At 36.2% G+C, this 72,089-nt stretch overlaps 3 protein-coding genes, 2 long non-coding RNA genes and 2 pseudogenes across 5 annotated transcripts; 1 reads left to right on the top strand and 6 right to left on the bottom strand.

Annotated features, from left to right (window-relative positions):
• Window positions 1-175: 175 nt before the first annotated feature.
• On the bottom strand, window positions 176-8,287 carry LOC146884666 (uncharacterized; annotated as a pseudogene).
• Window position 8,288: 1 nt separating this feature from the next.
• LOC146884665 (uncharacterized) lies at window positions 8,289-9,353 on the bottom strand (the record flags this gene model as incomplete). Its single annotated transcript, XM_085675964.1, has 5 exons — window positions 9,290-9,353; window positions 9,054-9,184; window positions 8,766-8,972; window positions 8,451-8,681; window positions 8,289-8,366 (listed from the first exon to the last, which is right to left on the bottom strand). Coding segments are annotated over exons 1-5 (711 nt in total), but the record flags the coding sequence as incomplete, so codon positions are not given.
• A 2,370-nt stretch (window positions 9,354-11,723) lies between these two features.
• LOC146884664 (uncharacterized) lies at window positions 11,724-41,446 on the bottom strand (annotated as a pseudogene).
• A 10,614-nt stretch (window positions 41,447-52,060) lies between these two features.
• LOC146884663 (uncharacterized) lies at window positions 52,061-53,239 on the bottom strand. Its single transcript, XR_014996512.1, has 3 exons — window positions 52,917-53,239; window positions 52,730-52,810; window positions 52,061-52,546 (listed from the first exon to the last, which is right to left on the bottom strand). It is a non-coding gene; the product is annotated as an uncharacterized LOC146884663 (long non-coding RNA).
• A 2,294-nt stretch (window positions 53,240-55,533) lies between these two features.
• LOC146884662 (uncharacterized) lies at window positions 55,534-57,299 on the bottom strand. Its single transcript, XR_014996611.1, has 3 exons — window positions 57,003-57,299; window positions 55,720-56,079; window positions 55,534-55,597 (listed from the first exon to the last, which is right to left on the bottom strand). It is a non-coding gene; the product is annotated as an uncharacterized LOC146884662 (long non-coding RNA).
• A 1,130-nt stretch (window positions 57,300-58,429) lies between these two features.
• Window positions 58,430-60,751, top strand: ABCI18 (non-intrinsic ABC protein 4). The gene is made up of 3 exons (XM_028082372.2): window positions 58,430-59,113; window positions 59,727-60,014; window positions 60,472-60,751. Exons 1-3 carry the CDS (start codon window positions 58,619-58,621, stop codon window positions 60,523-60,525), a joined length of 837 nt encoding a protein of 278 aa, XP_027938173.1. The 5' UTR covers window positions 58,430-58,618; the 3' UTR covers window positions 60,526-60,751.
• A 1,947-nt stretch (window positions 60,752-62,698) lies between these two features.
• CHR8 (chromatin remodeling 8) lies at window positions 62,699-69,695 on the bottom strand. The gene is made up of 7 exons (XM_028080184.2): window positions 69,196-69,695; window positions 68,452-69,003; window positions 67,857-68,259; window positions 66,251-67,121; window positions 64,788-65,397; window positions 63,928-64,395; window positions 62,699-63,626 (listed from the first exon to the last, which is right to left on the bottom strand). Exons 1-7 carry the CDS (start codon window positions 69,283-69,285, stop codon window positions 62,967-62,969), a joined length of 3,654 nt encoding a protein of 1,217 aa, XP_027935985.1. The 5' UTR covers window positions 69,286-69,695; the 3' UTR covers window positions 62,699-62,966.
• Window positions 69,696-72,089: the final 2,394 nt, after the last annotated feature.

Raw genomic sequence — 72,089 nt, 5'->3', positions numbered from 1 at the left:
TAATTAACTGTTTAATTTTTCCCGAGTCTTACAGGTTCACTCAATCACAAAGCTACATCCAGTTTACCAGGACAACCTGAGTCTGGTTTCCACTATATTCAAAAGTTTTACAAATCAAACACTAAGATTAGACTTTTGAACAAAGAATCTCACAAGATTTTTGAGTCATAAAAATCTAGACAACTACCCTGCAAGAATCACACTTACACACCTGAAATCACATAAGGCAAAATAACTAGAGGCACACGAACATCCAAACCTGATGGTGGCTCTCTCTAGCCAACCATACATGTGTTCTTTAAGCTACTCACAAGCCAAAATGTCTCCAAGATCAACCAAGATATTCAAACTTCACGTTGCAACTGTGTATTATAGAGAAGGAGTTTTCCAGAGAAGAATGACAAGATTGTGCGCTCAAAAACTCAGAAACTTAGTTCTGCTCTCGAAAACACAACATACATAGTTGGGTTTAAGTGAAATCAGTCGATTGATTTTTCGTATAGTCAGCTGATTTCACTTGACTTAAGTGAAATCAGTCAATTGAAAAATAATTCAACTGACTGAATACATTCATATCAGAAACTATATACTGCAAGCCTTTTAACTTATTAAAACACATTTTAACATATTAAAAGAGACACTAAGGCTAACAAGACATCTAACCTATGTTATATAGCCCACCAACATAATATAACACCTAATCATTATAATTAACACATTATTTCCATATTTAACACACTAAAAATATAATCTTCAAGTGAATCTTCATCAAACACATGTGATCTTCATGTACATGGCTTTATCAATTCTTTGCTTCAAGCTTGCTTGTGCCAACACTTATTAGTAAACAACCTTTAGGATTGGAAATTTCCCTAAGTTAGTGGTCAACTCCGAATATATTTACCATAGCAGCTAACTTGGTCGTTGGTTCATAACAGCTAATTTTGGCCACTTTGGTACACTAACAATGAATACAAACATTTTATACAAGAGAACTATTTCCACCTCAAAACATTTAAATTAGATAACTATTTTAAATACAATAATAAATGGTAGTATCTTCGATCAATCATTTTGGTTCTACAAATAAATAGAAGAAACAATTAATATTTTAAAATGTAAGATATACCAGTACAAATATTAATGACAAAGTTTATAGACGATTAATATCACTAGTGCAGGGAAGGCAAACGACAACGGTTATTTTGCACTTTGGGCTTCGGGTTCGCACCCGAGGCATATACTGCCGAGGTAAAAAGACTATCGTTTATGCCCCGGTTATTAACCCGAGGTAGAAAAAGTAGTTACTGCCTCGGTTTCCTCCAACCGAGGCCTAATTGTGTATCAGAAATAAAATAAAAAATTTCGACGGTGCAGCGGCGGTGCAGGCGGAATGAAGGGTTGCGTGAGAGGTTTCCGCCACACCCAACAACGAAACCTTCTCGCCATCAATCTTTAGCAACCTCGTTAGCCCCGAAACAACAAACCTAACAACATCGACATCTACATCCTCCCCAACAAAAACCTCAACCTCACCAAAACTAACAACCATAGAACCAGAACAGCCCTTGCATTGCTGCTCCAAGTCCATCAATAAAGGTTTTCGCTTGCTCTTTCTCGACAGCACCTCCGCGATCCTGCGAATATTTTCGTCGGGCGGTCCGGTTCGAGGTTGCAGAGAAAAACCAGAGGGGCCCGGGCGAACCAGCGAACCAGTGATGAATCGGAGGAAGCGGCGGTTAAAGCAGTGCGAGTTTGATGTCACAGCTTCGAAACCCTGCTTCCGCGAAATCCTGACTCATAATTAGATCATCGAGGATTGACAAAACGAAGTGCTTCAGCTCCACTTTCAGAAACGACGTCGTGCCCCCGTGCTGGCTCTGTCGCCGCTGGTTCGCTTGCGACCGCTTGATGGTCGGCATGAGCGAGTTCGACACCCCTCTTGGACGACAGAAGCCGGTCCAGCGACACCCCCAAGGAGCGGTGGTGAAGCCGAAACAAAAGCTGGGGTGTAGTGGAAGATGAAGAAAAGATTTGGATGTTGTGTGGGGATGCTCGGGGAAGAAGAAAATCGAGATGGTTTGCGGCTGCGAAAGGATTTAGGGTTTTTTAAACCCTACGAAGCCATACTGCCTTGGTTAATTTGAAACTGAGGCATATTGTCTTACTATATGCCTCGGTTGGCAATAGACCCAAAGCAAAAAGGTCCATACTGCCTCGGTTATAAAAGAACCGAGGCATATTCTATCAGTGAATTAAAACAAAAAAAATACAGCCAAGTAACTGCATCGGGTAAAAAAACCTGAAGCAAAAAAGCTATTAGGCCTCGGTTTTGTGGTAACCGAGGCATAAAAGCAGTTAAAAATTTTCAAATTTTGTGAGCAGTGCGAATTCGTAAATTTTTTTAAGCTATATGCCTCGGTTATACTAACCGAGGCATAAAAGGTGTCTTTAATTACAAAAATGCCACCACATGTTTATATGCAGCAAGTACGTAGGAACCGAGGCAGATATTGCGATGTAAAAACTCTAAAATGCACTAGTGTATGTAATGGTGAATACAAACATTTAATACAAGAGAACTATTTCCACCTTAAAAGATTTAAATTAAATAACTATTTTAAGTACAATAATAAATTGTAGTATCTTCAATCAATCATTTTGGTCGTGCAAATAGATAAAAGAAACAATTAATATTTTAAAATGTAAAATATATCAGAAAAACTCTCATATTTGATGAAATACTTGTGAAAAGCTAAATCTTCCAATAATTAGAAAAACTCTAATAAAGTAGTCATATGACATGTGTGTTGACATGAGAAGCCAAGGTGGTTTGCTTCTTGAAGATTTGATGAAGATTGAATGAAGCTCTTTTGAACTATCTTGAAGCCATAAACATTGGAATGAAGTCTACATTGATGAAGGAAAGGAGATTTGATGATATCCATGGTGATCAAGGCTGGAATGTGTGTTCTCCATGTACTTACATCATTAAGAAAGTGTGCTTGTAGTTTGTAATTCATGTTGTAGACCTTAAAGCATTAATTAGATGTAGTTTGGTCTTTGTTGTGTTTTTAATCTGTTGAATGGTTTTTCAACAGGTTAAAATGTCTCTTTTAATCTGTTGAATGACTTTTTAACAGGTTAAAAGATTGGCTGCAGTAGTCTTAAGCTGCAACAAATTCAATCAGTTGATTTAGTCTTTAATCGACTAATTTCACTTAAGTCAAGTGAAATCAACCGATTGATTTAAAAATCAACCTGTTGAATTTCGTAACAGTTTGACTATTAAAGCTGTGATTTTCGAAAGAGAGGTTTGTTGATCATTTTAGAGCACGATTTGGTTCTGGAAACGTGTGGAAACTCTCTCCTTCGTGATCATAGGTGTTGCAGCTATTGAAGATTGATCTTGGATCAATTCTTGAAGCTTTTGGCTTGGTTTGAAGCTTGGAGAAAGTGGTGTGTGGTAGGCAAGGCTGTGCTACCACTAAGGTTTGATCTTTCTCAAGCTTTGTGTGTGTGCCTGGTGGTTTTCCAGGTCTGCAAGAGGGTTCTTGCTGTGCTGGTGTGATTCTTGTGTGATTCAAGAGTCTTTTGTGGTGTTTTTGCATATTTTGGAAGTGTAAGGGTGGATTCTTTGTAAAACTTTTGAAATAGTGCAAAGTCAACCTCAGGTTGCCTTGACAAACTGGATGTAGCTCAGGTTTGAGTGAACCAGTATAAAAATTCGTGGTGCCCTCTCTTCTCTAACCTTTCTCTCTTGCATTTTCATTTTAAAGTTTCAAGAACTTGTGCTTTAATCATCTTTTCCATGTTCATGCATGTTTTTATAGCATCTGAAGCATTGAGCATGTTTGTATAATCATTTGGAACTGATCTTGATCATTCTTGAGCATTGTTTCTGGTTTAAAATTCAAATTCACATTTCTGCATTTTTCCCAGTATTTTAGTCGACTGTTTTTCAGTTTCAATCGATTGATTATACCAGAATAGAATCTGTTTAGTAAAATCAATCTGTTAACTCTGTTTTTGATCGACTGAAAGTGTATAGTCCAGTACTGTTTGCATCCTAACTTGGTGATCTATTTGATTCAATTAAAGGAGGTTTTTAGCTTGCAAAAATAGCCTAAAGTTTTAACTAGCCAATTCAACCCCCCCTTCTTGGCTTTTCAACCATTTCAAAACTAACAATGTGATCTACCTTTCAATACATTATTGAACCAAGATAAAAGTGTTACCAATATGATTAAACCAAATAAAGGTTCCAACACATAAAGCAAATTTAATGTTATTAATACTAAATATATAAATTAAAATTGAGTACATTTAAATTAATAGAATTCAATTAACCTTTTGTGCTTCCTCATTGCACTTAAATTATTTACATGCTTACATGTACTTGATTCAAGTTGTTGAGCATTACTGGACTTCAAAGTATCAAACATTTTAGAATTTAATTTTAAATGGTTCAATCATCTACAAACATAAGAGCACCCAATTAAATGTAATGTCACTAGGAGAACAAAATAATCAAACCTTATTATACCTCACATATAAAAAACAAACTAAATAGTAAATAGATATATAAAACTGGTATAATATATATATATATATATATATATATATATATATATAACTCATATTATCAAACTTTCTTGATCTAGATCAATTTGATACAAATATTTATACCAAATAAATAATGCAAAGAAATAGATGAATATTTTTGTTTCTGTTATATTTTCCTCCTCTATGAAACAAACTCACTACAAAACCATAAATGAAAAGGGAATGATTTTCTCTTCATTCCATCACCCACGGAAATAACATTCGCTTCCCTTCCTTTGTGTTTCTTTTTTTAATTGTAATTGGTGTATAAAAGGAAGCCACAAGTCCCATCAAATTGAATGGTGAAAGAAGAAAAAAAAATAGCACGTTCCTTAAATTGGGATTGCCCTTGGAGGCAAAGTCCTCACTTTTTGTTGTTGAAATTCTACCACTTATTGTTCTTATTAAACCCCAATCCCATAATTAATTCAAATCTTGCTTTGTTAGTATTCTGCATCATTCCTTATCGTTTCACTCTTTTCTTCCTCTCCCTTTTACACTCTTCATACATGTCATATATTAAAGTTACAATAAAGCATCCATGAGAGAGAACAAGAACAATTATATAATAGCAAATATAATTCAAAAGGAAATAAAATTAAAACAAAAAGAAAGAAAGAAATGAATACCTTGAAGATTTAATGGTTGATGTTTGAGAGATAGAAATCCTATTATCATACCTAATCAAAGTTAATACGAAAAAGTAAAAATATATAAAAGAAAAGAAACTAAGAATTGATAAAAGTAATTGCCCATTATAGAGTAGAACGCCAATTAAAAGCACCCAAAATTTTATTGGTTAAGGCAAAATGTTACTAATAATGAATTAAAAAATTTGAGTTAAAAGCACCAATAGTCAACCAAAGTGTGCACTCCTCTTTAATGAGTCTCTCCAACCCTAAAAACCCTATGTTACTTTGTCATTATATAAGGTCCAAAAGGAAACCTATTCTACTAACCATAACCTAGATAAGGAGGTTGCCATCATCTCTAGTTCTAGGTTATTGTCTCCCAAAACTGAATGGGGTGTGCTTGTAGAAGACACTCTAACACACATGTCAGGCAAGTGCATTAGATGAAAATAAATATAGTAATAATGAAACTTAATTAATTTACCTCATATATTGTGCTATTTATACCATGTTTATAGATTTTTACCTTGATGGGTTTTGTCCACGTAACTAATTATCTTGATTAATTTTGTCTAAATACTATGCTAATATGTTTTAGCTATTGTCTTAACTTAATGAAACTTTGTCCTCGTTGATGATCTAACCAACATGATATTATCCTGGTCAATATAATGCAATTCTTATTTGCATATATCTAGGCGGAGTATATCTCAAACCATATGCTAATATGTTTTAGCTATTGTCTTAACTTAATGAAACTTTGTCATCGTTGATGACCTAACCAACATGATATTATCCTGGTCAATATAATGCAATTCTTATTTTCATATATCTAGGCTAAGTATATCTCAAACCAAATGACTGAGTAGCATATCAACCTATGAATAATATTTAAAATTATTTCCTACTTTTCTTACTCGTTCCTTTATGTTAAATTATATATTGATGGAATCTAATTAATTTATAACACTATAATAACGATAATAATGTATATTGTAAAATAGGCTTTTTATACCAGTTCTAGCATCTGTATAGATGCAGGTGGTATAGAAGGTTTGATCTTTCTACATCGGTTCCATGAGAGGTATAAAAAATTTATTTTTTATATCATTTCTAAAACCGGTATAGAAAGTCCTCTTGGAAATGGAAAGTTATGTAAGAAAAAATGACTTACTATACCGATTATAGTTCCAACCGGTATAAAAAATTACACATTTTACACCAAGTATGACCTCACCCGGTATAAAAAGTGATTTATTATTTTTTTATGAAAAATTTGTTTATGCTTCTTACCACATACCAAACCTGTATATAATTACCAAAAACATCCAGAAAACAAATCTCATTCAATCTAATATTTACATGAAATAGAATCTAATGTTTATATGAAATATAATACTACTCCAAAACGAATTACTATATAAGTCATAAAACACCTAACATCATCTTATATACTGTATATAATTACCCAAAACATCCAGAAAACAAATCTCATTCAATCTAATATTTACATGAAATAGAATCTAATGTTTATATGAAATATAATACTACTCCAAAATGAATTACTATATAAGTCATAAAACACCTAACACAATCTTATATAAACACTTAAAAGAAACAAAGCTCACTGCTCACGAACTTCCTTCAAAACTCCTTGATCCATTGGAGATGTGTCATTGAAAATCTACACAATGAATAGTTGAGTCAACAATCTTTTAGTGATAAATATTTAAGATGTGATTTATAAATTGTACATATTACCATATCCCATGAGTCAACAACGTTTGCGGATATGATTCTATGCATGTGCCTCATGGTATAATATCCACACTCATAGCTTCCCGGTTGACGTGAGCACTACAAGTTAAATTCATATAATATCATAAATTTGATAATTGTATTTCAACAGTTTGAAGATTAACTACTTATAGTTGGCGTAATGAACTGCAACTTCTTTGTAGAAGTGATTTGTTGTCCTTGCAACCTAGAATGAGCCTCAACTGCTCTGTAAAATTTAATGTATATTGAAATTGTGCCTAATATGGAACTTAGTAAAATTAAATTATATAACACAAAAAATAAGTTAATAAAAAAACTTACACTTGTAAAGTACTTTTAATTTTCAAAGTGTTAGGCTTCTTGTGTAATGAACACAAAAGAACCATAACAAACTTCTGAGGAAGAATTACCAGCAATTGCCAGTGACCCCTGCAGATTCAAATATCATTATATAAAATTAAGTTTTACATAAATATAATTTAATGTATAAAAGGCATTCTTACTGCTGCAAATAAGGCGCTAAGTACATTTCTTTTTTCCCAACATCAAATGCCTCTAATAGGCACTTTTGAACCTCTTCACTTTTATTCCTAATGTCTTGAATGGCAATAGGATCAATAAATCCATATATGTGATCATTCTTCTTCTCAGTGCATCTACGATGTAAATACCTTAAACATTGAAAATAAATAATATAAGAATATCATATTGAATATATTCAAACTTCACAAAAGTAATAAAAGTTTACTTACAACAACCAAAGTTGTATTACTGATATACATAACATATCTGTGCTAGAGAGAACTTCAAAAATATCCTTTTGACATATAAAAAAAGGGGTGTTAAAGGTCCTATTTGTGGCTTGGGGAGGCATTTCTAATTGTATAGGTTGCAAGGCGATAGTCGCTGCCATTGCACCAAGTCATTCTAGAATTGTCTGTTGTGGTAATGATTCCTTCACATCTTCCTTTTCTTGTACTCTAATCTGCTATACATATTTAAAGTAATAAATAACATTAATATACACCGATGTAAATAAATGCATAATTAAAACAAGTAAGGACAATTACCTCCTTTTCAATTACTTTTGCTAATCTAACTGGCCAAAGGATAAAATTTCCAGGGGCCTGACCCACTGTCTTAACCTCTTGAGTGGGCACTGGGACTCGAACAGTAGCATCTCGAACATCTACAACCACTACTCTCATCATATCATCTACAATGGTTGCATGGTGTATGGTTGACCCCAATGCATACATTTTACCTACGGTAACCAATGGCAACTGCCAATATGTCCTCACGCCCTTGTGGAGTGAATGATCCTTGTGTGCTTTGCTCGACCAACTCATCCTACAACACAAAAACTTTAAGTTAAGATTAAAAATATATATATATTAATATACATCTAAAAATAAATTAGTTTGAGTTACTTACAATACGCCTAGTTACACTTTCTATTTCTGCAGATATGTAATCCCCTGTTGGTTTTTGACGAGCTCTTTTCCATTTATCATGGTGAGGAGGATGCGTAACAGTAGTCCCACTGGAATTAGAGGCAGATGCCTCTTTCATCATCTTCTGCTCCAATTTATCATAACCCCCACGAGACAATCTGTGGGGGTAGACATTCTTTTTTGCTATCTCTTTTGCATATTTCCTCTTAGCCTATGAGCACTAAAGTATAAAGAATGATTTACGTTAGCAATATGTTCAATTAAATAGTTAAACCTACATATAATATGAATTTACCTGAAAGATAGGATTTAATTGCCTTTCCTTAAAAGCTTGGCATGTGTCTTCATCAAGGAATGAATACTTCTCACAAGGGTTTCTATCACTTAAGGGACCATAGATATAATGACTTGTAAAGTCTGTCTTAAAACCCTTCCATTGTTCCCCAGCAAATGAAATCCATTTCGTCCTCAACAGATTATTGTTTTTGACATCATATGTGACCTGTATAATAAGAATGGATTACATATGTTAAATATCATTTATATATGTACGTAATAAATTATATAAGTTAAGATTTCATACTTGGACACTTAGCCAAATCTGATTCTTTACTGTCTCTGGAACATGATCCCAATCATCTATAAGAATGGATGACTTGCTCCTACAAAGCAAGGCCACAAAGCTAGTGAATTTTGTGCTATTATCTCCCAAAGCTTTACCAATTTACATATCAAATTGGATAGGCAATCTCTAATCTGCACTACGACTGACTGTTAACTCTCTCCACCTAGTTCCACGCCTACCATTTTTTTTGGTACACAAATGAATCTTGTCCCCACCTTGTAATGGGGGAAGGTCACCAAATGGTGTGTCACCGGACATTTCCCTATTAAAATAAATAATTATTAGTGAGAATTAATAAATAATTTCTATGAGCTATTCGACAAAATTCACAAGTGAATATGAATACTGCCTGTAGAAAATTTACTATCTATTGCAAAACTATCATTCTTTTTATTCGTGTAATTGAAGTAACTACTAAAAGAAGACACAAAAGAGAAGGGGGAATTCTTGGAATTAAGCCTGTTGAGGATTTGCTTGAAATAATTGGTAACAATGAGTCAAAGGTGAAACAGATAACATGTGTAAAATGTCAAACCAAATGTTATTTTTCATGTTCTAATTGTTCTGAACTATAACCACTATTGTTTTGTCTTCTATGTCTCCAATTATAGCATTGTGAATTATGTATACAACTCCTCATTGAGAGCAATAATGCTTTATTAATAAAACTTTAATAAAAGGGTTAGAGAATTGTATTGTTATGTTGAATTGCATTGCGTTTGTAAGGGAAAATTTGGATATTGCTTTAGAGAAGAAGTGACAGATTACAGACAAGTTTCATTCAAAAAGTAGAGAAGAAGATCTCTCAAGTTATAACATTAACTAATTTTGACATATAATCCAATTTTGTACATACAACCAATTAGGCTATACCAAACTTTTAACAAGTCATACAAAATAAACTTTTACATTTTTGTTGGTGTTGTTGTTTGGCCAAACTAAACATTTTTCTGAAAACATTAAAAAGTTGACATTACCTAAACTTGAAACTAAAAGCGATAAATATGTTGGAGCATACATCATGTCCTATTCCAATTTGTTGGCATAATTATAAGTTTACAAGAGGTCAAGAGCTAGAAGAAATGAAAATAGTGAAATGAAAAAGAACATTAATGTTGCTGCAATTTTCATAATACCAAGCAATACCAAAAAGTGATGTTAAAGGAATATCAATAACATGATTTTCAAATTATACTGTAAAAATTTCTAAAAATAACTCATGACATGAACATGAATGTTCTGCATTTTCCAATGGGAAAGATTTTATCACAATTACCTCCATCTCCTCTCTAATTACTATAACCAAGGTATAGCAGAAGATGAAATTCCTCTTCCCCACCAACACCAATCATGTGCTGTCCTTTGAGTAATATGAATTTATGCTCCTTTGATAAGCATGTATTTACCAAAATTCACTGACTACACATCTAATAAATTCACCTACTATTTATTTGTTACTTTTTAACTGTTTTATTTTTAGGTAAAATTCATTAAATTATTCCATCTCAATAAAAATAGTGACTAAATTATAAATTTACTCCACATATAAAAGTTCCATTTAACATCTTTTAATATACTCCACAATAAATTAGTTTTTCCCACCTTCGTGAAAAAGTATAAATTAATTAAAAGTTGACAGTAAAGTAACATGTATTGATAAAAAAAAAAGCTATTGTCACATTAAACTTTAAAAAAATATAAAAGAAAAACTCAAAGTCATAAAACAGGAAGAAAGAATTAATCAAAGATATTTGAAAAATATATTTAAAGCACAACCAGTTTTACAATATTAGACTAATTTATAATTTGTTTTATTCCAATGTTTTACTTGTTCTTTTGATTTCGTTTGAGTTTCTATGATTAATTAATGTTGTTTTGAAATTCTTTGCATGATTAAATCACTTGTTAATGCATTCCATGGATGAATCCGAAATTGTCCTGCACCTTCATATACACATTTTCAATGCATCACTATCACCTTATTTTTCTGGTTCTAATTGTGATTTCGGTTTTCATTGATTCTAACTAGTTATAAATACATATTTTAGTTGCTTTAGATGTTTAAATCATGTTCCAAGCATCAGCATTGCATATAATTCATATCCAGAGTTCACTATGACATTTTATTCATCCATACATTTTATTTCATTAACTTCATGAACCTCCTTTGAACGAAAAGGGGGTAACCTATGAAGCATAAACACAGACGAGACTCATAACAGTAAATTATAGTACGACACAGTATGATAAACTTGTAACATTAGCATAATAGTAACATTCTAAAAGAAAGAGAGAACAAGACTTTGACATTGCAAGGTCCCATAAAAAATTGATATGCAACTTTAGGGTTTTAAAGAATATTCACATAATCATATAGAAAAAGTAGAATATAAAAGTTACCTGAAAGCAATGGATATTAGTTTATCTTGTTTGTAATGGCTTCAGATCAAAACTTCGAACCTACCCATGAAGAATATAAAAGAAATAAAGATGAAGTGAACCACATGAATCATAGTTTTTAAAATAATGAACAAGAAGGGATAAAATGTACCAATGAACTTTAACTAAGAAAGATGAAGAGGGTGAAGAAAAGCCACACACAAGTTTATGAGCACATAAATAAATGGGTCAAGTTAGAACGCTCTCCCACAACCCTTCGTTGTGGTCACCACGTACGGCATGAACATCATCTACTTCATTGTTGACATTCAAGGTCGACATATTTGATGAGAAGGATGGAGTTTCGCTAATATCAAGTATCAATTCATCATTGTAATCAGTATAATGTATGGTTTTGCCCTTGAGATCCACTGACCATCTTTTGTTAGCGGGATTAGTGACATAAAACACTTGTTTTGCTTGGGATGCCATGATGAATGGCTCTTTAGTATAACCTTCCTTTTCTAGGTCAACCAAGGTAAAACCTAGATCATCAGTCTTCACGCCAGTATTACCATCAACCCACTTACATTTAAAAATAGGTACTCTGAAACTTGTGTAATCTATTACCCAAATATCTTCAATTACACCAAAGTAGCACATTGAGGCCATAATCGGATATTTATCCTTTGAACTTGAGAAATGCATTGATTCAGCTACAACCATTACTCCACTATTCTGTGTGGTGCATTTTTCATCTTCGTCTTTTGTATGAAATGTATAATTGTTTATATCATACCCACTCCAGCATAAGACATCATAGTTTGGCTCACTTGCTAGCCAATTTAATGTATCAGAAGTTGTATTGTCATTTTGAACCTGTTGTTTGAACCACTTCAAAAAAGTTTTGTTGTGCTCATTAATGACCCACTTTTGAGACATTTGTGGATTATTTCTCTTCACAATATCTTTATGAGCACTTAAATAGGGGATGACTTCTTTAGTGTTATTCAATATATATAAATGTGCTTGGAGAACTTCATCTCTACTCAGAGTTATAACTTTTGCACTTCGAGTACCCTTACCAACACCTCTTCCATGGTAACGAGACTTCGGTACCCCTATAGCTTCAACTTGTGATAAGTAATCTGTACAGAACTCAATAACTTCCTCTGCAATATATCTTTCAACAATTGATGCTTTTGGACGGTATTGGTTCTTTACATACCAATTCAATATCTTCATGTATCGCTCAATAGGGTACATCCATCGTAAGAATACTAGCCACAAATTCTAACTTCTCAGACTAAATGAATAATCAGATGGACCATAATATTAAAGAATGATGGAGGAAAGTACATGTCCAACTGACACAATATGAGTACAACCTCATTTTCTAACTGATCCAACTTCTCAATATCGATAACCTTACTACATATTGCATTAAAAAAGAAGCACAATCTTGTTAAGGTATATCTAACATTTTTAGGCAATATGCCTCGAATAGCCACTGGTAGAAGTTGTTGCATCAATACATGGCAATCATGAGATTTTAACCCAAGTAATTTTAGATCTTTCATGGATACAAGTCTTTTAAAATTGGAAGAGTAACCTAGTGGAACTTTCACACCTTGTAAAATCTCACTAAAACTTCTCTTCTCTTGTTTAGACAATGTGTGGCATGCTGAAGGCAGGTATGTTCGCTTACCATGTGATTGTGGAGCTAATTGTTCCTTATGCCCATTTCAATTAAGTCCAAATGAGCATTTAGACCATCTTTCGTCTTGCCTTGAATATTGAGGAGTGTTCCGATAATACTATCACACACATTTTTCTCTACATGCATAACATCTATACAATGTCTCACATCAAGCACCCTCCAATATGGGAGATCAAAGAAAATTGACCTTTTCTTCTATATGTTGTTTGAAGTGCCTTTATTTTTTATCTTTCCAAACATATCCCCAATGTCTTTCACACCCTCATATACTTGTGACCCACTTAAAACCATTGGAGCTAATTCATTTTCTTGACACCCATTAAATGCTTTCTTCAATTTATGATATGGATGGTTTGTACTAAGAAATCTCCAATGTCCAAGATATATTGTTTTCCTTCCATGTTGTAGTTGATGGTGACATGTGCCTTCTTCACATATAGGGCATGCTTTGTGACCCTTAATTCTATATCCACTTAAATTACCATATGTTAGAAATCTCAATATCGATAACCTTACTACATATTGCATTAAAAAAGAAGCACAATCTTGTTAAGGTATATCTAACATTTTTAGGCAATATGCCTCGAATAGCCACTGGTAGAAGTTGTTGCATCAATACATGGCAATCATGAGATTTTAACCCAAGTAATTTTAGATCTTTCATGGATACAAGTCTTTTAAAATTGGAAGAGTAACCTAGTGGAACTTTCACACCTTGTAAAATCTCACTAAAACTTCTCTTCTCTTGTTTAGACAATGTGTGGCATGCTGAAGGCAGGTATGTTCGCTTACCATGTGATTGTGGAGCTAATTGTTCCTTATACCCATTTCAATTAAGTCCAAATGAGCATTTAGACCATCTTTCGTCTTGCCTTGAATATTGAGGAGTGTTCCGATAATACTATCACACACATTTTTCTCTACATGCATAACATCTATACAATGTCTCACATCAAGCACCCTCCAATATGGGAGATCAAAGAAAATTGACCTTTTCTTCCATATGTTGTTTGAAGTGCCTTTATTTTTTATCTTTCCAAACATATCCCCAATGTCTTTCACACCCTCATATACTTGTGACCCACTTAAAACCATTGGAGCTAATTCATTTTCTTGACACCCATTAAATGCTTTCTTCAATTTATGATATGGATGGTTTGTACTAAGAAATCTCCAATGTCCAAGATATATTGTTTTCCTTCCATGTTGTAGTTGATGGTGACATGTGCCTTCTTCACATATAGGGCATGCTTTGTGACCCTTAATTCTATATCCACTTAAATTACCATTTGTTAGAAATCTCAATATCGATAACCTTACTACATATTGCATTAAAAAAGAAGCACAATCTTGTTAAGGTATATCTAACATTTTTAGGCAATATGCCTCGAATAGCCACTGGTAGAAGTTGTTGCATCAATACATGGCAATCATGAGATTTTAACCCAAGTAATTTTAGATCTTTCATGGATACAAGTCTTTTAAAATTGGAAGAGTAACCTAGTGGAACTTTCACACCTTGTAAAATCTCACTAAAACTTCTCTTCTCTTGTTTAGACAATGTGTGGCATGCTGAAGGCAGGTATGTTCGCTTACCATGTGATTGTGGAGCTAATTGTTCCTTATACCCATTTCAATTAAGTCCAAATGAGCATTTAGACCATCTTTCGTCTTGCCTTGAATATTGAGGAGTGTTCCGATAATACTATCACACACATTTTTCTCTACATGCATAACATCTATACAATGTCTCACATCAAGCACCCTCCAATATGGGAGATCAAAGAAAATTGACCTTTTCTTCCATATGTTGTTTGAAGTGCCTTTATTTTTTATCTTTCCAAACATATCCCCAATGTCTTTCACACCCTCATATACTTGTGACCCACTTAAAACCATTGGAGCTAATTCATTTTCTTGACACCCATTAAATGCTTTCTTCAATTTATGATATGGATGGTTTGTACTAAGAAATCTCCAATGTCCAAGATATATTGTTTTCCTTCCATGTTGTAGTTGATGGTGACATGTGCCTTCTTCACATATAGGGCATGCTTTGTGACCCTTAATTCTATATCCACTTAAATTACCATATGTTAGAAAGTCGTTGATTATACAAAATAACATGGCATGCAACTTGAATGAATCACTAGTGTAGTCATCAAACATATCAACACCCTTCTCCCATAACATCTTCAAATCTTCAACTCATGGGGTTAAATAAATATCAATGTTGTTTCCTAGTTGTCTTGGACCCAGGATCATCAAGGATAACATAACATATTTGCGTTCCATGCACAACCAAGGAGGTAAATTGTAAATCACTAATAGAATAGGCCATGAACTATGTTTACTGCTCAAGTTACTGTTGGCATGAGAAGTCAAGGTGGTTTGCTTCTTGTAGATTTGATGAAGATTGAATGAAGCTCTTTTGAACTATATTGAAGCCATTACCATTGGAATGAAGCCTACATTGATGAAGGAAAGGAGATTTGATGATATCCATGGTGATAAAGGCTGGAACGTGTGCTCTCCATGTAGTTACATCAATTAGAAAGTGTATTTGTAGTTTATAATTCATGTTGTAGACCTTATAACATTAATTAGATGTAGTTTGGTCTTTATGTTTTTTTAATCCGTTGAATGGTTTTTCAACATGTTAAAATGTCTCTTTTAATCTGTTGAATGGATTTTTAATAGATTAAAAGGTTGGTTGTAGTAGTCTTAAACTGCAACAAATTCAATCAGTTGATTTATTTTTAATCGACTGATTTCACTTAAGTCAAGAGAAATCAACCGATTGATTTGAAAATCAAAGGACAACATCATAGGTGATATCAAACAGGGAGTATCTACTAGACGTAGGATTGTATTTTGTGAACATGTTGCATTTGTATCTCAAATAGAACCTAAGAATGTGAATGATGCTTTGAATGATAGTAATTGGATTGTGGGTATGCAAGATGAACTCAATCAATTCACAAGAAATGATGTTTGGTTTCTAGTGCCTAAAACTAATGATATGAATATAATTGGAACCAAATGGGTTTTTAGAAACAAAATGGATGAAGATGGTAATATTGTAAGAAACAAAGCTAGACTAGTTGCTAAAGGTTATAATCAAGAAGAAGGTATTGATTTTGATGAAACTTATGCACCTGTAGCTAGGCTAAAAGCTGTGAGATTACTCTTAGCATATGCTTGCGTGTGAACTTTAAATTGCATCAAATGGATGTGAAAAGTGCATTCTTGAATGGTTTCCTAAATGAAGAAGTGTATGTATCACAATGATGAGTGCGTATTTTTGCCCTCATTCAATGTTTAATTCTGAGTATTTAATTGAATTTGTGTGCTTAAGGAGTGATTTAATTAACAATTCTGATAATTAGGCTATTTGAACTTGTGCGACAAAAACGTGCTAAAAAGTGATTTTCAGTTGCATAAATTATTTCTTGCATATTTTAACGTTTGTTAATGTAGCTGAAGTGAAGATTAAGCTCATTGAAGGTGGGAAAATAATTAGCAAGTTCTGGAAAAATCACTTCAGCACCCCAGTTTTTACTTATACACTCCCCTCTTTCTAAATAGGTCTCACCAAAAACCTATTATGCACCCTCTAATATGTCTATATACACCCCCTTCTAATAGGTCCTACCACTTAAACTCCATTCAACCAGATGTTGCCATGTGGCAATCCCCACCTTTCAAATCAGGCTAACCATATATTGACATGTGGCATTAATCCCTGCAAACACATATACACCAATTAAACACTGCCACGTAATCATCTCCTCCATTTCACACATGAAACCCTAACCCTAATTTCAGCCACCATTACCACCCTCCACGGCAGCCACCGCCGTTCACTGTCAAATCACCGTGAGTTGCGCTCCACCATGCCGAAAATCGTGCACCATTCACGCATCCACACCAGTCACGACCACCACCATCCTCATTGCATCTTGTTGGAAACCTGCATCAGTTCACGTTGGAACAGCGAAAAATGCAGCCACTGCTACGAGCCACCAATGTTTTGCAGTCCACTAGAGCGAACCTGCAATGCAAACAGCAATGTCGACAGCCATTGCATGACCATGGACGAGCACCACCGTCAACCGCAATCCACGATGGAGATGGAAACCTTGAAACGTAGTAAAAACCTAAAGGAGGCGGAAACCCTAATTTTGGAGAAAGAAAGTGCACTCTACCACGTGTAAGTCTGCTATTGCACAGTCAAACTGGTTAAAGCTGGTCAAACAGTCAACTCTGGTTAAATGTTTAAATCTGGTCAAAGACTGATCAAATGAGAGAGGTTTAACTGCAAATATTGATATTTTTGGATGTCTCTGCAAATTTGGACTACAAGATTAAAAATGGCTTATTGAGAAAATTAATGCAAACATTATTTGTTAATAATTTATCAGATATCTCTAAATAATTTATTTATTTAATTATATCATAAATTATTAACCAAACTATATTTGTTAAATAGTCTAGATCTCTCCAAATATCTTTGAATATTTATCTTTATCTTTATTTTAAAAGATATTTGAGAGGTTTTAGCAACCGAAAAGCCCAGCCCAAATCCTATATAAAGAGACAAAGGGAGAAGCAGAAGAGAGGAAGCTCAGGACTTCAGAGTTTTTGGACCATTAGGGGGGCCTAATTTCGTTTCCTTTCTCTCTCTCCATTGTTCTATTTTTATTTTGCATTCATGGAGTTCTAAACTTCTTGGGTTGATTCCATTGTAATTTCTTAATTGGATTATGAGGTTAGATCAATTAATTTCTTTGTTTTTTTATTATTGTTGAGGTTTTATTTCATCTATGTCTTTTATCTTTAAATCACATAAAAAGTAATGATTTTAAATCTATACGCATGTTGATCATATCAGTTCAAGGGTTTTTAAATCTACTTGAGACTTTACTTTAATTTTATTTAGAAACTTTCATATGATTAAATGAGTTTTTACCAATAATTGAGAGTTTGCTTTGGTTAAAGGTATTTACTCTAACTACAATTAATTGAGACTTTACTTTGATTAATTAAGCTTTTTATTTGGTGAGGAGATAAAAGAATAGACATGATTAGGCATAGTAAAATTTGATTGAGACTGTACTTTGGTTGAATTTATTGTGGATAATCTAAAAGTTCTCACTTTTAATTGAGATTGTACTTTGGTTAAAAGTGAGAACGCAAACAAATTAATTGAGACTTTACATTGATTAATTTGTAAATCTACAACAGTAATTAATTGAGCAATAATCTTTAGATAACCAATGATGAATCTATTTTGAAAAAGTAATGGAATCAATCTATTTTCTTTACAATTGTTTTTAACTCTTTTTATCTTTTCTATTTCTTTCTTGTTTATCTTAATTCTCTTATATTTTATTATTTTATTAGACTAACTCTTTTGTATAGATTTTATAAGAACTAATTTGTTAAAAATCAATTCCGTGTTCGTTGGGAGACAACTTTGGGTTACATTACCTTATCTATTTTGTTGACTACTATCTTAGCAATACTAACGTTGCTATAGTTTAGTATTATTAATTTGATCGCGTCAACGACAACGTTATCAAATTTGGTGTCGTTGTTGGGGAACATGGTTAGAATTTTTATCATTTTAGTTCTTATTTTTATTCTTTTCATTTTATTTTTTATTTTTTATTATTATTTATTTTTTTTTATCACTAACATTTTTTTCTCATTTTTTTCCTAACATTTTTTTAATTTTCTTTAATTATTTTATTTTATTTTATTTAGTTATTTTTTTTAAGCATATTTTTTGTTTGAGGAATTTTGTTGGGAAATTTGTGAAACTAGGTTGGAAACACTTTGGCTAAGGAAAGACAAAGTACTTAGGTTGTCCATTGAGACGCACCTCTCTTTCCTAGAAGTCTACTAATGAAGGATTGACCTCAATCAAGGATGGAGGCAAATGCTTAAGAAGACTAAGCATGTTTAGAAAGGAAGTTCACTAATCCTTCATCCCTTTCATTTGTGTTTTCTATTTTTGATTCCCTAAGTTGACTTAGTTGAATCAACTTTAGTTGACTTGTTGACCTTTGACTAGGTTTGACTTGTTGACTATAGTTGACTTGACTTAAGCCAACATGCTAATCTATGTTTATTTGCTTTGTAGGTTAATTAGGAGTAAGAAAGCAATGCTAGGTGGCGCATGGTGATTAGGGAGCATAAATGATGTGGAGGAGAGAGTAAAGCAAAGGCATAAAGCATAAAGTAAAAGGCATAAAACAAGTGTACCTATGTACCTTTGGTCTCCTTTGTTTTTAGCACACTTTGGCCACTTTTTGGAGACATATGGGACACATTCTTTGTCTCCTTTTGTGCTAGAACGAAATTAGCCTTGCACACATCATAGTTGGCTCTTTTGTCTCTCATTTTTGTAACCTTATTTGACCTAGTTTCTAGAAGCTATGGTTAGGTTTTTGTAGAGACATCCTTAGGTATCTTTTATTTGCTTATAGGCCCCTAAACTCTTCTATATAAGGGGTGCTCCTAGACATGTAAAAGGGATGAACATTTTGAAGTAAAAACACTTTTGTGTCTCAACCATTTGTGAGAGTTTCCTCCCTTGGAAGTGAATACTTTTAAGCCTTATCTTGCATAGCAAGTGGCGGCACACATCCACTCATCTTCAAGGTTGTCATGGCTTCTAGCCTAGCCTTGTAATGGCGTGCTTCTCACATTTTTACCATTTCTTTCCTTTCCATTTTATGTTTTCTTATTCCTTTAATTGTTCTTGGTTTTCTATGGTTTATGTGCTTTCCATTTCCTTTTTGTTTTGAATCAATCCATCATCTTTTTCTCCTGAGCTTTGCGAAAGGAACCTTCACATCTAGATAGCTTGCTATCTTAATGTCCACTGGGAATTTCGCTTAGCTTTCTTAATCAACTCACACCATATTCAATAATCTTAAAGAGGAACAAGATAATCCTTCATCATTTGGTATCTAGAGCCTAGGTTATCTTGAATATGGTGTTTTTCAAGTGCTAACCTTGTCTTGTTGTAGCTATCTTTGTATGGTTCAAATCCACTTCCATTGCATACAAAAACAATGCTGGCAGAAACTGTTCACCATTTTAAAATATTAAAATGCACCTTCTCAGTGATCCAAAAATTACGTTCTGTATGTCAAAAGAAAGCTCTGTTAGTCTAGTTTCTAACAAAAAAAGAACCAATGCATTTGGAGTTTTGTGGAGAGAGTTATGATTGAAATAGTTAGCAAAGGTCAGAGCTGCCGAGATCACCGCGAATCAACGTTTTTCAGGTTATGTTGGGCAGTTTTTGCTACTGTTTTTGTTACTCTTCTTACTCCTAAATGTGGTTGGATAACATGTCTTTGGATGCTTAGTCTTTGAGCCTCAAATCCATGAGTTTAAATGCATGATAGCTACATGTTTGTGTCTTTGTGTATATCATGTTGAGTCTTTAAATGTGTCTAATTTTGCTTGAGTCATATGTCGTATGCTTCTTTGCGTTTTCTTATTCTGGTTTCTAAGTATTTGAGCTATTGCATGAGATCTATGCCTTTTGTTGTAGCATGCTCCTTGAAATTGATTTTGACCTAATTTTTAAGGAACTAAGTGTTCAAGACACCCTAAAATATCCTTCTCATCATCTTAAGTACCTAGTTTTGAAAAGAAAAATTATTTTCATGACCAAAAACAGTTTGGCCGAGAGCTAATGTGTTGCTTGGTGAATCCATTTGGCCAATTTTACTAGGTGTTATGCTACCAAATTTTATACTTGGATTTTGGGTGATATTGGCAAATTAGTTCCATGCTTTAACTTGGTTATGATCTTTCTTGGTGTATGCATAATTTGAGGTATAATCTTGGCTTGTTCAAATGCTTTCCATAGAGTCTTTAAAAGTGTTTTTCATTGCTTTAGTCTTGTTCAAGTTTTGTCTTTAAAACAAAATTTCCTTAAAAGTTAAACTTTCTTGTTTTTTGTGCTTTTCTTGCTTGTCACTAGGTGTTCTTTGTTGTGTCTTAGTAGTTTTCTTTTCTTGAAACTCTTGGGATGTTGTGGCCAAATCACTTGTATTGCATTTGAAAGGTTTTGAACAAGTTTTGAAAAGTGTTTGCTTCACTCCTTTGGTGGATTTTGAGTGCTAGCCTTGCCTTGTTACTTTGGGAGAGTGATCTAAACACTTGGGTTACATTTTGGGTTGGATTTGGTCTCGGTTTTCATGTTGTCTAACCTCTAATCCATTTATTTTGTCTCCGATTTGAGTGTTTTTGTTGTAGGAATTATGGCAAGTTCATCAAATGCACCTACACCAAACAAAAACAATACATTGATGAGATTGCTTCGGGATTTGGAGTTGTCTAGGAAGGAGGCCTTTGAAAAATTGAGAAAAGACAAGGAGCAAAGTGACCTAAGAATCCAAGAGCACATTCAAAGGCTTGAAGCTAGGGAGAAAGAAAGAGAGCCTAGGAAAAGAGGGCATTCTAGGCGCAACCCATCACAAGAGAAGCAAACTCTAAAGATTCCTAAGTTCTATGGTGGAAGTGATCCCAAAATCTTCCTTGATTGGGAAGCTAAAGTTGATCAAATTTTCAATGAAAATCATGTAAAGGATCAAGCACAAGTTGATCTAGTAGTTTTAGGATTTTTGGAGTATGCTAATACTTGGTGGCATAAAGTTTGTAAGAATTATGACCAAGGGCCACCCGCGGCTTTTTCGATGGACATGAAATCTCTTATGCGCGCTAGATTTGTTCCTCCCTACAATAGGAAGGAACTTCTTTTGAAGCTCCAAAGGCTTCACCAAGGTTCTATGAGTGTGAGTGAGTACTTTAAAGAATTAGAGTCTCAAATGCGTAGGGTTGAAATAAAAGAAACTAACAAAGAGAAAATAAAAAGATTTGTGAGTGGTCTTAGGAGAGACATACAAGACCAAGTAGAGTTGTATGAGTACTCCACTCTTGAAAATGTTTTCACACTTGCCCTTGGGATTGAAATTCAATGGAAAAGAAAAAGAAGGGCAAGGAAGAGTTACTCACCCAACCACTACTTTAGTCACTCATGGAAGGGAAAGGATAAAAAGAAACATGATAAGTTCCCTTCTAACTCTCATCAAGAACCACCATGTAAAAGTAAGTCACCAAGTGATCACATTCACCATTCCACTTCTCAAAGATCAAGTTCCATTAAATGTTTTAAATGTTTGGGTTATAATCACATTGCTTTAAATTGCCCAACCAAAAGGACCATGATCTTAAAGAAGAGTAATGATGTTGAAAGTGAACACTCATCTCCCCATTCTCTTTCAAAAGAATCTTCTTCCTCTAGTAAAACTAAAATTTTTTAGAAAGACCCTATGTTATTAAGGCGCATGATAGGTCAAGATCAAAGTGAGCTTGAGCCAACTCAAAGAGAAAACATTTTTCAATCTAGATGCAAAATTAACAAATGGGTTTGCTCTCTAATTATTGATGGAGGAAGTAGTACCAATGTAGCTAGCACAAGGTTAGTGGAAAAGCTTTGCTTAGAGACCATTCCTCATGCTAAGCCCTACAAGCTTGCTTGCATAAGTAAAAAGGGAGAAAAATATGTCAATAAACAAGTCCTAATTAACTTCTCTATAGGAAGCTACAAAGATGAGGTGCTATGTGATGTTGTTCCCATGGAAGTCACACATATCTTACTAGGTAGGCCATGGCAATTTGATAAACAAACTTTACATGATGGCCATACCAACTAATACATTTTCTTCTTCATAAATGGGAAAAAGACCATTTTACTACCTCTATCACCTCAAGAAGTTAATAAGGATAGAAATATAATAAGAAAAGATAAAGAAGAAAAAGAAAAGGGGCAAGCTTTCACCAAGGTGTTACTTGCCTACAAAAAAAAATCTTCCAAAGCAAGATGTACATCACCCTTCCTTCTCTTCCCAAGCCAAAAAGGAAGGCCCAAAGCACAAGCAAGAGAGGAAGAATAGTCTAGAAAATAAAGATGGCCTAACCAAAGCTAGGGGTAATACCCTTAGAAAGGATGGAACAAGAGCTCACAAAAGGGAGGCACAAATCCTCCCCCAAATCAAGTCAAGCTCCATCTACAAAGGCTTAAAGAATTTGTGGTCAAATTCTCTCCAAGGAGGGGTGGATGATGAAGGATTGACCCCAACCAAGGATGGAGGCAAATGCTTAAGAAGACTAAGCATGTTTAGAAAAGAAGTTCACTAATCTTTCATCCCTTTCATTTGTGTTTTCTATTTTTGATTCCCTAAGTTGACTTAGTTGAATCAACTTTAGTTGACTTGTTGACCTTTGACTAGGTTTGACTTGTTGACTATAGTTGACTTGACTTAAGCCAACATGTTAATCTATGTTTATTTGCTTTATAGGTTAATTAGGAGTAAGAAAGAAATGCTAGGTGGCGCATGGTGATTGGGGAGCATAAATGATGTGGAGGAGAGAGTAAAGCAAAAGGCATAAAGCATAACGTAAAAGGCATAAAACAAGTGTACCTATGTACCTTTGGTCTCCTTTGTTTTTAGCACACTTTGGCCACTTTTTGGAGACATATGAGACACATTATTTGTCTCCTTTTGTGCTAGAACGAAACTAGCCTTGCACACATCATAGTTGGCTCTTTTGTCTCTTATTTTTGTAACCTTATTTGACCTAGTTTCTAGAAGCTAGGGTTAGGTTTTTGTAGAGACATCCTTAGGTATCTTTTATTTGCTTATAGGCCCCTAAACTCTTCTATATAAGGGGTGCTCCTAGACATGTAAAAGGGTTGAACATTTTGAAGTAAAAACACTTTTGTGTCTCAACCATTTGTGAGAGTTTCCTCCCTTGGGAGTGAATACTTTTAAGCCTTATCTTGCATAGTAAGTGGCGGCACACATCCACTCAACTTCAAGGTTGTCATGGCTTCTAGCCTAGCCTTGTAGTGGCGTGCTTCTCACATTTTTACCATTTCTTTCCTTTCCATTTTATGTTTTCTTCTTCCTTTAATTGTTCTTGGTTTTCTATGGTTTACGTGCTTTCCATTTCCTTTTTGTTTTGAATCAATCCATCATCTTCTGCTCTTGAGCTTTATGAAAGGAACCTTCACATCTAGATAGCTTGCTATCTTAATGTCCAGTGGGGATTTCGCTTTGCTTTCTTAATCAAGTCACACCATATTCAATAATCTTAAAAATGAACAAGATAATCCTTCATCATCTACTCAACAAGCTTGCAACTTATTTCTTTTCAGAAATCCTCTTTCAAAAATGCAAAATAATTTTTCATACGAAAGTAATCAACATTGTAGTTTTCAAATGGATTACAATTGCTATCCACAGCAACCACGTGATTTTCAGCAACAAATTGTCACACCTACTTCTACACCTGATATAAGTGGGTTAACTTTACGACAATTTAATGATCTATATCCTAGATCATCTTTTTTGGGATATGGGCAACAACCACATTCTGAGTGTCCACCTCAGCAACCATATGTTCCAAATAGTTTTCAGCAACAATATGTACCACCACAGCAAGTTGAAGCAACCAATGGACCATCCTACATGGAAGTTATGATATTAATGGGTGAAGCTATAGAGAAATTAGAGTCCATGGATGAAAGGTTGCGAGTTGAACAAAGATGCAGAAATATTGAGCAAGAGTGGTACGAAAATAAGCAAATATTGTCTGATTTGTTGAGGGATGCAAGTAAGAACAACTTCATAGAATTACTTGTAACTATTAATACCACCCCTCAACCCCATCAGAGATTTCCTGAAAATCCAGATTTTAATGAACTTCGTCATGAAATCAAAGATGTGCTTCTTAAGTTGAACAAATGTCTGAAGATTTGAGTCAGCAATGAATGATGCAGTGAGAAAGATCACTTTGGAAGATATGATGAATATGATGATTGAAATGATGAAGATCAATCAGACATATCAGAAAGAGATGATGAATGCCGCCACACAAAGCTTGCAGAGTCAGTCTGAAAAACCAATGGCGGAGTCACATCACATTGATATATCTACTGATGGATATAATGATGCTCATAGCAATATGTCTACTGATGGACATATCAATTTTGCTAAAGATGTTGCTGATGAAGAAATTAAAGATTCTCACACAAACATATCTACTGATGGATATGTTGACGATGCTCCATGTGGATATAAAGTTGTACCTATTGATGAGGATATGAGTACAAATGATCATTTTCAAGAGCAAAGTTGTGAGAACAATACAATGGAGGAACCAAGTGCCGTTGAAGAGCTAATAGTATTCGAAGATGCAGCTGAAGCATCTATTATTGCAACTGACTTGGTTAATGATGAAGCAGTAGAGTCAACAACACCAGGTGAAAATTTTTGCTCAGAAGATGAGATTATGAGGATTACTGATGATCCGCTTAACCATCTGAATGCACCTGATGATGCTCAAGTTGAGTTGAAGCCACACACTCCACACATCAAGTTTGTTGATGTGAATTATGCAAATAAGTTTTCAGTGGTTATCTTTGTTGACATGGCTACAACAGGTAAAAAGCTTAGATTCAAATTCTTTTGAAACCATTATTGATAAAAAATTTAAATTGCATGCATGTTTGTTTTTTGTTTCTGTTTTTAATTTTAAAATAATTTCAAAAATATGTGTTTTTGTTTTCTTTAATAAAATTGTACAAGCTGACTTGTACTTTATAAAATTAAAGAAAATAAATTTTGACATATGGCCAGATTGAGCCAATAGTCACAAGATTTTTCGTTTCCTCCCCAAAATAAGTCCATCAAGGAAAATTTTTTTGAAATAAGTGTGGGGAGACAAACTATAGGTAGGATTTTTCTTTTTTCTGTTTTTCAATTTTTTTTGTTTTTGTTTTCATTTAAAAAGAAATTGTGATTTCTTTTTGAGAAAATTGTTAAAGTATTAACTTTTTACTAAGTGAAACTTTTAAACAATATGTCTCATAAGAAATCCACCAAAAATATTTCCCTGCTTTCAATAAAACATATTGACATTGGATTTTGGGATTTGATTCAATAATTGGGATGATCATAATTCTGGAAAAATAAAAGTCATGTTGATATGAGTGGATTGTTTCTATGATTTACTAATTGAGTTGATTTGAGAATTTCTTTATTAAATCTTTTGTGAAAGAATTTGACCTTGTGAGTCTTGAGCCTTAATGCAAAGGATGGACCGCCATGTGCCATTCCTATTTTTTCTTGAGTGACTTGTGCATGTTTTTTTATACTCAAATGTTTATCTTGACTCTTTTGTTTTGCATCTTAGGTGAATATGCATGATTTGATATGACTGAGGCATTTCTTATTTTTAGCTACTTGGCCAAATAAGCCAACCTTGATATTAATCCATTGGTAGCCCCTTTGAGCTTTAAACTTATTTTTCTTGTTTTAAGCCTATTGCATAACCTTGAAAAGAAAAAGACCATATTCTACCTTAGGAAGAAAGAAGGAGCTAATGGATTGTGTTCAAGAATGGTTGAGGAATAAAGTGTATGGGTGAGTACCTCACCCACAAAATAATGAAAATGGCAATAAGGAAAAAAAATGATGAAAGAGTTTTGAAAGAAATGTTTAAGAAAATGATTCTTTAATCAAAAAGAGCAATAAATGGAAAAGAGTTGTTTTTGAAATTATGCTCCATTATTCTTTCTATATTTTAATTTTAAAAACCCTCAAAAAGTCCTAAATTTTTCCTACCTTTGCCTTGGCCCCATTATAACATGTGAAAAGTCCTCATGATCTTTGAATGCATATTTTTCTGAAAGTTTGTAAATATTAGAGTCTTGTTAAGTATTATGATAGTTTACTTACATGGGTATTTTGAGTGAAAACACAAGTCAAAACACTTGAGCGAATTTTGGAGAGAAAATATACACTTTATCTTGAGTGATATCTTTCATAATTGATTGTCTTGTGAATTCAAAAGATTAACTCATGTGTGAAAAATAGAACCTTTCCGTTTGTATATACATGATAATTTGATCTCTAGAGTATTGATTTGCCTCCAATGATGTTCATTCCTTTGATCCAGTGTTGATGTGAAATAAAATACCTCAGATTAAGTTTTGAAATTCTTCGATTTTGCCCAGGAGTGCAAAAAGATAAGTGTGTGGTTATGATGAGTGCGTATTTTTGCCCTTATTCAATGTTTAATTCTGAGTATTTAATTGAATTTGTGTGCTTAAAGAGTGATTTAATTAACAATTCTGATATTTAGGCTATTTGAACTTGTGCGATAAAAATGTGCTAAAAAGTGATTTTTAGTTGCATAAATTATTTCTTGGATATTTTAACGTTTGTTAATGCAGCCGAAGTTAAGATTAAGCTCATTCAAGTTACAGAACACCTTTAAATAAGGCTGAAATTAGCAAGTTCTGAAAAAATCACTTTTGCACTCCTAGTTTTTACTTATACACTCCCCTTTTTCTAAATAGGTCTCACCAAAAACCTATTATGCACCCCCTAATATGTCTATTTACACCCCCTTCTAATAGGTCCTACCACTTAAACTCCATTCAACTAGATGCTGCCATGTGGCAATCCCCACCTTTCAAATCAGGCCAACCATATGTTGGCATGTGGCATGAATCCTTGCAAACACATATGCACCAATTAAACACTGCCACATCATCATCTCCTCCATTTCACACATGAAACCCTAACCCTAATTTTAGCAACCATAACCACCCTCCACCACTTGCCGCCGCCGTTCACCGTCAAAGCACTATAAGTTGCACTCCACCATGCCAGAAATCGCGCACCATTCACGCATCCACACCAGTCACGGCCACCACCATCCTCTTCGCATCTTGTCAGAAACCTGCATCAGTTCACGTTGGAACAGCAAAAAACGTAGCCACTGCTGCGAGCCACCAACGTTTCGCAGTCCACAAGAGCGAACCTGCAATGCAAACAACAACACTAGCAACCATTGCAGAAGCAACGCGCCACCGCAGCTTCCTCCTTCCTCTCTACGCCATTACTGCACCTATTTGCATTTGGACCTCACGTTGTCACAATTGCATCTCTGCACCTGTTCGAGCAGCCAAGTCGCCGGAATACAGCAGCAGCAGAAGCCACCACCACCGCACTTATTCATCACCATTGCAGCAAATTCACCATCTTCTCGCGTCGTTCGCACCTGCAGCCTCCATAGCAGCAGCCTCTTCGTTCACGCTGCAGTAGCACACCATCACCACCATTTCTGCATCTGCACCGTGAGCTAACCATTGCAGCGTCGCCAGAAAACGTGAACCAGCAGCACCAGCAGCACCAGCAGCAGTAGCATGACAATGGATGAGCACCACCGTCAGTCACAATCCATGATGGAGATGGAAACCTTGAAACATAGTAGAAACCTAAAGGAGGCGAAAACCCTAATTCTGGAGAAAGAAAGTGCACTATACCACATGTTAGTCCGCTATTGCACAATCAAACTGGTCAAACAGTCAACTATGGTTAAATGTTTAAATATGGTCAAAGACTGATCAAATGAGAGAGGTTTAACTGCAAATATTGATATTTTTGGATGTCTCTGCAAATTTGAACTACAAGATTAAAAATGGCTTATTGAGAAAATTAATGCAAACCTTATTTGTTAATAATTTATCAGATATCTCTAAATAATTAATTTATTTAATTATATCATAAATTATTAACCAAACTATATTTGTTAAATAGTCTAGATCTCTCCAAATATCTTTGAATATTTATCTTTATCTTTATTTTAAAAGATATTTGAGAGGTTTCACCAACCGAAAAGCCCAGCCCAAATCCTATATAAAGAGACAAAGGGAGAAGCAGAAGAGAGGAAGCTTGGGACTTCGGAGTTTTGGGACCCTTAGGGTGGCCTAATTTCGTTTCCTTTCTCTCTATCCATTCTTCTATTTTTATTTTGCATTCATGGAGTTCTAAACTTCTTAGGTTGATGCCATTGTAATTTCTTAATTGGATTCTGAGGTTAGATCAATTAATTTCTTTGTTCTTTTTATTATTTGGTGAGGAGATAAAAGAATAGACATGATTAGGCATAGTAAAATTTGATTGAGACTGTACTTTGGTAGAATTTACTGTGGATAATCTAAAAGTTCTCACTTTTAATTGAGACTGTACTTTGGTTAAAAGTGAGAACCCCAACAAATTAATTGAGACTTTACATTGATTAATTTGTAAATCTACAACAATAATTAATTGAGCAATAATCTTTAGATAACCAATGATGAATCTATTTTGAAAAAGTAATGAAATCAATCTATTTTCTTTACAATTGTTTTTAACTCTTTTTATCTTTTCTATTTCTTTCTTGTTTATCTTAATTCTCTTATATTTTATTATTTTATTAGACTAACTCTTTTGTATAGATTTTATAAGAACTAATTTGTTAAAAAACAATTCCGTGTTCATTGGGAGACGACTTTGGGTTACTTTACCCTATCTATTTTGTTGACTACTATCTTAGCAATACTGACATTGCTATAGTTTAGTGGTATTAATTTGATCGCGTCAACGACAGCATTATCACACAACCTCCTGGATTTGAGGATCATCTCTATCCTAACCATGTTTTCAAATTGAAAAAGGGCCTTATATGGTTTGAAACAAGCACCAAGACAATGGTATGAAAGGCTAAGCAATTTTCTCTTATCAAAAGGTTATGTTAGAGGTGTAGTGGATAAAACACTCTTCATTAGAAAACATGAAAATGATGTTATACTTGTTCAAGTGTATGTTGATGATATCATCTTTGGTTCAAATAACAACACATTGTGTGAAGAGTTTGTTGCAGCTATGCAGGGAGAATTTGAGATGTCCATTATGGGTGAGCTTACCTACTTTCTAGAGCTACAAGTCAAGCAACTCAAGCATGGAACATTTTTAAATCAATCAAAATATTGTTTTGACTTGTTAAAAAAGTTCAAAATGGAGGATTGCACGGAAGTTGCCACTCCAATTGTAATAAATTGTCTTATGGATGCAGATGAGGCTGGCCAACCAGTGGATTCAACCAAATATAGAGGGCTGATTGGGTCTTTGCTCTATCTTACAGCAAGTAGGCCAGATATTCAATTTGGAGTATGCTTACGTGCTAGATTTCAAGCAAATCCAAAGGAATCACACTTTAAGGCTGCAAAAAGAATTCTAAAGTACCTCAAAGGAACAACCAATGTTGGTTTATGGTATCCATGTGATTCTAACATATCTCTTAGTGGCTTTTCAGATTCAGACTATGCAGGGTGCAAATTGGATAGGAAAAGCACAAGTGGTACTTGCCATTTCCACAACTGAAGCTGAATATATTGCTGCTGGACATGGCTGTGCATAAATCATATAGTTGAAACATCAACTTTTGGACTATGGTGTAAGGCTAAGCAAGGTACCTTTGTATTGTTATAATACTAGTGCAATCAACTTAACCAAGAATTCAATACAACATTCTAAAACCAAGCATATAGAGATTAGGCATCATTTCATTCGTGATCATGTTCAAAAGGGAGATTGTGAAATCAAATTTGTTAAAACTGATAATCAATTGGCGGATTTGTTTACAAAACCATTGGCTAGAGATAGGTTTAACAAGCTAAGAACTGAACTAGGCATTTTAGACATCAAGAATGTGGCCTGATGTGTTTGCAGCATGTTAATCTTATGTACTCATGCAAAATCTGCTGTTGTATGCAAAAATTAAAAATTGTCATAGTCAACCTGTTGATTTTGCATTTCAACATGTTGAATTCACTTAAATCTGCCTCTGTTTGCATAATTCATGATCTGTCTACCTGCTGATTCTGTATTTCAACATGTTTATTTCACTTAAACTGCTTCTGAATGCTGAAAAATTTATTTGCTATGATTTTTAATCTGCTAATTTCACAATTCAGTATGTTGATTTCATTAAACTGAATCTGGAAAAATAAAGTTCAATTTCACGATTTTCAATTGATTGATTTTCAAAATCAGTCAGCTGATTTCACTTAACCAGATTCTGTTTTTAATCTCTGATGCTTTGATGTTGTTTTAGTCGACTGATTCTATTTTTCAACGTGTTGATTTTACTTAAATTGTGCTTTTACTCACGAATTAAATTGTTAAGCTGACTCAGTCAAAGAAAACATCTTTTTGTTAGGTACTATCTGCTCCTAACTGCCCATTTCATCAGCCATGTGTTACTTTTACAAAATTGTTAGACTGTAAAAAGCATTCTTGCGTACAATTTCAATGTGCATATAGCTCACATGATCTGAACTGATTGATTCTCTCATAAAAACACATTGAAAACATCATGAATGCATGAGATACTATTTTGGACTGCATTAAATTGATTTGGATAACCTAAAACGAATTAATTAAAAAAATTTGCACCATTTAATCAATTGTTTCTGAAAATTAGCTTATTGAATTATAAATATTGCACTTGTATTGTTGCATTTGCATCATACATCTCTTAGAAACAGCCATACCAACACTCATCATGCCTCGTCGTTCCCAAAGAGCTATCCAATCTGATGATGAGCAGTGCACTCCTCCTACCCTAAGGTCTCCAAATCATGAAAGCCATGGAAGAATTGAAGCATGGTTTGAGGATCATGAGGACAACATTCAAGTGTTCCTCATTGAGATGAATAGGAAGCAGATCAGCATTCCTAAGGTGCTGAGGTTCTCATGGCTAAGGGCTGAAGGCTTTGAGAGCCTATTCCAACAACTAAAGCATCAAAAGTTGAAGTCATTCCTTGAACTTTCAGGGAAAATCTATCCAGACTTGGTGAAGGTGTTTTTCACTAACTTAGAGTTCAAAAATGATGTCCTACTGTCCAGCATTAAGGGTGTTCAAATGGAGATCAACAAGAGAGCTTGGAAATATATGGTTGGACTCAAACCAAGGGGTGTGCAAGTGAGAAAAGGTGAAATTGGGGTTGTTCCATAATTCAACAAGATGCAATACTATGGCCAATGCTTGAGAAATCCTATTGCTGAAATCAAACACTTCCATGTTGGTGGTCGGATCAAAGGTTACTTGGTATGATTGTCACAAAAATCCTTATTCCACGTGGTACCAACCATTCAACATTGACTGAGGGAGATTTGATACTCATGTATTGCATTCAACACAACATTCAAGTGGATTGGATCTATGTGTTTCATGATCACATGCTCAAGATGATGTGACCCCAATAAGACTTATAGCAATGGGCCAACGCCTGGGTCCAATCTTTTTAATTTCTTTTAATTTCTTTTATTTTCTGTTATTTTTTTTTTAATTAAATAAGTGATCTAATTTGGTTTGTTTTGTTAATTGTAGACATTTTCAAAACCTTCCTATTAGTATTGGGCCTACGGCCCAACTCCTCCTTCACATCTCCACGCTGCAGCCAATATCTTCTTCAAACAACAGCGTCAATTGGGCCTTCTGCATGTAGCAGCCCAATCACATCAAGCAGGTAGAGAACACTCCCGCCTTTCATCAGCTCACCATAAATCCTAGTTTAGGTCGTTACCTATTCGGGATCCCCCAAACCAGTGAGAAACCAAAGCGAACCGAGCTTAAACACCATAAATCCTCATTCCGCTGCATTTTCCCTCGCTCTCTACGAGATTCAATCGGTGGAACACCGATTGGGAGAGCTTTTCCGGCGATACCGCGACAGAGGAGCCTCATCAAGTGGTAATCAGAGCCACTCGGTTCTCGGCATTGTCGCGAGATAAGTGTTCTTCATTTTTCTCTTTGTTGTTATTTCTTCAATTTTTTTTGTTCGATTTCGTCTTGTTCTGGCTTGATTGAGTTGTGCGTCTCTGTTGTTCATCTGTGCTAATATTTTTCATGCTAAAATTGATTCAAAATACTTGTTATGATTGTCTTGGATCAATACTGATTAATGCATTGTCACAAGCTTCCTAATCTGCCGATTCAAATGCATGTCAATTAGGTTTTTCAATTTTTTTTACCTAGCTTTAAATTGTATAATCTCGTGGTTTTGTCTTAATTTTTGATAATTCGTTTTATATGTCCTCAACTCTATAGATGTTGTCCCTGTTTTGTGTTTTGTTCACTGATTTGTATCTCTTTCAGTTCCTTTTTTTGTGTTTAAATCATTAGTTTCTGTTAGTATATGTTTTGTTGAATTCTGATTTGTTCTTAGATCATGAACAAATAATCTGCAAATCCTGTTTCTATGTGTTTTCTGTTGCCAATTTATTTGTTTCTAAGTTGTCTCTTGATTCAATTTGATGTTCGTCTGATATTGAACTAAGTGTTGGCCAATGATTGTTGCTACCAAACTGCATTTAAGTTATTCAAATCTGGATGTGTTCATAGTACTCATGAGGTTCTGGTTTAGCTGAAAGCATAGGCTATGGTAGCACCTTGTTTTTGTGCATTCTAGTTTCTTGAATCAGTGCCTGGCCAGTTAGTCGCTTTTGGAGCAGTTTTATAAATATTTTCACAGTATCTACTACTTGATTCCAGTTTAAAACTGTCTCTATTTTTTCGTTTGTTTGCTATATCACTATTCTTGTCTCTGTGATTAGCCTAGTGTATGGTGTTTTTGACATGTATCTGCAACTTCATTTTTGACTTGATTGTATTGGCAAATTTAGTCATTTAGATCACATATGTGTGCACTGACCGTGGCCTTAGTTGTGAGTTTTGCAGATTGATTACTTTGTTTCTCTGCAGTAGCTACTTTGTGGTGCTATGATTCTCATAGTCTATGACTACTTTGGCCAACATCAGTGTTTTAAAAATTTGTTGCATCTATCTGTGTTATTACACTATTGACCTTGTTTCATGCAGTCAGTTGTCTGGTCTGGATTTGCTTTGCAGTTGTTGTTTTGTCAGTCTATTGATATTAAAACTGTTTTAGTTTTCTGTTTGTCTGGTCCAATTCAATGCAGTAGTGGTATCAAGTTTCATTTACTCTTGAGTGCCTTTGTTATGGCCTGACTCGCTAGTTGTCTCCACAATTTCTGGTGCTCTTACTTTAATTGTCTGCTACTGGTTTCTTTGTTCACACATGTTCAGATTTTGAGATTGTCAAATGACATAAGCTGCTGCACCTTCTGTAATCTGTGTTGATGATTGATTCAAATCTGCTGCATATTGATTTTGTTTTGTTCTGCACTGGTCGAACCTTTTCTATTTGTCCTGTATGTGTTTTCATCATTATTTTTGAGTTGAATCATTTGTCTTTGTCATATGCCATTGACCATTTGAATGGAATTGGATAACTGCTTTGAAGTGAACCGTGCTTTAAAACAATAGTTGCACATGTGCTCTGTGAGTTGAAAAGAAAATCTGTGAGTTGAAAAGAAAATTTGTGAGTTGAAAAGAAAATTTGTGGATAAGACTATGATTGAAATTCTGCATTGACTCATTTGAGTGAAGAGAAAGAGTGCATCCAAATACAAAATAGTTCACGATTTTGTATTCACCATTACTTTCTAATACAATGTGCATGTGCTCTTGATTCAACTTGTTTTGAGTCTTTCTTTGAGTTTGGTTTTTGTTCATCTTGTCTAGACACCTTCTTTAGGTTCCTTTTGTGTGTCTTCTTTATTGGTTAGCTTGTTTTTCTTGGTTGTCTTTATTGGCTATCCTTGAGTTTGTCTCTTAAATCTTTCAATTGATGCTGTCCCATTCTTTCATTTGAACTTTTATTGCTTTCTGCTTTGTTATTCTTATGTGGAAGATTGTGCATGCTCTTGGTTCACTTTGCTTCCAACTCACTGTTTTGGAAATCCTTGTAGGTAAAGCCTCTTCTTGAAGGTGGAGTGTTGAGTGAACCTGTTGGGAGGTACATTGCCGAGAGATTCATAGGAGTGAGCTGGGACTTGAGACCATAAAAGTGGAAGACACTTGAGGGAGACTTATTTGGAGGCTGACCGAGAGAGAGACATAGCATAGCTTTCTTTTATTTTGTCATTTCTGTTTTCATGTCACGGGATTTTGTGTAAATTTTCTTTTAGATTTCAGTGTTTTCCTTTCATTTGGCTTAGGTGGGAAAATGCTTTAGAGCAATCCCATCCTTAGCAAGTTTGTAATAGTTTAAGCGTTTAGTGTGAGGTTCAAGGGGTTTCAAAGGCCACTTGAATTTTCACTTAGGATTTTCGTCTAGTTTATGTTTTTCGCTTTTATGTTTTTTGTTTTATGCTTTTAATATCCAGGTTTTGTGTGCTTTGTGTTTGCCATTTATGTTTTAGGTCACCGTGATATCTAGGTGCCATCTGTTTAACACCTAGTTGACCTTCTTTTGGTCTTTAAGTTTTCACTTTCTTCACACACCTTGTCAATTTGTTTTTCACACAATTTGTTTCATTTGTATTTTTATTGAGAAATTTTGTGAAAGCATTTTAGAGATCTCTGGCTAGGAAAGGCTTGGTTCCTAAGCTTGTCCATGTGACTCACCTCTCTTTCCTGGGAGTATCTCTAGAATTCTTTTCCACTACTTTCTCTTTAGAAACTCATCAACTTTGTGAAAAAAAAATTTGTCAAAAGTGTTTCAAAATGAGTTTTTCTTTTTCTAGCCGAATGCATGTAGATAGGCATAATAGTGTGCATTTAGATAGGCATAATAGTGTGCATTTAGGTAGGCATAATGGTAGTCATGAGTTGCATCAAACCATTCATAGTGCCATTCCATTCTTTGGGGAAGATATAGGACCAATATCATTTAAAGATTGGATGTGGGATACTGAGAAATTGGTGCAACCTTTGTTTAGTAAATATATTCATTTAGACATTCTTAGACATGTTACATCTAGGTTCGTAGGACGTGCATTTGATTGGTGGCAAGAGAGGCAATATAATGTGAAAATGGGGAGAATATCATGCATCAATACATTTTATGAATTAAAAACATGCATATGGAAACATTTCATACCCCCTTCATTTAGGATCACTAAAGAACAACAAGCAAGGATAGAAGACTTCATCCAAAACATTGCTAAGTTTTCTAGACTAGAAAAAGATTTTAAGCACAATTTAGACTTGCTCTTGAGTGAACAAAGAAAAAAAGAAAAATACAAGAGAGAGCAAGCTAAACATCAAAAGCTTCGAGAGTTTCAAAAGAAGCAAGAAAAAGAAGAGCTTGCGAAGTTTTGTGCTCAAAAAGAACAAGAGGAAAAAGAGATAAAAGAGAAGAAAAAAAGAAAGGAAGAAGAAAAGGCTAGAGAGGAGAGTCTAAGAAAAACAAAAGATGAGAATAAGAGAAAAGAATTAGAGGACAGGGAGAAAATAAAACAAGAGAGTAATTTTGAAATACAATCACAAGTGGTAGAGTTAAAGTGCATTTCAAAAGAGCAAAAAGGACTCTGTGTTAGGGATTTGGTGATCAATATTCTTCATCAATTCCTTACATGAAGATCCCATTTTCAAACAAAGTTTTTCCATCTTTAAACTCTACTCACTTTTTCATTCAATCTTTTGTTCTGTTTTCTTCTCAAAATTTTTGTTCTCCATCTCATTTCCTTATTTCATCTTCCTCAACACAACATTCAAGTGGATTGGATCTATGTGTTTCATGATCACATGCTCAAGATGATGTGACCCCAATAAGGCTTATAGCAATGGGCCAACGCTTGGGCTCAATCTTTTTAATTTCTTTTAATTTCTTTTATTTTCTATTATTTTTTTTAAATTAAATAAGTGATCTAATTTGGTTTGTTTTGTTAATTGTAGACATTTTCAAAACCTTCCTATTAGTATTGGGCCTACGGCCCAACTCCTCCTTCACATCTCCACGCTGCAGCCAATATCTTCTTCAAACAACAGCGTCAATTGGGCCTTCTGCATGTAGCAGCCCAATCACATCAAGCAGTGTCTCCAATCTTCTTTTGCAACCGTGACCAGAGAGTTAGCAACATCTGTTTTGGGCCATCAATTAAGTCTAGCCTATCTGCTTATTAGAGGGATGCGAGCCACACATCACGAGTGTCAAGCTAGGTTTCTTTCGCGCATCGCCATTCACGCGAATCACTCGTTCAGCCTCCACCCAGCCAAACCTTTTCCACCTTTGTTTTGCGTTGGAGCGCCATTAGGGTTCTGCCTTCATGCCTAACCAAAGTCCGCATCTATCCACCACATGCTTTTCACTCACAACCATCTCTTGCTGTCAACACGAGATTCTTCCTTCACGCGTTTTCACACCCCTCTTGATGGGCTTTTATCAACAGCCCATTTGCTTTCACGTTGAAGCATCACAAATACATCAACATTCACTCATGCGAAGTAACCCTCTACTAGGGTTCCGTTGGTCCTTTGGCTGCACCTCTTTGCTAGGTTTCCTTTCCTCCACCATCACGTTTTCCTTACCAATCACTTAGGGTTAACCTCATATCTTTGCCGTTAGGAAACTCTGTTAGACGGCATTTCTTCTTCTCCCTTTCCCGGTTGCCTTCAGTTATAAAAGGCAAGCCAACCTTATTGTAATACAGCTTTGATGAATGAGAATATTCGGTAGAGAACACTCCCGCCTTTCATCAGCTCACCATAAATCCTAGTTTAGGTCGTTACCTATTTGGGATCCCCCAAACCAGTGAGAAACCAAAGCGAACCGAGCTTAAACACCATAAATCCTCATTCCGCTGTGTTTTCCCTTGCTCTCTACGAGATTCAATCGGTGGAATGCCGATTGGGAGAGCTTTTCCGGCGATACCGCGACGGAGGAGCCTCATCACAAGGCCAAGAGGCTCACGGATTTTAGGCTTCCATATGTGGTTTTGGTGTCTAAATTCATTGAATACTTTGGTATTGATGTAGAGGATGAGTTAGAGGAGTCAACTGGACTATTGAATCATAACTCGAACCAAAATCTGCACAAAATGGGCTCTATCAAGGTGAGAAATGGATGGACAACTGCTGGAGCTGTTGTTGGTAGTGCACATGACCATGAATTCGGTCCAAGTGGTGCAAATCAAGAGGAAGAACCAACTGTTGGACCTATGGACTTGATTCCCTACAACCCTCCAGAGAATAGAGGTCCTGTGTACTCACATTTTGAGAGGATGGTGTTGAACCAGCTGCATGAGCTCAATGTGTCTCAACATGAACATCACAACTTTTGCAATGAGAGATTCAATGCATTGGATGGCCAAATCCATGACATCCATGATATGTTCCACTCATTCCAGACCAGAAATGATCCTCAGGATGACTGAGTGTGGTGGTTGTTTAGCTTTATGCATTTGTTTTCTGTTTTCAGTTTCTGTTGGTTGTATTCTCTTCCAGTATTAATCAAATGATATGCAATGCTTGTTATCTTTATGCATTTGTTCTCTTTGATGAATCCAAAGGGGGAGAAAAATTAGAAAAATTGGAAAATGGATAATTGATCACATTAAACTAAGCATTAAATTGGAATCAATAATCAAATCTGAATTTGAATCCATATTATTGATAGGGGGAGCATGATCACATTTGTATACTTGCTAGTTTGTGTGTATTGCTACTGTAAATGTTTTTCAGGTTCACAAGCTTCAAGCTAAGGTATCACTTCATCAATTGGTATCCAACAAATGGAAGCATTTGCAATGAAAGATAGAAGAAGATAGATGAAAGGAAATAGAGGTTGGCTTCATCAAATTAGGGGGAGATTATTGACATGAGAAGCCAAGGTGGTTTGCTTCTTGTAGATTTGATGAAGATTGAATGAAGCTTTTTTGAACTATCTTGAAGCCATTACCATTGGAATGAAGCCTACATTGATGAAGGAAAGGAGATTTGATGATATCCATGGTGATCAAGGCTGGAACGTGTGCTCTCCATGTAGTTACATCAATTAGAAAGTGTATTTGTAGTTTGTAATTCATGTTGTAGACCTTATAGCATTAATTAGATGTAGTTTGGTCTTTATTTTTTTCTTAATCTATTGAATGGTTTTTCAACAGGTTAAAATGTCTCTTTTAATCTGTTGAATGGCTTTTTAACAGATTAAAAGGTTGGCTGCAGTAGTCTTAAACTACAACAAATTCAATTAGTTGATTTAGTTTTTAATCGACTGATTTCACTTAAGTCAAGTGAAATCAACTGATTGATTTGAAAATCCACCTGTTGAATTTCGTAATAGTTTGACTATAAAAGATGTGATTTTCGAAAGAGATGTATGTTGATCATTTTAGAGCACGATTTTGTTCTAGAAACTTGTGGAAACTCTCTCCTTCGTGATCATATGTTGAAGATTGATCTTGGATCAATTCTTGGAGCTTTTGGCTTGGTTTGAAGCTTAGAGAAAGTGGTTTGTGGTAGGCTAGGTTGTGCTACCACTGAGGTTTGATCTTTCTCAAGCTTTGTGTGTGTGCCTGGTAGTTTTCCAGGTCTACAAGAAGGTTCTTGCTGTGTTGGTGTGATTCTTGTGTGATTCAAGAGTCTTTTATGGTGTTTTTGCATATTTTGGAAGTGTAAGGGTGGATACTTTGTAAACCTTTTGAAATAGTGCAAATTCAAGCTAAGGTTGCCTTGACAAACTAGATGTAGCTCATGTTTGAGTGAACCAGTATAAAATCTCGTGGTGTCCTCTCTTCTCTAACCTTTCTCTCTTACATTTTCATTTTAAAGTTTCAAGAACTTGTGCTTTAATCATCTTTTTCATGTTCTTGCATGTTTTCATGGCATCTGCAGCATTGATCATTTTTGTATAATCATTTGGAATTGGTCTTGATTATTCTTGAGCATTGTTTCTGGTTTAAAATTCAAATTCGCATTTATCCTAGTATTTCAGTCGACTATTTTTCAGTTTCAATCAATTGATTATACCATAAAAGAATTTGTTTAGTAAAATCAATCTGTTAACTCTGTTTTTGATCGATTGAAGGTGTATAGTTCAGTATTGTTGCATCCTAACTTGGTGATCTATTTGATTCAATTAAAGGTGATTTTTAGCTTTCAAAGATAGCCTAAATTTTTAACTAGCCAATTCAACCCCCCCCCCCCCTTCTTAGCTTTTCAACCATTTCAAAACTAACATTTAGCATATGGATTCATTCCATCTGTAGCAAGTCCAAATCTAATGTTCCTTGAATCATTGGAGAAATTTAGGAACATGGAATCAATTTTCTTCCATTGCAAACCATCTACCGGATGTCTCAAATGGTCATCTGTTGTACATCCATTTGCATGCCATCTCATGAGTTTTGCATCATTTGCATTGCTAAATAAATGTTTCAATCGTGGAACTACAAGAAGATACCACAAAACTTTTACCGAAGGACCCTTACTATCAGATTCAAACTCACTATGTTTTTATTTGTATCGTGACACCCCACATTGTGGACATTGATGTAACATGGCTAACTCCTTCCTGTACAAGACACAATCATTTGGGCATGCATGATTTTTTTTTATCCTCCATACCCATCGGACATAATATCTTCTTCGCATCATAATTGCGTGTTGGCAACGTGTTACCTTTAGGAAGCATGTCACTCAACAACTCAAGTAATTCCGTGAAGCTTTTATAAGTCAACCCATTTCTTGCCTTCACATTGAACAATTTTAATACCGTTGACAATCGAGTATACTTAGTGCATTCTGCGTACAGAGGTTTTTCTGTGTCATTGCACAAATTGTCATACACATTCGCACGTTGAAAGGAATCATGTCCAATATCACGAATCATTTCCTCCATTCGATCATCCATCTCTAAATCAACTTCTTTTGCTTCAGACACATCTACACTTGGCATGTCTATTAATTCACCATGCCATATCCACTTTGTGTAGCTCTTTAAGAAACCATCACAAAGAACATGCTCCTTAATAACGTCAGTTGGTAGTTTTCTCTCATTCAAACAATTAACACACAAGCAATAGAATTTTCCATTATTATCTGGAACATTCATATTTGCAAATTCAAGAAATTCTTATACTCCATTCTCATATTCATTTGTTGTGCGTAAACAATTTATCCAACTCTCATCCATTATTGTGTGTATAAATTAACACCACTGCTTTTGGTTAGAGAGTGGAAACAGCCAAACACGTAGTCCAATCTGTGAACTCAACACTACCACCATTTAATATAACATAACAACTCATTTGACTTTGGAACGGTTCACACAAAGGAATTCTAAGTAACAAAAATTCTATGAGCACAAGCTATATAACTCACTAATGAAGATAGAACAAAAGAATCTCTCAAATAGTTGAACAACAGTTTTTATTGATAGTAGACATCATAATTCCACAACTAAAATTTAATTAAGATGAAAGAATTTGGAGATACTAATTTATGCAACTGAAATTAATTTATAGACAATGTTTTAATTTTATAGTAGATAAAAAATTAACCTCAATCTTAAAAATAGAGATGTTAAAGAGGGTTATATGGAACAGAAGAAAAGAAAGTGACGAAAGAGAAGGACATATGAGATAAAGAAGGACAAAATTCACAAGCTAAATTACTAAACAATGAGAAAAGCCAAATTCTTCTACTCGCCAATTTCTTAAAATAAATAGGAATCCTTATGAATCAACTAAAAGAAAATAATAAACGAACCATGGAGATTCAAAATAGATGGGTGAGAGAAAATTATTACCTTAAAAGTGAACCACTAAAGTAATGCACAGAATTAAAGGCATTTGGGAGGGGTTGCGTGTTGTAAGATTAAACTATGATATCGAATAATTAACTCCATGGCTGATATTGTAGAGTGGAATTTAACTCTATTGAATGCACAAAATTTCAAGTGATGGTTGAAGTGTCAAAATTAAGATAATTTCTCTTGAAATAAATTTAACACTCCAAAACACCAGAAAATCCCATAAAAACCTTTGAAGATTGTTCTTGTAGTTCTAGTGTGTGTTAGTGAACTTTGAAACCAAAGAAATGAAAGTCATCAAGTCTCAGAACTTCTCATTCTAAGGACACAAACCAACTGAAGTTGAATCTCACTATTTGAAATATTCTAAGGAATGTAATGTGAAACCCCTCTCTCCAATTTAGAAAACTTGTCAAAGTTGAAACTTGGAATGGTAATAGTTAATGAGATGAGTAGGAAGAAGCCAATAAGCTATGATCATCTGGCCATAATGTAAATGTAAGTTTCCCTTTTCATTGAAATTTCCAAAACACATAATTGAGAGTAGGTAGAAGATTGACGTCGAGTGAAGAAGCTTTATTTCCTCAACAATGAAAGAAATTAAAAAAGATGAAAGAGAAAGGTGCTTTGCTTTTAGCCATTCTTAGAATCTGATATCATGTTGTTTGTAACACCCCATTTAATTAAGTACGTGAAATTAAAGGAATGTCACGATAAAGATAACATAAAAACGCGGTCTGGGATCAACTCCATACAACCCATGGCACACCACGATGCCCAAAAGAAACTAGAGGAAAAGTTAACCAGAGTGCATAAAACTAAGGACAAACAGATACATGGGTCGCAACCCTAAATGAACTCATGCAGAAATAACAACTAGTCCATGCAGACTATGCAGCAGAATCTCCACTTCCATGCTGACTTCTGGAACCTCGCCCATCTGCTCCCATCAATTAAATTGATGATCATCGCAAGAAAGAAGAACCACATACAAGACAACCATACAATACACAGGGTAAGCTAGAGCCAACAACATTTTTATCATACAATCAAAATATATTTCTCGTCATTCAATATCCAAACATCAACCAATCATGTTATGACTCTCAATCAATACACTACGACTCGACTCGACTCATCCGGATTCGTATAACTTGGTCGGATTCAGCGGATGCTTGCACTTGTGGTGGATAGCTCTGCTCACTCCCGAGCTACTCGATCCTTAGCTATGTGTTACAAGTGTTATGATGAATCAATTTTCCCTCACCACAAGGTTAGTCCTTAATGAATTTCAAGCCTCCTGCTACTCTTACCACATGAGTCAGTCCACCCCAAGTGAGACTAATTGGCTCCTTAGAGTGTCAGGATGCAACCTTAACTTGAATCCTTACCTAGTCATACATATGGGGCACCACCATGAACACCCACTAACAGGGGCCATGGAATTATGTCCCGACCACTAAAGCGCGACCCTGAAAGCCTCACCTAGAGACCCCAAGGAATTATGCACTGACACATACAAAACATAATCACATAGCCAAACAATACTCACCATGCACGTATACGTTAATTTTGCCGACCTTTAAAGTCAACGCCTTTCATGTTCCAGGCCCAACCCATTTCAATTCTTCATAACCATTCATGCTCATAGGTTCTCACCTCATCTCATTTTCATGCCACTTTAACAATAACCAACTCACTTAGTTCACATGCCAACTTTTATACTAGCTCCATCATCCACAACTCATGATTCATGCCAAGCATACATAATACTACATTATATACATGTTTCTCATCACACAATTCACACCCAAACCAATATTAATCATCCAAGAATAAACCAACACCCAAACAGCGTACTGCCTCGTCCAACCCCTCACTCAGGCTGAAGGGTCTCGCTCAGGCGAGACGTGCTAGCTCAGGAGAGCCCCCTTCGCCTAGGCGAGGGCTCAAAAGAGAAGCAGGAGCACATGCGGGATCTCGCTTAGGCGAGACCCCTCTCGCCTGGGCGAGATGCTCGCTCGCTCAAAAAGCCGAGCTGGTCGCCTGGGCGACCTTTCGCGCAAAAGTCCTAGGCGAGCTCCCTATTCATCTCGCATAGGCGAGACTGGCTCGCTTGGGCAAGATTAACTGGTCTCGCCACTGTTCTTCACTGTCCTCAACACAGTTCATGCCCAAACAACAACACCAATCATGCCATACACTCACAGACACATATAAACACGAAAATTACAGGACACCATCAAAACTAACAACATTGCACCATACAATAGGGTTCTAGCTTCCCTTACTTGGGAATAAGCTAGCAAAGACCCGACACTCCCTTTATTCCGAACACACGAGCACAGCAACTCAAGGAGCGAACGGAAGAGCTGAAAAGATAGCGGAACAGAAGCACGATATGGTCACTAGGAACCCTAGCTGGGAAAAGAACGAAATGAACAACAGAGACGAGTATGGGCTAGCCACAACACTTACATGGAGTAGGAAAACAACTTCGAACTAGCTCGGAGACGGCAGAACCCTAACCCTAGCAGAGCGTCTTGTGAGAGCAAGGGGGTGACAGCTGGTTTTCTGAAAGTAAATGAAAATGTGTAATTAGGGCAACACGAAGGGTTCTTATATCATGGGCCAGCCTTTAGGCCCACTGTTGCAGGGCAGCCCTAAAGATTAAGATGGCAAAAATAAAAAGGGGCTTTACATTCTCCCCAACAAGAAAATTTTTGACCTCGAAAATAAAGACTCACCAGACAAACAGATGTGGATGTGATTTTCTCATGTCCTCCTCCAACTCCCAAGTTGAGTCACCCGTCCTCCGATCCCAGATGACTTTAACAAGACTGACAGTTTTTCCTCGGTGTTCCTCCACCTTGCTATCCTCAAGAGCGATGGGTGGTACTTCCACGGTGAGGTCTTCCCTGATCTGTATATCCTCGACTTCTAACACATGAGTTGGGTCAAACACGTACTTCCTCAGCTGCGAGACGTGGAACACTGGATGAAGGTTCGCCAACTGCGGGGGTAAAGCTATCTCATAAGCCACCGGTCCAATCCTCCTCATGATTTGATACGGACCAAGGAATTTAGAAGAGAGTTTCCTTGAGCGGAGAGCCCTTCCCACACCAGTGGTTCGGGTCACCCTCAAGAACACATGATCGCCGGCTGCGAACTCCAAGGGCCTCCTCCTACGGTCTGCATAGGCCTTCTGCCTACTCTGAGATGCCTGTATCCTATCTCTCACCATCCTCACCTTCTCGGTGGTCTGCTCTAACAACTCGGGTCCAACCAACATCGTTTCTCCATCCTGATACCAGCAAAGAGGGTCCTACACCTCCTGCCATAAAGAGCCTCGTATGGCACCATGCCAATGCTTGCATGAAAGTTGTTGTTGTAGGTGAACTCTATCAAAGGCAATACCTCGTCCCAAGCACCCAAATGATCCAAAATGCAAGTTCTCAATAAATCCTCTAACGACTGGATCGTCCTCTCAGACTGGCCATCGGTCTGAGGGTAATAAGCTGAGCTCATAGTCAACTTGGTTCCCAATGCCTCCTGTAAGGTTTGCCAAAACCAGGATGTAAACCGTGGGTCTCTGTCGGAGACTATGCTCGAAGGTACCCCATGCAACCTCACAATCTCTTTGACGTACAGTTGGGCCAACTTGGCCATGGACATCCTCAAGTTCATCGCCAAAAAGTGTGCACTCTTGGTCAACCGATCCACTATCACCCAGATGGTGTCATGTCCTCTAAAAGTCCGTGGAAGATGAGTCACAAAGTCCATGGAGATGTTGTCCCATTTCCACACTGGTTCTCTAAAGGCTGTAGGATTCCCCCGGGTCTCTGGTGCTCCACCTTCGCCTTCTGACAAGTCAGACAGGCGGATACAAACTGTGCCACATCCTTCTTCATCCCCTGCCACCAGAAAGTCTCCTTGAGGTCCTGGTGCATCTTAGTCATGCTAGGATGCAAGCTAAGACGACTTTTGTGTCCTTCCTCAAGGATCAACTTCCTCACCTATGCATCATTAGGTACACAGATTCTGCCCTGAAACCTCAGTATACCATCATCACTCAAAGCAAAATCTCTGGCTTCCTCTAATCCAAGTTGTTCTCTCACTAACACAAAAAAGCCTTTTAACGTCCGACATTTTCAACCTTTGACGTCTGCCCAAACACCGACGTCGTATCGGGTGACGTCAAAATAACGTCGGAAAAATAGCAGACGTCACTTGACGTCGGTCTTTAGGGAGTCCGACGTTATCCAACGTCGGGGCTGATAACACAGACGTCTACCACCGCTCCCTCCTCCTCCTCACGCCACCCTCCATACGCTTTCCCGCTCCCAGCCAAAACGACCGCGTTTCGCGCTCGACCTCCTCCGCCTCCACGTTCTCGACCTTGGCTGCGAGTTCCGCCTCTCCAGCGCCTGCCCCTCCACGGAATCCCTCTACGACGAGAAGCTCGTCCTGCTCTCCGCCGGAAATGACGGCTTTGCCCTACTCACCATCCACATCTCGATTCTCAATGTGTCATTGAAGTCCTCAACTCATGTCATCCCAAGCAACCTCTATTGGGCGTCAGATTTTTCGTTTGGGCTGGATTTCAATCTGGGTACAGGCACAGTGCTTACACGTACAACAAAGCTTGCAAATGGGGATGAAAACGGAAAATAATCGGTTCAAAACGCGTAAAATCAACCCATAATCAAACCCTAACATGTTTGATGGCGAAAACCTTTCGAAACTCACCTGGAGGGGGTCGGAAATGGCGTCGCCGGCGGGAACTCTCGCGGAAACGATGAACAGCGCGAGGGTTTCTGCATTTCGCGCAGAGATAAACTGAAACTTAACGTCGGAGGTGTTATGGCCGACGTTAAGTGACGTCGGGGGTGGGAGGGGCCGACGTAAAGGGACGTCTGGCGCGCGCTGGTCCGACGTCAAGGGACGTCTGTTGAGCTGGGGGCCGACAACCTTTTTTGAGTGACGTCGGGGTATTTTTTAACAGACGTTAAGTAACGTCTGCCCGCTCCACGTCAGACGTTAAAAATGTCTCGTTATTTACAAAAATGCCACCGCGCATTTTTAACGTTGGGCTTTTTTTAGGCAGACGTTATTGGGGTGACGTTAAAGGCCTTTTTTGTGTTAGTGTCTAACCCTGTTCAGACTGGCATCCAACAACTGCCTCTCCCTGATCGAGTCCAAGAAGTCACTAGATATAGTAAGGGTACTACACCTAATGGACTCGGACCCCAACTCCACCTGTATCCTCATGTCTCTGAACTTCTCTAGTAGCTCTACCTCTTTTATCATGAGATGTGTCGTATGTACCGTCTTCCTACTCAGAGCATCTGCCACCACATTTGCCTTTCCCGGGTGATATAGAAGCTCGAAGTCATAGTCCTTTAGGAATTCCATCCATCTCCTCTGTCTCATGTTCAGCTCCTTTTGATCAAACAAGTACTTTAAACTTTTGTGGTCGCTAAACACTCGAAACTGAGCACCATAAAGATAATGCCTCCAGATCTTCAAGGCAAATACTATCGCTGCTAACTCAAGGTCATGAGTGGGGTAATTACGCTCATGCACCTTAAGCTGTCGTGAAGCATACGCCACTGCCTTCTTTTCTTGCATCAAGACACAACCAAGTCCAAGACGAGAGGCATCACAAAAGACCTCAAAAGGCTTCCCCACGTCTGGAATCACTAGTATCGGTGCACTAGTTAGTCTCCTCTTCAGTTCCTGGAAACTCTCCTCACACTTATCCGTCCAAGTGAAGGGTTGGTCCTTCCGGGTAAGCAAAGTCAGAGGCGCCACTATCTTGGAGAATCCCTCAATGAATCTCCTATAGTATCCCGTTAACCCCACAAAGCTCCTGATCTTTGTGGCCGACTTCAGACTTTCCCACTTTACCACTGCCTCGACCTTTGTTGGGTCTACTGCAATCCCTTGGGCGGATATCACATGCCCCAAAAACTGAACTTCATCCATCCAGAACTCACACTTGGACAACTTGGCATACAGCTGCTTCTCTCTCAAAACACCAAGCACCAACCTTAGGTGTTCTGCATGTTCCTCTTGAGTCCTAGAGTAGATAAGGATGTCGTCTACTAAGACTACGACAAACTTATCTAGGAAAGGCCGGAAGATCCTGTTCATGTAGTCCATGAACACCGCCGAAGCGTTGGTCACGCCAAACGGCATAACCACGTACTCATAGTGGCCATACCTCGACCTGAAGGCTGTCTTCTGTACATCATCAGCCTTTACCAAAATCTGATGATAACCCGATCGCAGATCTATCTTCGAGAACACTGATGACCCATGCAACTAATCCATCAAGTCATCAATTCTCGGGAGCGGATACTTATTCTTGATCGTCATCTTATTCAGTTGCATATAGTCCACACACAGATGTGAACTCCCATCTTTCTTCTTCACCAACAATACTGGTGCTCCCCAAGGTGAAGTGCTGGGTCGGATGAACTGTTTCTCCATCAGATCTTCTATCTGTTTCTTGAGCTCCACCAACTCTGTTGGAGCCATACGATACGGGGCCATCGAGACCGGACCTATTCCTGGGACTAGATCTATAGAAAACTCTACCTCTCTACTGGGGGGCAATCCTGGAACCTCCTCCGGGAATACATCTCCAAAATCCTGGACGATTGGTATCACTGACGTCGCCTCTCCTCTCTCCACCTCCATATGTGTGAAGACCATGTAACACTACGCACCGTCATGTAGTTCCTTCATAACACCCTGAGAAGGCACCAACTCAGGCTCCTCTGCGTCGGGAAAAAACAGCTTCTTCTCTCGACAATCTATCAGAATGCGATTGGCGTAGAGTCAATCCATTCTTAAGATCGCCTCCAACTCCTGTAGAGGCAGGCATATTAGATTTACCATGTACATGCATCCCTCTACCTCCACTGGGCACCTAGCGCATAAGGACGATGTCCTGACCAAACCCGACGCCGGAGTAGACACCGTAAGCTCACATTGCAGCTCGCGCACCGGTAGACCCAACCGTTTCACACATGCATTTGACACAAAAGAGTGTGTCGCTCCAGAATCATATAACACACAACATCTCATCCCCGAAATCACACAATAACCCATAACAAGGTTACTTGAACCAGCAGCCTCAGCTCCGGTCATGGCATAGACTTTGCCCGTCGCCTGAGGCCTGTTGCCTATGTCCCTCCACTGATGCTGATGGGGAGTCTGAACTGGAGGGCGTGTCGTTGCCTTGGCAAGGTTGGGACAGTCTTTCCCAAAATGGCCTTCCTTGCCACAGTTGTTGCACCTACGGTAACCCTCCATGCGTGGACAAGTGTGCCTCGGGTGGGGTCCTCCACATGTATAACACCGAACTCGGCCCGGCTGAGGAGAAAAGCTCCTAGACCTATGAGGCTGATGGTGGAGTCTATCATACGGTCTCCTCCGCTCCTCATGTCTGGGCCTGGACCCAGATGGTCCACCGATCCTTTGAGGCGGTTGTGGCTATTGTGGGCGCTGACCTTCCACCTCACGCTTCATCTTCTCCATCACCCTGGCCTTCTCCACCAGAGCGGCGAAATCCTTGATGGACAAGGGAGCTAACGTCAAGCGGATGTCATCGCGAAGCCCATTCTCGAACTTACGGCATCTCCACTCCTCGTCAAGTGGCAAGTTATAAAAGCGGCTGAGGTGTTTGAACCTCTCAGCGTACTTAGTCACAGTCTTTCCTCCCTACGTCAACTGGAGGAACTCCACCTCCTTGGTGTACCGGATGCTGTCTGGAAAATACTCAGAGAGGAACCTCTCCCTGAATGTCTCCCACGTCACTGGCTCATCCCTCTCCTCCAGGATGGATCTGGTGCTGCTCCACCAATGCTCTGCCTCCCCCATGAGCATATAAACTGAAAACGCCAACCTGTTCTCCGCAGGGCACACCTTGGCGTCGTAGATGCGCTCTAGGTCCTTCAGCCATTGGTCTGCGACGTCAGGACTGGTCTTCCCATCAAACTTTGCCAGGTGGTGCTTCAGAAAGTCCTCCAGGCTCCACTCCCTGACTGTAGGTCGTGGTTCCGGACCAAACACAGGGGCAGCCGCCCTGTTCTCCTCCAGCTGGCGGAAGGCCTCCATATGCTGCCGATGAGCATCCTCAGCAGCTACCCTCGCAGCCTCCATCTGCTGCATCATTGCATGCTGCTGCTCAAGCGACGCCGCATGTCGCTGCCTGGATGCCTCATGCTGCTGCATCATCGCAGCACTCTACTGCGCCATAGTTGCTACCATCGCCTCTATGGCCCTGGCGATATCAGGTACGTCTCCCTGGGATGATTGCGAAGCCCTACGACGAAGTTCCATAGTCCACTGGCACACAGAAAATCACTTGACTAGGCTCAATAAAGACAAAATTCAACTAAGAACACTCAGAAGACACAGAGAAAGCTAAGCGGACATCCAAGTCCACAGACCTAAGGAATGACCGCTCTGATACCATAAATGTAACACCCTATTTAATTAAGTACGTGAAATTAAAGGAATGGCACGATAAAGATAACATAAAAACGCGGTCTGGGATCAACTCCATACAACCCATGGCACACCACGATGCCCAAAAGAAACTAGAAGAAAAGTTAACAAGAGTGCATAAAACCTCCTGCTACTCTCACCACAGGAGTTAGTCCGCTCTAAGTGAGACTAATTGGCTCCTTAGAGTGTTAGGATGCAACCTTAACTTGAATCCTTACCTAGTCATACAAATGGGGCACCACCATGAACACCCACTAACAGGGGCCATGGAATTACGTCCCGACCACTGAAGCGCGACCTTGAAAGCCTCACCTAGAGACCCCCAAGGAATTATGCACTGACACATACAAAACATAATCACGTAGCCAAACAATACTCACCATGCACGTATACGTTAATTGTGCCGACCTTTAAAGTCAACGCCTTTCATGTTTCAGGCCCAACCCATTTCAATTCGTCATAACCATTCATGCTCATAGGTTCTCACCTCATCTCATTTTCATGCCACTTTAACAATAACCAACTCACTTAGTTCACATGCCAACTTTCATACCAGCTCCATCATCCACAACTCATGATTCATGCCAAGCATACATAATACTACATTATATACATGTTTCTCATCACACAATTCACACCCAAACCAATATTAATCATCCAAGAGTAAACCAACACCCAAACAGCGTACTGCCTCGCCCAACCCCTCACTCAGGCTGAAGGGTCTCGCTCAGGCGAGACGTGCTCGCTCGGGCGAGCCCCCTTCGCCTAGGCGAGGGCTCAAAAGGGAAGCAGGAGCACATGCGGGATCTCGCTTAGGCGAGACCCCTCTCGCCTGGGCGAGATGCTCGCTCGCTCAAAAAGCCGAGTTGGTCGCCTGGGCGACCTTTCGCGCAAAAGTCCTATGCGAGCTCCCTGTTCATCTCGCCTAGGCGAGACTAGCTCACTTGGGCGAGATTAACTGGTCTCGCCACTGTTCTTCACTGTCCTCAACACAGTTCATGCCCAAACAACAACACCAATCATGCCATACACTCACAGTCACATATAAACACGAAAATTATAGGACACCATCAAAACTAACAACATTGCACCATACAATAGGGTTCTAGCTTCCCTTACCTGGTGATAGAGGTCGTACCCCACCAAATTTAAAACATATTAAATGCACTACATGAAAGTGAACCAAGTCGTCTCCCAACGACCAATATTTTCATTCAAAGCAAATTTTCCAGATGAACACAACAATAAAACACAGGGGGGGTTGGCAGACAGATTCGGAATGCTAATCAATAGATTAATTTAAATGCTAAAGTGACTAAAACCGTATTGACATCCCTGATTCAAACGCAATTTCACTTATCATAGGCCACCAAATTAACACCAACCCCACCTTGTCTCAATCCACTAGATAATAATTCACTAAGCGAAAATTACAATCTAGCTTCATTATGCAATTAAGCAATGCACACACCCTTAAATTCGTGACAGCCAAGCTACATACATCAAGCATGAACGTATCTTAAACAAAACACATGCAATTACTCTGTAAATTAAGCATTAACAGATTCACCACATGCATTCCACGAATTCAGAACAAAAACATGGCAGATTTCACAAAACAAGCACAACCTCAAAGCTTCATTGCATTTTTCATCAAGGAGTCAATACACGAATTTAGCTAGACATGGAAATGAGTAATTAAACACTTCAAAACTGAAATCACAAAAATCAGAACCAAGAACCCTAACTTATCAAATCTGAAAACGCAATTTAAGAGCAAAAATTGAGATTTCAAAGCTTAAATGGAATGCAAAACGGTGTTATATATAAATGCGAAAACCCCATGAATGGGTATTGTTCCAAGTCAATAAAACCCACAAAACGAACTGCCCAAGCAAGAAAACGAATTCAAAACGTAAAACCCTCAATGGGTGCTGTCAAATATGCATAAAAACGGTAAAAATGAGCCAAAAACATGAAAAACCGCAAGGTGGGCGTCCATGGAAGCTTGGAGAACGAAAATGGAGGTTTTTGAAGAGGGGTTGAAGATGATGAAGCGGCTCCTCCTTTCATGCAGACCTAATTCGTGGTCATATCACCCATGCCACTCATAATTACAAAACTGCCACTCTGCCACTCAGATTTACAAAAATGCCACTTTGGGCCTCAAATGTTGACCCATTGACTTTGCTGACGTGGAAATGACATGGAAATGATGTGGCAATGATGTGGAAATTCTCTTCAACTAAATATTAAAGTCCAAGCTCCAAAATTGCTTCACCTAAATACCTAAAAAAAATAATTAAAAATAAAAATTAGGCCAAATAATGTGAAATTAGTCCAAATTCGGAACAGTGGCCCAATAAAGCCCAACAGATGAAAAACACTCTAATGATGAACAATTAAGCACTAATCAACTGTCTAATGGGTACACAAAGGCTAGTGAAATGGAAGAAAATAATGACTCATCACCTGGGAATAAGCTAGCAAAGACCCGACACTCCCTTTATACCGAACACACGAGCACAGCAACTCAAGGAGCGAACGGAAGAGCTGAAAAGATAGCGGAACAGAAGCACGATATGGTCACTAAGAACCCTAGCTGGGAAAAGAACGAAATGAACAACAGAGACGAGTATGGGCTAGCCACAGCACTTACATGGAGTAGGAAAACAACTTCGAACTAGCTCGAAGGCGGCAGAACCCTAACCCTAGCAGAATGTCCTGTGAGAGCAAGGGGGTGACGGTTGGTTTTCTGAAAGTGAATGAAAATGTGTAATTAGGGCAACACGAAGGGTTCTTATATCATGGGCCAGCCTTTAGGCCCACTGTTGCAGGGCAGCCCTAAAGATTAAGATGGCAGAAATAAAAAGGGGCTTTAAATTGTTACTTTTAGCAACGCAAGGTAAAAAAACAAACCCTCCATAAAGAATAACATCAAAACACCATAATATCTAACTTCTTTAGGATGTTAATTTCTTTCAAAATTCTACCAAATCGGAAACAAAATGAATTCAATATTATATATATAAAATGATGAACCAAACACCCTATAGAAGAATAAATGCCACTGTGCCCTCTTGTCCTTACTCAAGAACTAAGAAATATATAATAAGAACTTCACGTGACCAGTGAATCGTATTTTGTTAACTAATGAATTTTAATTTGTATTGTATGTATATTCAAGAAATGTAAATATCCACCCTAGAGAGGAGTTTTCTAGCTTAAGTTAATTGTGTGTGTGTTTCTGAAATGGGATTTTGTGAGAAAAAAAAAAGATGAATAAAGTAAGCACATTCTTTTATTTTTAAATTATACAATATCATACAACAATCATAAAAATAAACATAACATTGTCATGTTAAATTTATGTTAACTAGTCAGCTATTATTAGTTCATAGCTGTTTGGCAGCTGCCAATAAAAAATGTATGTTACTATTGTATTTTAGATAGCTAAATCTAGATTGAATGTTAACAGAAGGGCAGTGCACATATTTCTTGATCTTTCTGTTCTATCCACTTTCCCTGAAACTTCCCTATTCCGTTTTCCCTTTCTTCTTTCTCTGTCTTTCTGTTTCTTTCTCCCTCTTAAACTTCATACCACACACATAGTTTATACCTTTTAGACTTTTTTATGTTAAGTACCAATATTTGAAAAGTGGAAAATATGTTTGAAAATACAACAATCAAATAATATTATTGGAGTTAGTAAGATAGATATTAAGGAATGGACACTAGATGCATTATTTTATTAAACTGGTGACTTGTGCCCTCTCTAAGGAGAAGGGTGCAAGAACTCAGGTTTACTACCTTAAAAGTTGGAAACCTTCTAAACCAATTGTTAGATGATGCAGAAACCATGATATATAAACAGGATGCAGGGCTTTATATTTAAGACCTGCATCATTTTTCTTCGTTCAGAATTCCATATCAAAATCATGTGATCATAATAGCATACCTTCATATGTTTCTTGATCTACCTGAACTTCATATGTACTTAAATCCACATCCCCAGAAACTTCCATAGCATCATTTTTGTCTACTAATTGAGATTCCATGTTGCATAACAACACACTATAAACCCTGTCATGTTCCATACACTGATATAAACACAAAGTTTGTGCTTTTGTCTTCAACAAAACAATAAATTTTTAACTAGCGAACAGAAACTGATCATGGCCATACTCAAAGATGAAGTGATTTAAACAAAGTTTATTAAAATATTCCCACAAAAAGTCAAATCAGTGAGGTGAATTTTCTTTCCTCAGCAGAAGGAATACATTACTATCACCACTACTACTGGGATAACTCCCAATTCCCACCATGTCTAACTAACCTGGTCTTTTTAAAGTCTTCCAATAAAAAACTGAGATTCCTAAGTAGCGCAGCATAATTGACATATAGGGTTTTCAAGAATAAAAGATAAAAAACAATATAACACACACTAAATGGAAAGTAAGAGGAAGGTTAAAAAGAAACAAGGAGAATGGGGGCATCTTTTCATAAACCCTTCTTTGCCATCAACAATAAACCATTTTGAATCACAATTTGAGTCAAGCTAGTCAATGTTCCTGAAATATACATCACACAAATCTTGAACACTATTTCACAAAACCTAGAATTAGAAATGCAGAGTGTAAAAACACAATGAGCTCACCAACATCATAAAGTTGTGATCTTACCCAATTGTTCAAATCATGGATTAAACAATACAAAGAACAGACAAAATTAATCAACACATGACCGATTCTTGAAAAGTGGAAACCCAAACAAATTAAAAACAAAACCCAACGCCATAAGAGAAATTAATAAAATGGGCAAGTTCAACATCGAAATATGATTTTATCACACTGGCCCTGACAAGAAGCAAATTAAAAAAAAAAGGGTTTATGGTGTGCGGTGAAAGGATTAAGACAAAACAGGTCCTGAAGGAGGGTAATTCTCTGGTACCATTGTGAGAAAGATGAAACCAAGAAGGAATATAATGAATTTTGTGTTTTGTATGCACATGAGTATTCTTATTTATAATGAAGATAAAATAATAAGTAACAAAATCAACATCTAATAATGGAAAATATTTGGTAACACATTTCCCTATTAAATCATATAAAAAAACACAATTTGCACTAGAAAGAGGTAATACAATTATCTGTTGGATACAATTTGATAGTTAGGCCACCAAACAAAGTTCTGAGATCATGAGAAAATAAGTGCAACAAAATTATCAAAAGTAGGAAAGCACAACAATAACGGAAAGTGAATATCAGGAAATCTGACCTGTGACCTATAAGAATCGTATGATTATGCCCTTTTCTTCCTCCAACTTTTGTCTTTCATTAGCTAATGAAGTTCCATTAGAAACCATGGATTAGATACATGATGGCATGGAATTTCTTAAGCAGGCTAAAGGAAAACTTTTGTGAGAGGAAAAACTAGAAAGTGATGAAAGATCATTAAATCACCTCGTGGCATCCAAGTTGTACGAACATAATCTCTTTGTTTCCTGCTATTGAAAGCTGTATTGATCCATATAACCATGAAATATTTTTTCCTGGTACTTGATTCATTTGTCTCTGATTTCCCTGATACAGCACAACCATTCAGCATAAATTCAGAAAGTAGCAAAGCAAATTTAAGATTCAGCTCCAGTGTAGATTTTGTCTTACTTGGTCTCCTGCAATTCATGTATAGAAATGGATTAGCATTATATAAGTAAATCACATGCAAAGAAGTAGAGGCTTGGCTTACTTGACATCATTGTTGACAACATTCTGTGTATTTGAAACTTCCACTTTACTGTAATTTGAGTTTTGCCTTGCAACCTTAAAATAAAGGTAAAACATCAAGCAGAAAATGTCATCATTACAGATCTTTTTTTCATAAATAGCACAAGATGCAGCTGAAAGTTATATGCCTGAGATTTTATTTTAGCATTACTTTTCAAAAAACCAATAGAGAAAAACGTGTCATATAAAATGTACTCTTATTTTGCATCTTGGATTTAAATCCCTAATAGTAATGCATAGCACCCAGCCCCCAAAAACACTACAGTAGGATAGTGGATGGTAGGATATGTGCAATCTTGAAATATTTATATAGTTTATGTACATAATTCTCAAAAACGATAAAAAAAATACTCAATGACATTCATAATTAAGATAATGCCATAGGTCGCTTAAACAAAACATATAAATAGAAACAAAAGTCAAATACAAGCTTCCTAGGTAGGAATCATCAATCATCATCTTCACTTTTACTACTATTATTACTGTACAGAAAAAACAAAAAATATAATCCTTTTTTAATTAGAGGTAAAAAGAAGGGAGGAGAGGAGAGGAAACAATGAGGGGGCAAAATCTCCTCCCTCCAATTTGTGCCTTAGAAATAAACAGTTCATTAAGTTCTTAGTACAAAAAGACATGAATGAAAATTACATCCTATTCTCTTCATACTAGACAAACAGGGTAATGTTGTGAACTGTAAATTGTCACTAAGAAACTACAAAATACAGATTGGACAAGAGATGCAAGGATACAACAAATTTAGCAATAATAGGAAATAATCCAAACACAAATCTTAAATTCAAAGTAAACCGATACATTCTAAATATCAGCATGAGTCATTGTAGACATCAATTTTCACTCCAACATCAATCACACTTAAATCCTACAAAGGAACAAATCTATCAATTTCACTCATTCAACAAAACAAGAGTAACGTGTGGTTAGGGTTCAAATATGCTAACCTTCAAATGGAGAAAGCATATAAGAGATGGACGGTGAGGGCAACACAGACTAGGAGACCAGGTATTTTGACAACGAAGATAACACAATGCGACAGTGATGCTAGCAAACGAAGAGCACAAAAACAACACGCGACCGTGACGAGGCGACTTCGCATGGTGACAGGGACGACGACTTCGCACAGGGACGACGACTTCGCACAGTGACGACAACAACGACTTTGCACGGTGACGACGACGGCGACTTCGCACGGTGACGGTGACTATTGGGAAGCGGGAGCAACAAAGCAATGAACTATGTTGGAAGAAGAACTGTGTTAAGGAAAGAGAATGAACGAAAGAAATGAAAAATGAGAAACATACTGTGCCGGTTCCAAGGTCAACAAGTATAACCTCTCTTTTAAAAATTAAAAAAATAATATAATATAATATAATATATATATATACACACACACACACATACACACACACACACACACATATATATATATATATATATATATATATATATATATATATATATATATATATATATATATATATATATATATATATATATATACGAAATTTATACCAATTCTAATTATAATCGGTATAAAAAGTCTTTTTTAATATTGCAAAAATGCCACTGCATTAATTTTTATACCGATTGAAAGTATAATTGGTATAAAAAATCTCACATTATTTACAAAATTGTCATCTGCCTCTTATTTTATACCTAGTGAATTTGAACAGGTATAATAATGTAGGTATAAAAAGCTTATTTTGTACGGTTATAAAAGACGGCACCAAATGATTAGACATCTAATTTTTGTATATTTTAAGGGTGTGTGAGTGCCTCCAATTCTTTGTTTTCTGAGTTATTTTTTTCTTAGTATTAATGATATATTGTTGTATTTATATTTATAGTTTATTTAATTATTTTAACTAGATTTTAAAGTTATCTTAAAAGCAATTTTTTTAAAAAAAAATTTTTTTGGCGAATAACAATTTATCATAATTTTAGTTGAGGTAAAAAAATATTACCATTTTAAATATTTGAAGTAGTCATCTCTTCATCCCAATCATGTTTTAACCTGAGTGGTTGGTTTTCTGAACAAAATGAGTGGAAAAGATGAAATGAAACGTGATCCCACGTCAGATAAAACAAATATTTTCTTATTCACGCTGTCCTTTTCCTAATCGGTAGGGGGCACCTTTGTGAATGAATATATGAATGCCATTAAGCATCATAGAATATCCAATTCACTGGGATTTTTCATTTCTCAAAATTCAATTTTACCACACTATATTGCTGTATTATTATGATAAAAGAAAATGCAAGCATTAAGTATTATTTGTACATTTGAGAAATTGTGGTGCCTTAAAAGAAAAGAAAACATGGATTGAATAGTAACGAAAAGAAAGAAAAGAAGATAAAGCAAAAAGAAGCTACATTACATTGGTAATAGGAAGAAGGAGGAGAAGAGATTACGACAGTGCATCTCCCCAAACAGTTGACCTTGCAAGACACATACACAACACCGCACTCTTTTTCGCGAACACAAATTCACGTTAAATTCCTCTCAAACCTCTCAAACGCTAACTCAAACTCCAATCAAATTCCCTCCACGGAAACGATGTCGGTCGAGGTGGAGGAGGAGGAGGCCTTCGAGCACACACTTCTGGTGGTGCGTGAGGTCTCCGTCTACAAGATCCCGCCGCGCACCTCCTCCGGTGGATACAAGTGCGGCGAGTGGCTCCAGTCCGACAAGATCTGGTCGGGGCGGATCCGCGTCGTATCTCGTCGGGACCGCTGCGAGATCCGCCTTGAAGATCCGAACTCCGGTGACCTCTTCGCCGCGTGCTTCGTGTACCCTGGCCAGCGTGAGAGCGCGGTGGAGCCGGTCCTCGACTCGTCGCGCTATTTCGTCCTCAAGATCGAGGACGGTCGCGGCAAGCACGCCTTCATCGGGCTAGGGTTCAATGAGAGGAACGAGGCCTTCGACTTCAACGTGGCGCTCTCCGATCACGAGAAGTACGTCCGCCGCGAGCACGAGAAGGAATCCGGCGATACCGCCGCCGCCGAGGAGTCTCAGATCGACATTCACCCCGCCGTCAATCACAGGCTTAAGGTATATCGATCACAATTTCTACAGTCGGCTTGTTTCGATTCTGTAATTGAACTGCAATTCGCGACCGCGATCATTATGAATTAGTTTATTTCGAGATGGATAGATGAGATGTAATTTTTCATTGGTCCACCTGCTGAGTGAGTGATGAAGCATGATTCAATGCTTTGGTTAAGTGGATCAGTAAGATGGTGTTTTTGCGCTGTGCTTGTATTCTTTGTTATCTACTGTATGCTGTTTATTCTCTGACCAAGAGGGTCAGTTTGGATTAATTTATAGAAACTAAAATGATTTGAGCTTTTGACATAAGCTAAAGTCAATGTATGCACTTAATTTTCATAGAAGTTCTTTTCATTTAACTTGTTCAAATTGATTTGAGCTTACGAAGAAGTAATACATTTTATGTTATTTTCTTCTGCTGTACATGTTCATAGATAAGTTTATCTAAACACAACCCAAATAAAATTTTTACCAGTTTCTAGGTGTGTTTCTGTTTCACAATTCTTCAAAATTTTGATGAATTAACTTTCTCATATCTTGTCAGTGTGTTTCTCTTATCCTGTGGATCGCGACTTTTCCATTGTTCTCAAGGCTGTGTTTGTTATTTGGCATTTAGGACGGGGAAACCATTAGGATTAATGTGAAGCACAAGGTATCTGGTGGAACTGGCATGCTTTCAGCTGCTGGCCTAACCGGTGGGCATGCTGCAACACCAAAGCCAAAAACCTCGAGCCTAGCTCCCCCACCAAGTGGGATTGGGAAAATCAGGTCTCCACTTCCACCACCACCAAATGATCCTGTTGCTGCTCGGATTGCTTCCACAGGTCGCGCTACTGATCCTAAAGGGACATATGAAAGTGTGAAACATTCTACTGACTCTTTATCAGATCTTTCTCAACTACAGGTATGGGGTCCAGCTCGTGCATTTGGTATTTTCTTTTTCGAATGTATCATGTTGTTGAAATTTTTGGCTTAATAGTTATTGCATTGCACGACTTAACAGCAACATCATTTCCTATAGATCTTTCAGACGAGATCTAATTGGGGAGTGTATATGCTTTAGCTATCTAATTTTAATAGGATTGATTAACCTAATTTTTTCATATCGCATTCTCATGTTGTATCTCCAAATCGGAAGTAACGTACCCTTGATTTCAAGGCTTAACCGCATAAATGTCAAGCCATTTAGAATACTAACTGTATTCGTTTATTTTTTAGTTTTAGAGTCCTACACACTTGATCACAATGATTTAAAAAAACGAGCAATTTTCTTGGTTATATTCTGGAGCATTCCAGTTTAACCAAAGAGGTTTTCTCTGTTATGAATAACAAATGCATTTCTTGGTTGTTTGCATTTACAGAAAAACCTTCCCTCAACAAACACCTCAGGAGCTTCAGGATGGGCAGCCTTCTGATTACATATATGAGCATTTTAACAATGAGGCTTTTATTATTCTCTGATTTTTTTGGTTCTTTATATTGAGAAAAGCAACAGTGGAAGAATCTGTGCAGCGCCAACTACCAAGTAAATTGATCTCTTGAGAATATTATGGAAATATTTATGTATTTCTTTGTTTGTAATAACGGTTTTCTCATCTCTATAAAAAGAATCAGTATCTCAAAAGAATCTTTCTTAATTAAGTTTTGCATGTGATTTTATGTTAAAGGTAGTGTTACGAATGTCATGCATGTATCATCCGTCAAGAGAATACCGAATACCAAATAATTGAAATAGATATATATGAAGCGGTTGTTGTGTAGCTCGACAATATCCATTTTTACCAGCTGCTATATGTTACACTAGTAACTTGTGCAACAGGGCCAACAGCTATGTACTTGTGTATCTCTACACTGTATCTCTACACGGACGATTGCACTAAATTTCAAAACTCCCTGCTTGACATCACAATTTACTATTCATTGACAGTGTGTTTGGACAAGATAATTTAAGAAAATAATTTATTTATTTGAAGAATTTAATTTTTTTTTTTAAAACGATGTTTTAATAACAAAATTAAAAGAAAAATGAAATTGAAAATTTTTGAGAAGGTATTTTAATTAATTAAAATAGTAAAATTTGAAATTTACTTAAAAAAAAGAAAAAAATTGAAAGAAGAAAATTGAAATTCTTTAAGTTGTAGAATTTGACAAAAAGAGTCTACAAGTTTAAAAAGTTGAATTGGGTGAGTTAAAAATCGAGTTAGGTTAGTTTAGGTCAAAGATTGAATCGAATCAAAAGTCGAATTTGATTGGTCTAAATATCAAGTCAGATTGGATTATATATTTATAAAGAAAATTATTAATAAGAACATAATTTATAATAAAATCAGGGTTAAATTATTTTTCTTTTTCTAGATCTATAAATAAGAAGTTGAATTTGATTTTTAAATGGTTAAGAGATATTTCTTAATTCTATGAAAATGTCATATTACATTTTCCATCTAAATTAAGCTCGTTGTAACAAAACTCAAGTTAGTATTTTTGGTCAGTATTTTAAAATGGGTTAATTTGGTTGTCTATTTAAAAAAAGAAAAATAGTGTACATCGGGTGGCATATACAGACAATTTTAAAACTGCCACTATAATAATCTAATAATTTATTACTTTTTTTTAATTACAAATTACAATTTAAAAAATTTACATTAGATATATAAATGCAGAATTATGATATTGTATAATACTTGTTTAAAAACGTAAAAAAGTATTAATACCTATTTATTTTTATATATGAAAGGTACACTGTATTCATGATAGTTTATTATCTTACATTAATATTGAATAAGAAAATATATTCTAATGATAGTAATTAATTTATTTTAATAACATAGTAATTTATTAAATTTTATTTTTATAAGATATATCTTATAAGTAGTAATTATGTTACAAATAAAATATTATATAAATTTTAAAATTTTGAACAAATGAAAAATTTTAAATAAAAAATAAATAAATTGTACAAAAGTGAAATTTTACATTTCAATTCCTTGAAATAGTAATTTTAGAAAATTTATATAGAAAGAAAACGTCAAATCATTATGTTGAGAATTTTTTAATTGTCAGTATGATTAGACGAAAAGAAACTAAATTAAACTAATTTTTATATCTAAAATTTGGTATCTTTCTTAATAAATATACATGACGGTAGCTTTAAAAAATGAAAATGATATTTTAACCTATTTTTTTATCCACTTTTAATTTATTATTCTAATCACCATTAGATCATAGATTTTGATTATTTTTAGTGATGTGATGATCTAATGGTGATTGAAGTGGTAGATTAAAAGTGGATAAAAAATAATAGGTTAAAATATCATTATCCTTAAGACCTTCGTTTATGAAAATAAACAAAAAAAATTGATTGTATCTTAACAAGGGCAATAGTAAATAATTTTGTTCATAATTGAGTCTTGCAGGAAAATATTAACTGATGACATGGAAACAATTGTTTGCTGAGACTATTTGATGCTCTAGAGAAACGCCATTCTCCATAAACAACAAGAGCATGCTCCATGAACAGGTTCACATTTATATTACCTCTTGAAAAGTCCTTTGAAAAAGAAAATATATATAGAGAAATTACTCATGAGATTACTTAGTTAAGATTATAAGGAAGGGTTATTGATGTTAAAGGAATTGTCTCTACATGGCTTTCTTTACTTAGAAAATCAAATGAATAAAACTAGAAATAACAATGCGATTTTCTCGTATACAAAATTGAGCTAAGAAACCAAAAATGGGCATTCTTCGCGACTGTATCATACAAAAAAATAAAACAACACGAAGAAGCATGCTTCAGAGTCTACTGTTGGCATTGGAATATTTGCAAATAACTTACTCCTATTGGTAGTGTCTGATATCAGAATTGATAGTCTGGTTTCAGAACCCAATGAGATCCATTTGATCCTTTATGCAGAGTCGCAATTTCCTTCAACAGATTCTTGAACAGGGCAAGATCTTGTGAGGGAATACGTTCCTTGAAATACTGAACTATGCTGGCTGAATCAGAACTACCCCCTCGCTGTTGTATAAAAGTGCAGATTTGCCGAATCAATACTTCAGGTTGTAATCCAGATGAACTTGCAGTAGCCCTGGAAGATCTAACATCTAAAGATCTTGCTTGATTCGTGGAACTTGATAACATACTAGACTGATGTTCCAGCCCGGCACCAATGGCTTTCTCTTGGTTACCTCGAATTTGAGCTAATAGTTCGACAGAAGATAATGCTTTACCAGCCGATGCCCCAGCAGCGAATCCATTTAACTTCGTAGTTCCCTTGCTTTTATTTACCAACAGGGGATTCACAGTTGAACCAAACTTCCGACGAACAGATGATGGTGCACCAGCAGTTCCTGACCTTCCTGTCCAAGTGGGAACAGATACACTATCATGGCTTCTGAGCATTCGTGACTGACGTAAAGCTTCTGCAGCTCTTCCTGCAACTTGAGATGCTTGCTCCTCAAGTCTCATCTTCTCCTCATCATGGGCATTCATGATCAAATCATGGTTCACGGCACTCTACCATCATAGAACAGGTTTATTACGAAGGAAACACAGAAAAGTACTACAAAGTAAAAAGCATCACTCTATAACAACAAACAGGCTAATACGGCAGTATCACATTCTAAACTAGCCTGAGGCACAGAGCATGGTAAATGTAATTACAGTACAAACTCAGTACTATCTTTGTTCATAATTATCTTAGTTCTTGAAGTTGTGCAACAGGGTCTAGTTTTCCTAGAATCAGTCAAATAAACATAATGATGCATGATAAAACTGGATGTACGCTGAAACACTCGTATGCAGAGAATAAACTTACATGTATCCCATTGGCATCAAAAAGGCTTTTCAATATATCTGTTCCATCATCAACCCCATTATTATGTTCAACCTTCTCTTTCCCCTTTCCCTCCGGAGATCCTCTCTCTGACTTGTCATCATTATTAACTACAACATCTTCAGAATCCAGTCTGGCAGTTTGGCTATGTTCATTCTTGTCCTTATTTTCTTTCTGTGTCCCAATGACATTCACTTGTTCAGATATTTGACTAAAAATGTTTGAAGTTTCAGTTGACCCAGTTTCTCCATCCACGTTAAGTACGAAAAGATCTTTCATATCCCGGGCCTTAAAGAACCTTTTCTGTTGTGGATTCTTCAATATCTTATTTGTAAGAAAATGTTTGTAAATCTGACGGTGATACACTTTCTCCTCAATAGTTCCCCGTGTTATCAACCTATACACTGTTACATCCCGCTTCTGACCAATACGCCAAGCCCGCTCTCTGGCCTGTTAAAAGAAATGAATATCCTATTACTAAACCTTTCAGGATTTAAATTTGAAACCACAACTCCTCCACGATGATAAGAAAATGAAAACAATTTCAAAAATATAAACGTCAGACAATTTTACTCTAAAAACTTGTTTGTTTATTTAGATACATGGTTAAGGATGGAACGAAATAAGGTGATAAAAGAATCCACTGTATGCTTCACCTTTCTATGCCTCTTCATTCCTAATTTCTCTATCCCGTAATCCCCATGCCATAAAATATCTAAATCGCAACTTTGTCTTCCTATGATTTATAACCAACTGGCTAAGTGAACATGGTGGAAGGGAAGTTTATCATTCAAATTTCAAAAATTTCGACAAAAAGATGTAGGTATCCAGTACAAACCAACCTGCATATCATTTGAGGGATTCCAGTCAGGGTCAAAGATGATCACCCTATCTGCACCTGTAAGATTGGTCCCCAAACCCCCAACTCTGGTCGTTAAAATGAAAATAAATATTTCACTTGAGGCATTAAATTCATCTATTAAGGCCATTCTCTGTTTTACAGGAGTGAGACCATCCATTCTCCGATAAACATGACCAGAAGACGTCAAAAAATTCTCAAAAATGTCAAGCATTTGTTGGGTTTGAGTAAAAAGTAGAACACGGTGACCCTGTTCCTTCCAAACATTAAGCACTTGACCAACAACTTTCATTTTCCCACTACGTTCTGGATTTCCATAATCTGGATCACTGAAGGCATGATCCCTTTCAAGTAGATCAGGGTGGTTACAGATCTTGCGCATCACATCAATTCCATAAAGAGAATTCCTGTGTCCATCCAATATTTGCTCCACATCAGTGCTAGCTAAAAATGCTCTGTAAGCAGATACTTGTTCTGGTGTAAGGCTGCAAAATAGAACATGCTCCGTCTTCTTCGGAAGTTGGGCATTCACATCAGCCTTCATCCGTCGGAGAAGATAAGGCATGATTAAATCACGGAGCACCACAGCACACCTAAAAAATGACAAGTATATTAATATTATTTGGTGTTAGAGGCTTACCTTCAAAGTTAACTAGTTCAATATCCCTAGATGAAATATGCAAACAACCTAATTAAAAATATTGATCAACAACTTCTTTTGCTTCATTTTCCCACTCATCAAAGGATCAGGATTGGTTACCTGTTGTAACTTATTATTAAAACAATACAATGCCTTAAATTTTGTTTGAAGAAGTACAATATAGAAATTCCTGGAAAAACATTTCCAGTTTATGAACAAAAGACATCCATATTTTAACCAAGTATTGACCAAATTAAAGCGAAATACTATTTTTGGATAAATTTCGAATTGTTCTTCTCCAACTTCAGTAAAGATTGGTAAACTTTCTAGTGCAAAAAGGATATGAAAACTGGCCACCTTGACCTTATTTACCCTCAATTCAATTGGATGTATTCTGGTGCATCCAGAAATATACCAATGAGTAATTTTTCCCTTCTGGCACTTCTATGAAAATTGGTTATGGAATTTAATAATCGATGAGGAAATTTACACCAGTAAAAGGTTTGTTTTAATGGTTAAATTAAATATTTGGTCTCTATATTTGACACTATTTTTTATTTTGGTCCCTACATATTTAAAAAAATAAACCTCTACATTTTAGTTGTTAAATAAAAAATTATTTATGGTCCCCTACTATTGTCAACCAAATTACAACAGTGTCATACATTTGTCTGAAATGACAGTAAGGGTCAACTTAAAAAAAACATTTAACAGTTTTATAACTTAGGGACCATAGAGACCAAATTTTTAACATAACCCTTCCAAAATTATACCTTTTCCCCAACAAAAGAAAAATATTGACCCACCTGTATGCTGTGGATACTTGCAAAGGTGAAGCATTTGCATACCCACCAACTGCTATAGGAACTGCAAATTCAACTTCGAATACAGGTAAAACACCCAATTTTCCAGGAAAAACAAAATCAAACAATGACCACAGTTCAGTCAGTTTATTCTGAATAGGTGCACCAGTCATTATGATTCGATGTACAGTTTGTAGCTGCTTGCAAACAAGGGTAACTTCAGCATTTGGATTCCTTATTTTATGCCCTTCGTCAAGAACTGCATAACCCCATTGAATATCAAGCAACTGATCCCCCAATATTCTGAGCTGTTCATAAGTGGTGATAAGTAATCCAGATTCTGATCTCATGACACGATTTATCAGGGATTCCCAATTTCTTGTGTTTCTAGATGGTGGCACACCTTTTTCATAATCATTGTCACTTGAACTATTGGTTTCACAGTCTGTTTCTTCAGATTTAGCTCGCTTCTTCCTAGGAGCAGAATCTTCAGCCGATTCATGTAAAAGCTCTACAAGGAATTTTGGGTACCACTTGTTAGCTTCCCTTTTCCACTGTCGCAAGAGTGTAACAGGGCAGACAATAATGCTAGGTTTATACATGCCACTATAGTGCAGTGCACCAAGAAACGATAAGACCTGGACAGTTTTACCAAGCCCCATCTCATCACCAATAATTCCACCAGCTCTTTGGCAATGCAATTCCCACAGCCACTGAACACCAACCTTTTGATACTCAAACAGAGCTTCAAATATCTTAACAGGGATTTTCAGCCCACCTTCTAACGTTACATAAGATTCATGATCATCAAGTTCAATGCCTTGCTCTTCTAAATTTTCAAAACTGGAACTATCTAAGCAACCATCTCCATTTTCTGGAAAACCAGATCAATAAATTGAACTATGTTATGAACAAAAACAGACTTGTACATAATACTAATGCAAACCAAAATTCTAAAGGTGAAATAAAAGTGGAACAAGTTTATGATACATCATATAATATTTCCTCACATCAACACATGGCCAATGCACATGCTTTATTTTATTAGAATTTCCTTTCAGAATCTTTCGAAAAGGGAATATTGGTCTAGGAAATAAGTTGAAATTTGTAATCCACTATCAACACATAACTTATCTATACACATATACTCTTACACGACAAAAATTTAGATTGCAAGACAGGCATTTTAAAACTGCAATCAACAAAGACATATAACACTAGAAACAAAGAAGCACTAAAAAAAGACACATCACCATTTGCATAAAATCAAATGCTGATAGCAAATAATAATTATGGCAAAAGATATATCCAGGCTAAAGTTTTTAAAATATAACCAAATACAACTAGTTTGAATTATTCCTCTATATTAGCATCTCTAACAAAGACATTGTCAAAACTTAATATGAAGTTACATGTAAAATCACAATATATTTTAGCTCCTCTTGTTAATTTGAGTGCATCACGAGGCCCAAAAATTTATTACCAGATAGGAAAGTTAATGAAGTTATAAGACTGATTTACTGTTTCATATTATTTTTCTTTCTCTTGATGTTCAGGTAAATAAGAATTTGATCCAATTTTTCAATAAGAACATTACATTTTAACATACCACTTTCTTCCATACGTGTATCCTCGCAAGAAACACGCTTGGTCCACTTTCTTCCAGGCAGAGGCCGCCTCTTCTTCCTTTTTGAATCTTTATTTAGCTCCATTTCTCTATCTAGAGGTTTGGAAGATTGTAGTGGTTTCCTGAGCCTTCGAAATGGAAAAGTGGGTGCATCAAGCTTCGGTGCATCTTGAGGCTCAAGCAGCTTGGTGGTTGGGCGAGATCTTGCTGCCTCATACATAGATTTGGCAGCTCTTTCAACACTGGCAGCAGCAAGATCACTAGCATTTTCCTCCTCAGCTGCATTATGACTAGTTGACGTTTCTAGTTGTTCAAAACGGCGCTCAAAGCCCTTTAACTTATGAAAAGGGGTTAAAATTCCTTTCCTCACCAGTTCATCCCTTTCCTAAGTCATATGAAGTAGTAGAAAATGAGTTCCCCGTTACTACCTCCACCAAGTATTATATCCTTAAAATTTGGTACACTCGTACTTCATAAAAATCGAGTACTCCCCTTCTAATCACCAATTCTTTTAGACCAAAAAACAAAATGACAAACTAGGACAAAAACAAAAGTGATTATAAAAAGTAAAACTCACTGTTTCAACAAAGCCGGCAGAGGCTGCATCCAGAACAGTATCAAAATCAACATCATCGTCAAACGAAACTTTCTTAAGTCGTTTTCCCTTGCCTTTGTCTGATTTTTTATCTTCTTTAACCTTCCTCTTGGGCTTCCGTTCTTCCCTAGCTAAACTAAAGATCAATTGTCCATCCTCAACACTTTTCGAAGCATCATCCTTGGACAAATTCAAAAGCTCTTTCTCTAGTTGAGCTTTCGTCTTCCTCAGACTCCTCAACCTATCGGCACTAAGAGCACACTGAAGGTTTGAATTGTTGGAGGAATCAACCTCAGCAATCCCCGACACCAAGTCTTCTTCACCAGCATTACTACATTCTTCATTATTTTCCACATTTCTCAACCGCCCAACGGTGGAGGCAACGGCATCAATTTCAAATTGAACAGTTCTCAACTTCTGATGAAGTTCAGCTTTAGGATTAGCCGATGGATCGACATTTTCACGTAAATCAGAACATTCTTCCTCAGCACTACCTTCAGCTTCAGTAACGGTCACTGAATCATTCTTAGTAACCTACAATTTAAACATCTTCAACCGTCAAATCTTAAGTTTTGTTTCAAGTGAACATCACAATGCTATTAATTTCAACACCGAGTTCTAAATTAAACTTGCACATTATTTCAAAGGAAATAGAAGCAGTAAAACTCGAACTAAAATGCAGATAACAAATAAAAATGTGAAGAGGCAGAAACTAATGATATATACCTTTTCCAAAACGTCGCGTTCAATGTCTTCGGGATTGGCAGATTTTACGCCCAAACTACAGAGCAAAATTCGATCCTCCTCTTCCTCCATCGAATTGTTTAAACGTTAGCAAATTCTCGCGGTAATCATCGTGACCTAGCTTCCAAAACAGAAAGCGGTTATCATTTTAACCGTAACTCAAGAACGTTCAATTTCTGTTCGACGATTCCGATTCAGATGAAAAAAGCTTCTTCGTCTTCTTCGATTCCCGTGTCGGAAAGAAGAGTCGGTGACACCGTCGTTGTGTTTTGTTTCCGTTTCACCCCTCTATTTCGCTCCCTGTGGTGATCCCACGTCTTAACGCAAGGAATGAATCGTCGTTTTGCTTCTTGCGCAAGATTAAACTTGTGTTGTTTAATTAGAATTCATTTAAAAATTCTTTGAAAACTCTAAACCCTCTCTTCAGAAACCCTTACGGGATTATCAATCCTAACACTGTGTATAACACAGACCCTTACAGAACAATCAATCCCTCGACACTATGTCTACATAAATAAAAGTTTATTTTCCTTTATTTTTGGGCAAATAATATATATATATATATATATATATATATATATATATATTATACTAATCTAATTATATTATAGATTTAAATATTATTTTAGTTTGTTTTTTTATTCAATTTGATTTTTGTTTTTTTTAACCTTTAATTATGTTCAGTTTGGTTTAGAGTGTACAGGTTAACATAATTGACATGATCATGATCGTTATTCAACTTGATTTGGTTCGTTCTCAATTTAAACATCAAAACAACAAATGAATCACGAAACAAAAATTAAATTGAAAAAAAATAAATTAAATTAAACAAATAAAATTAGGTTTAATTATCCAGATGATACTCATTTTAGTATAGGTATGTTAATTTGATATTTGCTTTTAAAAAATTGTCAATTGCATCTCAACTTTTGGAAAGGTACTTAAATTAGGTCTATTTCAGATGAAATTAACTAACGTCGTTAGTCAATGTGTCACGTATCAGTATGTGGTTTTTTTTATTTTTATTTTTATTTTTTGAAAAAAATAAAAAAATATCATATGTCAGATTATGTGTGACACATGACATTGTCAATATAACTAAAACTAACTAAAATAGTATTTAAATCTACATTATATTATATTATAATATAACTAAACAAACTCCCTGCAATTTACATTTATACCCCACTTTATTTACTTGACACTTATTCCATTTTAAATTTATTAGTCATTTCACACATTAATATTATGTTTATTCTTCTATTTTATTTAGTTGACAATTATTTAATCTTACGATTTTTTATCATTTGACCCATTGGTTAAATGGCATGATAGAATTCAATGTTGACCATAAAAGCGAGGGGAAGGAAACTTCCTTAACTTAATTTCATCATAAGGAAACTTCCTTAGCTTAATTCCATGAAACTATGAACTTGCATTAGTTTCACACATTAATAGCATAGTTATTTATAGTTATTTGTATTAATAGTATTATTATTTGTATTATTATATTGTTATTATTATTGTTATTGATATTATCATTATTACTAATTATAATAATAATAATTATTATTATTATTATTATTATTATTATTATTATTAATCACACTAAAAAAATAATGCTAATGTATTTCATTTAATGGAATATTTAATTTAAAAAATTCTAAATTTTATTCATATACTAATATTATGTTATTATACTACACAATTAAATTGTTATGTCAATTTTAAATTTAGCAAAAATAAATATTAGAATGTTGTTCACTGATGTTTCAATAGTAAAATAATTATGTAAATTGACAATTCGATCATTTTAAATAGGTTTAAATAGTCATTTGGTCTCAGTTTTGATCAACTTTTTTCAATTTGGTCCTAGTTTAAGATTTGTTTTTAATGTGGTCCTAAATTTCGTAAAATTCGTTCAATCAAGTTTTTTTCCTTAACGCCGTCAAAATCGTTAACAAAACAGTATACACGATGGACTATTCCTATAACGTGATGTGTTATTCATTGACATGACATTTTTGGGTTTAGGGTTTGATTTGGATTTAGGGATTTGTTTCCATTGAAAATCTAAGGAGGTTGTCCATTGTGTGCATTGCACATTTTCGCTTCCATCAGAGAGAACGTTGTTATTTGACTTTTGTTTTCCGACGAGCTCTCGCATGTTGGTTCTCCATCTGCGTGCTCCTCGTGTTTTCTAGTTCATGAACTTCGAATTGCACTACCCTTCGTTTTGCAATTGGCTTTGTGATGAGTTGTGGTGCGAGATGGTCTCACGGAAGTTGAAGAAGAAAGAGGCAGAAGTTTATGATGTGGTGGCAAGTTGAACTAGGCTCTGCGCGTTGTGATGAAGGTTGACGCGATTTAGGGTTTTGCTTTTGGGTTCTCGTTCTTCGATGTGTTTCAAGCGAGTGCATGGTGAACATGGTCGTTGTTGTCTCACGTGGATGACAAAGATTGTCGTCGAGTTGTAGGTGGTGTGCTGATGGGATCTTTAGCAAAGATCCAACTAACGTCGACGACTTGTAATGTAGAGGATACATGGTAGTTGTGCGTCAATTGTGCAAGTGCAAAAACTGCCTAAGGTTTCTGGTTTGTAGGGGAAAGGATGGAAGGTTGAAGATGATGGGTGATGTGGCACCACATCACAAGAAAATAATAGTCCACCATATACACTATTTTGTTAACGATTTTGACGACGATAAGGAAAAAGATTTGATTGAACGAAATTTACGAAATTTAGGACCACATTGAAAACAAATCTTAAACTAGGACTAAATTGAAAAAAGTGGACCAAAACTAGGACCAAATGACTATTTAAATACTAGAACGTTGTTCACTAATGTTTCAATAGTTTGAAGGGTTAATATGTT

The sequence above is a fragment of the Vigna unguiculata genome, chromosome 7 (assembly GCF_037176805.1).
Source record: "Vigna unguiculata cultivar grain cowpea cultivar isolate G323 ecotype 2 chromosome 7, ASM3717680v1, whole genome shotgun sequence".
Taxonomy (NCBI): Eukaryota; Viridiplantae; Streptophyta; class Magnoliopsida; order Fabales; family Fabaceae; genus Vigna; species Vigna unguiculata.
The sequence above is the reverse complement of the archived record's forward strand: the minus strand, read 5'-3'. Positions and strand labels throughout refer to the sequence as shown.

Bases quoted from the DNA above. Each gene is read 5' to 3' on its own strand.
- CHR8 (XM_028080184.2), bottom strand. From the start codon at position 69,285: ATGGAGGAAGAGGAGGATCGAATTTTGCTCTGTAGTTTGGGCGTAAAA. The intron at 68,260-68,451 runs GTGAGTTTTACT...CATATGACTTAG, and splicing joins CTGCCGGCTTTGTTGAAACA to GAAAGGGATGAACTGGTGAG. The intron at 67,122-67,856 runs GTATGTTAAAAT...CTGGTTTTCCAG, and splicing joins TACACGTATGGAAGAAAGTG to AAAATGGAGATGGTTGCTTA.
- ABCI18 (XM_028082372.2), top strand. From the start codon at position 58,619: ATGTCGGTCGAGGTGGAGGAGGAGGAGGCCTTCGAGCACACACTTCTG. The intron at 59,114-59,726 runs GTATATCGATCA...TTTGGCATTTAG, and splicing joins CCGTCAATCACAGGCTTAAG to GACGGGGAAACCATTAGGAT. The intron at 60,015-60,471 runs GTATGGGGTCCA...TTGCATTTACAG, and splicing joins CAGATCTTTCTCAACTACAG to AAAAACCTTCCCTCAACAAA.